A 67,813-nucleotide genomic window follows, 5' to 3' on the forward strand; every position below is an offset into this window, starting at 1 on the left:
ACCCTGGTGAATTGGAGAGCACATGTCCACTTCAAAGGGAGCAACTGCTACTTAACTCTAAGTCAGGGGTGCCCAACCCGGGGCCCACAGGCCGCATGCAGCCCAGGATGTCTGTGAATGCCGCCCAACACAAAATCATAAATGTATTCAAAACATTACAAGATTTTTTTGTGTGATTATGTGTCACAATGTATTTAATGTGGGGCCCAAGACAGCTCTTCTTCTTCTAGTGTGGCACAGAGACGCCAAAAGGACTCTGCAAATGGTCTTTACTTGGTAGGAAGGGGAATCCAATGTTGCCAGATTTTAAGCTTGAAATGTTGATTATTATGTACAACTTATTAAGCTTACAGTGTTGACTACTAATTAAAGTTTTTAATTAAAAAAAACTGGCCACATTGTCTGGGCTAAATTTTATATATCAGTTGGTCATCCTAAGCCTTTTTATGGTTTCAGCTGCTACATATATGCTGCTAGCTGGCAAATTTACATCTTCCCCATAGACTGTTCTCCCAAGCTTCAAATCTATGTATCTAATTGCCTCCTGCCTAGCTTTTCCTTGTCACAGGGACCTCAAATTCAAATGTATAAAATGGAACCCATCAGTCCTGGCTGGTGTGGCTCGGTGGATTGAGTGCCGGCCTGCAAACCAAAGGGTCACTGGTTTGATTCTCAGTCAGGACACATGCCTGGGTTTTGGGCCAGGTCCCCAGTAGGGGGCATGTGAGAGGCAACTACACACTGATGTTTCTCTCCCTCCTTTCCCCTCTGTCTATAAATAAATAAAATCTTTTTTTTAAGGGAAAAAATAAAATAAAATTAAATAAAATAAAATAAAATTAAATTAAATTAAATTAAAAATGTAACCCATCAATTCGACACAAACCCTATAATGGTATCCAGGTCTGTGTTCCCTATCTCAGTAAAATGGCCCCAACGTACACACCCGGTTTCCTCCCAGAATCCCTGGAGTCATTCTCAACTCCCACTTCCTCCACCCCATCCCATCGTTACAAAGTCTAATCAGTTTCATCTGTGGAATTCTATTTGAACCTATTATTCCCTATTCCCACCATCACTGCCTTGCTTCAGGCCTCATCTTTTATTTTGCCTAAATTAAAGCAAGAGTTCTCTAACTAATCTCTTGCCTTCAATCTCTAATCTCTTTACCCTAACTTTAGCCAGTGTTCTTTACAAGACACAAACTTGATTTTGTCACTTCCCTGCTCAAAACTTTTCAATGATTTACCATTACCTTCAAAATAAATTTCTACTTCTTAGACTGGCATTCAGGGCCCTTTGTGATCTTATCTTTCCAGGTCTATCTCCTATTGCTTCCTCAATCCCTACTGCATTGAAATACCTTCATTTTTCCTAATGGGACATATTTTCTCTGCCTTAGCACCTTTATGCAGGCTATTCCTCCTGCTTGCACTGTCCTTCTCTCACTCCCTACACTCTCATTTTCTTGGTTCCTCAAACCAAGCATTAATCTTCTCTTCTGGGACATAGCCCCTGACAAGCTATCCCCTTCTCCAGCCTGGTTAGAGGCTGGTTATCTCCAGCCTTTTCTGCCTCCATTGTGCATATCTCTATTTTATTGTCTATTACTTGACTACTTTCCCCACTGAAATGGACTTACTTTAGAGTTTCTGTCTTACTTCTGCCTACTCAAAATTGATCATAATACCTGATCAATAAATATATATTGAGCCCTGGCTGGTGTACCTCAGTGGACTGAGCACAGGCTGTGAACCAAAGGGTCACCAGTTCGATTCCCAGTCAGGGCACATGCCTGGGTTGCAGGCCAGGTCCCCAGTAGAGGGCATGCGAGAGGCAACCACACATTGATATTTCTCTCCCTCTCTTTCTCTTTCCCTTCCCCTCTCTCTATTAATAAATAAATAAAATCTTTAAAAAATAAATATATATTGAATGAACTAATTGATCCAATTGAGGGTAGCAGTGGAGAAACTTTTCTTCCCCAAGATCACATGGCCAATCAGTGACAAAACTAGAGAAGCCAGGTCTTCTCAGTTTTTGTTCTGTGCTCTTTCTACCAGACTAAGCTGGCCTTTGAGAGGGGTGGGGTTAGAAGAGAGGCATTGACTTGTACCAGGAAGGCAAAGATTGAAGGTTGGCCCTGAAAATAAGAGTTGACATGGAATAAGTGGTGGTTTAAGGGGAAAGAAGGGCAAATGAAGAAAAATGGTCAAGCACATTTGATTTATATGTTACCCTTAATAAGAATGCTTGCCAAAAATATCTCAGGCAACCTTAAGTCAAATAAGACAGTTTGCAACAGATATGAGACTTAAAAAAAAAAGAGGGAGAAGATTCTATCCATTAAAAATGGAATGAGGCTTGTAATCAGGAGCCTTAAAAGAAATAAAATTTTAATGTAGTATGTATATAATATAGCATATATACTATATACAGTTCTAAACATATAAATTTATTCATTTAATTCTCAAAAAAACCCTATGTGGTAATAAATAATATTATTCTCATTTACAGGTGAAAAAGCTGAGGCACTGAAAGATTAAATTTGACTAAGATTTTACAAGTAGAAAGTGGCAGAGCTGGTGTTCGAATCAGGCAGTTTTGATACTAGAATCCATGTCCTTATCCACAATACCTGAAACATAATTCTGACCTTGGCAATCAAGACAAAAGGGGATCGCCCACATTTTACTGTGTAAGTATGAATTGTCTTATGGTGGCAATTTTTGACCCTAAATTCAGGGAGAAGGCTGTTAGGCATGTGAGGCATGGGAGTTCTTTGTTCTGTGATGCAGTGATGACATCAGGATAAACTGCCACTAGGTGGAGGAAGATGGACTGGCTGCTAGGGGGCATCCTTAGGGCTGAGGCTGTCAAGGGGCTTCTCTGGAGCCAGCTGACCCACGCCCTGGCCTGTAGACACTGTGGCAGCAGCTGCCTCCAGAGTACAGGGAATTTAGTGACACTATTCCTGTTCGTGATTTGGCAGATCCGGAGGTGGTGGCAGCTTGGGAGCTTGAGACATCTTTGGCTCTGGCACTCTGGGGACATGAAGCAAGGCAAGGTGGGTGACACAGACGTGCAGAGAGCTAAATGACTATTGACACCGCGTGTGAATTTTGGTGAGAAATCATTGAAATGGATGTGAGCCCAAGTGAGTGACTATAAGCCTTAAATGTGAGGCTGGGTGACTGACCACTGACAGTAGATTTGAAGGCAGGTGAGTGATCACTTACCATAGATGTAGGATTATGTAAGGAATGCCAGTCTCCACAAGCAGGCTGGGCAATGGCTGCTAACATTGGATGGGTAAGTGACTGTTGACCACAGATGTGGGGACAGCTGAGTAACCATTCACTCTGGATATGGACAGAGACTGAGCTTCATGACACACCTTGTGTGTCTGAAAAGGCTTCATACCTGATAGTGTCTTTCTCCATCTCCCAGGGCCTATTACTTCTGTACCGTGTGGCTTTCCTTTGTCATCTGTGGAGGCAGAAGTCAGAGGAAGAGGAAGAAGAAGAGGGAGAAGAGGAAAAAGAAGAGGTGGTATTCCTGGATCCATTGAAGCCGTGTTCTCTTCCCAAAGAAGCTCCTATTGAAAAGCAAGCTACCACAGCCCCATCCCAACCATCCTGTGATTCTGAGAGCCAACACAAGATCATAGGGACACCAGAGCTAGTACTCATGCAGACCCCAAGCCCTTCCAGATCATTCCCCACCTTTCAGATCCTGACCAACTTGCCCGTGAGGCGTAAGGCAGCATCAGGGAGTCGTCTACAGCAGAGAAAAAGCCAGCTCTTCTGGGGACTCCCTTCTCTGCACAGTGAGTCCTTAGAGGCCATCATCCTGAGCTCAGGTGGCCCCTTTCCCCTGAAGTTACCTGTTGGTCCTTCTGTCTGCTTCAACAAGCTTTCCTTCCTGCATAGGTCCAACCTGCTGTCTTCCCAATATTGCTCCCCAACCCCACTTCCTATCCATAAAGTGCACACTATGAAAGTCCTGGAAGAGTTGGACCCTGATCCTCAGCAACTTCCCCCTCCATCTTCCCCTTCTGTTCTATCACCACCCCTCCGTCTTAAGTCCTTTCCCATAGACCATACAGGATTCCATTTTGGTGTTCAGGCACCTACACAGTGGCTTATGTGGCAGAGAGCGGTTCCTTGGGTCTCTGAGGATCAAGCCCTGCATCCACATCCTGAACTCCAAAGAACAAGACCCTCCAAGTTTTTCCCCTCATCTGAGGTGTGGTGGGGGATGCCATGGGATCCTGGCCTCCCACAACACATTCCAGATTTACTCTCTGCCTCTCTGCTGTATCCCTCTAACCTTCTGGGAGTCCTGACTAGGTTTGAGTCCCCACGGAGAACCATGGTGCAAAATGAGGACTCCAAAGCCTCTGAGCCAGCAGTGCCAGTTCCCAGCCCAACCCCAGCCTCTCTGCCAGAACTCCAGGGGGTTAGCCCTAGAGGAGGCCTGTGTGGATCTGATGACCTCCGGAAAACCACAAGGCAAAGAGAGAATCCTCAGATCTCTGAGCCTCCAGTCCTGGTCCCTTACCAATCTGCAGCTCCCATAACAGAGCCTCAAGAAACTAGACCCCTGGGAGTTCCACCCGGATGTGAGACTCAGTGGAGAACCACTGGACATAGAAAGAGTCTGAAAGCCTCTGAGCCCCCAGTGCCAGCCTCTTACCAAGCCCCGGATTCTCTGTCAAAATCCCAGAAAGTCAGCTCTGAAGGAGAACCTTCTATACCTAAAGACTTCTTGGGAACCATGGGGCACAAACAGAAGCCTCAGGCCTCTGGGTCTCCAATGCCAGCCCCCTGTCCTCCCTCAGACCCCCTGCCAGAACTCCAGAGAGGCAGTCCTCTGAGAGGTCCACCTGGATACAAGTGCCTCTGGGAATGCAGAGAAAACTCAGAAAACCCACAGACCTTTGAGCCTCCAGCCTTGGACCTCAATCCAGGGTTCTATGGAATCAGCCCTAAATGTGTCCCATCAAGATCTGAGACTCTACGGAAAGGCATGCAAAATAGAGAAAATCTTAGGGTCTCTGCAGACTCAATTTTACCTGCCAGCCTTCCCTCAGCCTGTCTGATAGAGTCTCTAGGAATGGCGCCCCAGGGAGTCCTGTCTAAGTCCAAGGCTTTGTGGGAGACCACAGGGCGAATAGAGAACCTCTGGACCTCTGAGTCTATAGCCCCTGACTATGGTCAGTCTCTAGCTCCCATTCCTGAGCCTCACAGAATCAATTCTGTGGGAAGCCCCATTAGATCAGAAACTACATGGAAGGTCACTGAACATTCCAGGAATTCCTGGGCTTCTGAGCCCCCATCTCTGGCCCTCAGCCCATATCCAGCTCTCACACTAGAACCCCTCAGAGTTAGTCCCATGGGGGTCCTGTCTGATTCTGAGGCTAGCTATGGGGAATCACAAAGGAGAAAGAACTCCTGGTCCTCTGAGCTCCCAGCCCCCAGCTTACCCCAACAGCCACATGGAGCTAGACCCTTGGGAGTCTTTTCTGACTCTGAACCTGTTGAGGGGTACATGAAGCAGAAAATCTGTTGTGCTGCTCCTGTGTCTCCATTCTGGGGCCCCAGCCCACCTCCAAATTCTATGTCAAAGTCTCACTCAAGTGAGCCTATTGGAGGCCAAGGCAACTATAAGACTGAGGAGGAGGCAGTGGAGCCGAGAGAGAACAGCTGGGCCACTGAGCTCCCAGCCCCAACTCCTAACACACTCTCTGCTCATGTACCAGATCCACACATGGCCCTTAAGTTTGTGAGGAGGAATGTGCGACAAAGAGAGATGCCCCAGGGTCCCAGCCCTCCAGCAGCAGATCCCCTGCAGCCAATACCCTGGCCTCCCACCCTAGCTGAAGCTCTGAAGACTGAGCCCAACCAGCCTGGCCTACCCAAAGAAGAGCTGTTCCCAGGAGTTAAGGGAGAGATCCCACCCTCCCAGAGAGAGGCTGTCCCAGAGGCGTCCATGCACTCTGGGATCCAGGTCTGGCACTGGAGTAGAGAATTAGAACTCGGGCTGAAGAAATTGCAGCTGAGCCCTGCTTCCAGATCCCCTGGCCCAAGTCAATCATTTGTCAGTTCCCCTGCCCTGAGCTCCACAACTCCAGGCACTTGGAGACTCTCTTCTTACCCCTCACGACAGACTCATCACCCCAACCTGTGTCCCTACTCTTCAAGCTGTCATCCCCCAAAAGCAGAAAGCACAGTAACTCAGCCTGTCCACTGTTATCACTCCCACTCCTTTTCCCATCCTCAGCCACATGGGTCTGGTAGGGCAAAACAAAGGTCTCAGAGGGAGGAAAGAGTGAAGGCAAAGATGGTGGCCCAGGTTTCACCTCAGGGACCACATGTTCACATGGAGGCTAATGAAAACTGCCCAGGCTTGAGAGAGGCCTCATACCCTGAGGTTCTAGTCTCAGGTAATAGGCAAGACAAAGCTTTGGCACAATTTTTAGCCAGAGAGACAGACAGACTCAGGAAATCCAAAGCAGGAGACCACAGAGGAGGGGATGCAAGATTGGGGTCATCCACAGTCATGGGGAAGAGCCACCCAGTCCAGGCTGGAAGACCAGTGGAGGCCCCTGTAAACCGACTTTTCCAAAGGAACCAGAGCTCTCTCCACACTGCTCTTCCCCAGCAGCTTTACTCCATGCCTACAGGCCCCCAAGATAAGCGAGAGGCAGAACTGAGAGCTGGTTATATCCTGATCCCTCAGCACTGTATGCACTGCCCCTGGGCCCACATGGAGAAACACTTCACTTCCCCTACACCTCAATCTCCCCTTACCAGGGGTCTTCGAAAGGTGCTAGCCAAGTGTCTAAGTAGCCGTGGGCCAGGCCCACCAAATCCAGTCAGCACGAGGAACAGCTGGTAGTACTGGCACCTGAGGGCTGGAGAAGCAAGCAGAGGAAACCCTAATAAACTAGCTGAACTAGACAAATCCCACTCGTGTCTTCTTTGGAGCCTGGTGTACTGAGAATGTCAGTTCCCTATTAACTTCTGCAGCAGCTATATTCCCTCAGAATCAGGCAGGTCCCTAAAGAACTCAGGATTCTGCAGGCTTGAATTTCTTTTCAAGTCCTTCACAGATGATCCATCTTGGGTCCACACATTCCTTTCTACAGGTGAGGCTGAAAGGCCACGGGAGCACAGTCCAGTGCTGCCCTTGAGAAAAACTTCACAGCAAGTGAACAGAAGAAAAATACATCTATTCACGTGAGCACAATCAGTCTGGGTCTAGGCAGACCCAGTGTATGCCTGGATATGGTCCCCTTCTTCACCCACTTGACCCACAAGTTCTCCACATATCTTGCTGTTTCTTCTCAGCCCTCTGCTCTTTCCTCTCCCTCGGTCAGCTCAGCAACTATTTATTCCCAAGGCTACAGAAACAAGTGCCTTTCCATGTTTAGTGGCCATCTGGGCTTCTTCTAGATTTGCCTGTTCATATCCTTTACCCCCTATTTGTTGGATATTGTATTAGTTTTCTACTGCTGCCATATAACAAATTACCACAAAATAACAAATTTACTTTGTCAGAAAAATAAAATCAAGAGGTTGACAGGACTGCATTCTTTTCTGTAAGCACAGGGTAGAGGTCATTCTTTGTCCTTCCTGCCTTCTAGAGGCTGCCCACATTCCTCGGCTGCTAGCCCTCTTACTCCATCTTCAAAGTTAGAAAAGTCTTCCCTCTTCCACTTTTAAAAACACTTGTACCCTTCGCTGGTGTGACTCAGTGGATTGAGTGATGGCCTGTGAACCAAATCACAGTTTCAAGTCCCAGTCAGGGCACATGCCTGGGTTGCAGGCCAGGTTCCCCACTGGGGGGCGTGTCAGAGGCAACCAATTGATGTAGTCTCTTGCACAATGATGCTTCACTCTTTCTCTCTCTTTTTCCCCTCTCTAAAAAGTAAGTAAAGTCTAAAAAACTTTAAAAAACCCACTTGTAAATACATTGGGCTCACCTAGATAATCCAAAATACTATTCCTATCTTAAAGTCAGTTGGTTAGCAACCTTATTTCCATGTAAAGCCTTAATTCCCTTTTCCATGTAAAATAACATATTCACAGGTTCCAGGGATTAGAACGTAAACATCTTGGGGGAGCCATTATTCTGCATACCACAAATATTAACTCAACCTATTATGTATTTTGCAGATACTTTCTCCCAATCTGTGGCTTATTTTCTAATTTTAAGGTGATTTTTATTGTACCAAAGTTTAAAATTTTTATGTAATGAAATCTTCCAACATTTTTCTTTATAGCTTCTAAAGTATTTCTTCTGGTACTTTTATAATTTTATATATTAATGTTTAGATTGTTAAGCTGGTTTCTGAGTATGGTAGGTGCAAATCTAACTCCTCCCCAAAAATAGATGTCCAATTTTACCTGTACCATTTAAAAAATTAAAATACATATACAAAATGTCTTAAACCCATTCCATTAAGTGCTATATTTCAAAACAGGATAAAAACTTGTTTTAAATATTCTATTTATTTTTAGAGAGAGGTAAAGGAAGGAAGAAACATCAATGTGTGGTTGCCTCTTGTGCACCCCCAACTGAGGGCCTGGCCCGCAACCCAGGCATGTGCCCTAATGGGGAATCAAGCCAGCAACCTTTACTTCACAGGCTGGTGCTCAATCCACTGAACCACACACCAGACAGGACAAAACATGGGTAAAATTTTAAGCATCTCTAGGTTACAGATCCACACATCCAACAGCCTACTAGATATCATCTCATATGCAACTTGTCCAAAACTTACTCATTTTCCCTGTAACCTTTTCCTCCAATTTGGCCATTCCTATTGAAAGGTACCACATCCACCCCAAGGGTAGCCAGAAGTCTGTCTTCCCTTCCTCTCACTCCCCAATCTAATCAATCATCAAATCTGTTAGTTAAAGCTATGAGGTGTATCTCAAATCCATTTCCATCTCTCCATCTTCATCATCACTGTCAGTTATCATTTCTCACCAAATTAGTAGCCCATTCCTTCTAATCCATCCTTTTACACGGCTACAAATCTCTGAAGGTCAACTGACCCAAAGTCTTCAACAAGTGCCCTAAAAGTTTGAGTACTATAATTAAAAATCAGTTTTAGCCCTGGCTGGTGTGGCTCAGTGGACTGATGGCTGCCTGCAAACCAAAAGGTTGCTGGTTCAGTTCCCAGTAAGGGCATACGCTTGGGTTGCAGGTCAATGTTTCCCTACTTCTCTTTCTCCTCCCTTCCCCTCTCTCTATAATTATGTAAATGAAATCTTTAAGACAATGGTTGTGAATGACATATCTGGGTCACTCGGGAAACTGTGAATATGAGAATTAGACTATATAAAGATTTCTGAAAGGGAGAGATTAGCATTTAAAAAGTTATAGAGCAGAATGACCTCATTTTGATTTAAAAATACCATAGGTACAGAAACACATGCATATGAACTAAAGATGGTGATCTTGTATTGGGAATATCAACTTTTTAAATTTTGCTTATATTTTTCTTAATTTTTACAATGCACATTACTGTTATATAAAAATAAAAGTGTTTTTTTAAATTGTCATCTGAGGACATTTTATATGCTTTGAGAGAAAGGGGGGGGGGCGTTGGAGATAGGGGAAGGGAGGGAAAAAAGGAGGAGACAAACATCAACTGGTTGCCTCTTATATACCCTGACTAGGGACCAAATCCACAACCTAGGCATGTACCCTGACCAGGAAATGAGCCCACAACCTTCCAGTTTGCAGGACAATGCCCAACTGAGCTACATAAACCAGGGAAAAATAAAGGTTATTTTTAAAGTGAATTGTCTATGATGTACACTTGGTAATTGTTAGGTAATTTTTATTTTATTGCCACAATTTAAAAAATAAAGTGGCCCTGGCCAGGTAGCTTAGTTGGTTAGAGCATTGTCCAGATACACCAAGGTTGTGGGATCAGTTTCTCATCAGGGCACATAAAAGCACCAATCAATGAATGTATAAATTAGTGGAACCACAAATCAATGTCTCCCTTTTTCTCTAGAAAAATCAATTTAAAAAACTTTAAAATCAATAAACACTTATTTTAAAAAAACGAATCCTCTGCACTGAATCTGACTCACTTCCCTGTCCAAATTGTTCCCTTCCTCAAGGACCCATAGTATCTTCAGAATAAAGTTCACTTCTGGCATATGAATTTCTTCACAATGTGGTTTCTGACCTCTCTGAATTCAATCCAGGACTCCCTTGCTAGTCAACCTGATGCTTCTTAGGCATTCTCTGTATTTCCCAACATCTGTGCCTTTTGCTGATTGTTCTCAACATTTCCATGTCAATTCCCCCACCTTCCTTTATTGCCCAGCTCAGACTACCTCCAAAGCCTTCTCTGATTCTGTTTGCCCCTTCTTGTAGCCCCATAACAATCTGTGCCTTAGGTTATGACCAGGTAGCTCAGTTGGTTAGAGCATCATCCTGATATACTAAGGTTGCGAGTTTGATCTCCCATCAGGGCACATAAAAGAAACCACCAATGAATGCCTAAGTGGAACAAACTGAGGTTTTCCTGTCTCTCTCCCCCTCTTCCTCTCTAGAAGACAAACACAAAACCAAAAAACAATTTGTGCCTTGTTGATAGTGCACATTTCCTGATAGTATTCCAATTCAAGCCCTTCAAAGGAAATGAGATTCTGCTCCGGCTGGTGTGGCTCAGTGGATTGAATGCTGGTTTGCAAACCAAAGGGTCACTGGTTTGATTCCCAGTCAGTGCACATGCCTGGGTTGCAGGCCATGTCCCCAGTAGGGGCGTGCTAGAGGCAACCACACATTGATGTTTCCCTCCCTTCCCCTCTCTCTAAAAATAAAATCTTTAAAAAAAGAAGGGAGATTCTGTGAGGTCAAGCCCACATTCCCAATCCAGTGCTCTTCCCATCCTACATTCCCTCTGTTTGGTTGAGGAAAGACAGTCAGAAGGTACGTGTTGTTCCTCTGCCTCCTCTCACTAACGTCATCATTCTATCCCAAAGCTTTATTTATAGCCCTCAAACCTGAGGGCTGCAGTCCAAAACTCACCACCTGCTGGCTAAGGGTGGAACTGAAGGTACTTTCTTTTCCCCACCTTCCCCCACCACCATACCCCCACCCCTCAAGTCTCAAAGACATTGCAATTCTGAATTTCTACTTGACACGGGGACATTTAATGAGTCTATGCATCTCTGGGTAGCTTTATGAAAAGCCCAAGTCCTATATTCTTTTTAAGGATTTAGTAGATTGTAGGACTGGGTAAGGGTAACAAACCATTTAATGTTTGCCACAGTTCACTCAAATTAATGATCAGCAGACCAAATCAATGACTGACAAGTCAGTCTTCCTCATGGGCATTGTGTGACTATCAGATTCTCTGGGCAACTTGTAGGATTGATTATCTTGGATCCAATTACATTCTAAGATGTCAGACTTGTTCCATCTGTGGCATACTGTTGGTCCTCTGTAATTGATGCCATATACTTAAAAACCCATCTTTTAATCATTGCACTTAACCTATGGGTTCTTCCCATAAGTTAATCACTTCTGTGATTAACTACAGTTAATTAAGACCACATTCCAATTTCTTTCTGGGAATGCCATATGTGAAAAGACAGACTGTTGATACAACTTGCCTCTCGGTTTAGGTATGCAGGCTTCTGCAGATGAAAGGTGACAACTGGTCCCTCACTGCTTCCTACAGTTTACAAATGACTGTCAATCACTTTATCAGATTAAGAATCTTGAGGCGACAAAAGAGGTAAACTTGTTCAAAGCTACACTCTTCAAGCTCAAGTGCCAGCACTAGAACCAGGCCTCCAACTCTAAGTCTGGTCTTCGTTTTTCCTAAAGAAATCTGTAGAGCTCCAAGTAAATTCCCTATAGACACACTGTGTGACAAGTGAAAACAAAGCAATCGTTCCAACACAAATTTCTATCACTTATCAACCAGTATCCCTACTTTTATGGGAAAATACCACTTGCTTTCCTTTCTGTTATGATCCCATAGCCTGATGCACAGGTACTAAGTGTCTTTCCCTCAAAGACCTTGTCTTTAGCTCTGAGGTGAGGCTGCCAACCCATAGGGATGACACAGAGTAACCAGAGTAAGAAGACTGAAGGCTAAGCCATCAGGTTACCTAAATGGTGGGAATGAAAAGGAGAAGCAAAGACAGAATCTGGTGGAGATAGTGTCATGGAAAACAACAGCCCACTCAAATCCAAAAAGTACAAAAATATTTAAGCACCTGAGATCAACATGCCCCAACATAATCAGAACAGCCAATGTAATTATCTTGTGTCCTTGAAGATTATCTATAGTTAAACCAGACAAGAGCCTGGTATAAGTACTAGGAAACCAACACAAATGACTCAGAAAACAATTTTCTCTGCACCATTCACTCCTTTGGGTAAGGTACCATGGTACTGACCCCAGCAGCACTAAATGATAGAATGGTAGCTATTTAAGAGGGCACTCAACTTCTGTCAAGATGGAGGCGTAGATGTGTTTTGCCTTCTCACGTAACCACAGAAATTACAACTAAACCTCAAAACAAATAACATCCAGAACTATCAGAAAATCAAACTGTATGGAAGTCCAATTTAAAGAGGCCACATTCATCTGGACAGGTAGAAGGGGTGGAGACACAGTGAAAGACACAGAGAAACCGTGGTGATGGCAGAATAGGCAGTCCCACATTCACATGTGGTGGATAAAAATTGGGAGGGATACCTTGGTAGTGAGCATCCTAGGCCAGAACACACAGCCCAGGGTTCCAGAGCCGGAAAGATAAATCCCCATAACTTCTGGCTATAAAAACCAGTGGGGGGGTGGGGCAGCAGAAGAAACTGCCAGATTGTCCGGACATTCAGCTTACAAGACCCACACCGTCTTAGAACATACACTAACCCCCCCAACTCTGGGATTCAGCACCAGAGCAACAGGCTGGTTGGGCATCAGTCACATATGGGGAGAGGGTGAAGTGACTAGAAATGGAACAAGTTGCAGGCAAACCTCCAGAAGCCAGGCAGTAGCACTATCCCCTCTTTGAGACCTCCCCTAAAACAGTCACAAAGTGGTGAAGTGGGTTGCCCCACCCTGGTGACTAAGTCTCCACCTCACACAACTTACAGGTGCCTTTTCCACAACAGGCCACAGTACTCAGACAGGGAATCAAAGCAGCTCTACTTAATACACAGAAACACACACAGGGAAGCTGCCAAATTGAGGAGATAAAGAAATGGTCCAGATGGAAGAACAGAAAAAATCTCCAGAAAAAGAACTAAAAGAAATAGAGATAACCAACCTATCAGATGCAGAGTTCAAAACACTGGTGATTAGTGTGTTCAAATAACTCATTGAGTATGGCACCAACATAAAAAAAAAAAGACCCAGGCAGAAATGAAGTTTATATTAAGAGAAATGAAAAATCTACAGGATACCAACAGTGGAGGAGACGAAGCCAATATTCAAGTCAACAAGATGAAACACAAGGAAGATACAAGCATTCAATCAGAACAGCAAGAAGAAAAAATAATTCAAAAACTTGAATTCAAAGAATCTAAGAATGTAAGGAGCTTTTGGGACATCTTCAAACGTACCAACATGCTTGTCATAGGGTTGCCAGAAGGAGAAGAGGAAAAGCAAGTAACAGAAAACTTATTTGAAAAAATAATGAAAGAGGACTTCCAGCCAAGATGGAGGCATAGTTAGATGCCTCCTCTCACAACCAAAAGGAAGACAACAAAAATGATTAAAAACAAATATACAACTAGAACTGCCAAAACTGTATGGAAGTCCAGCAACCAAGGAGTATGGAAGAAACATTCATCCAGGTCAGTAGGAGGGGCAGATGGATAGCCAGGGTAGAGGACTTGCCACAAGGCGGTGGCTGGCAAACTAGGCAGTATATCTGCATGCAGATAAACCAGGAGGAACAACTGGGGAGTGAGACAGATCATGCAACCTAGGGCTCCAATGCCAAGAACTAAAGCCTCAAAACCTCTAACTGAAAAAATCTGTGGGGGTTGAGGCAGCGAAGCAACTCCCAGCCTCACAGGAGAGTTTGGAGAGACTCACAGGGTCCTAGAACATACACAAGGCCACCCACCTGGGAATCAGCACCAATTTGCACCAAAAGGGCCCAATTTGCTTGTTGGGTAGTGGAGTGACTAAAGTCCAGCTGAGAGCCAAGCAAGAGGCATTGTTCCCTCTCTGATATAAAGCACCACAACCAGGAAAGTGGGTTACCCTGCCCTAGTGAATACCTAAGGCTCCGCCCCCCGCTATGTAACAGATGCACCAAAACAAACAAAAAAAAGGCCCAAATGAAAGAACAGATCTAAGCTCCAGGAAAAATACAACTAAGTGATGAAGAGATAGCCAATCTATCAGATGCAGAGTTCAAAACACTGGTAATCAGGATGCTCACAGAAAAGGTTGAGTATGGCCACAAAATAGAGGAAAAAGTGAAGACTATGCAAAGTGAAATAAAGGAAAATGTACAGAGAACCAACAGTGAATGGAAAGAAACAAGAAATCAAAGGTTTGGAGCAGAAGGAAGAAACAAGAATTCAAAAACATGAAAGGCTCAGAAAACTCTGGGACAACTTTATACATTCCAACATCCAAATCACAGGGGTACCAGAAGGAGAAAAGAGCAAGAAATTGACAACTTATTTGAACAAATAATGAGGGAGAACTTCCTCAATCTGGCCAAGGAAATGAGACTTCCAGGAAGTGCAGGAAGCTCAGAGTTGCAAACAAGTTGGACCCAAGAAAGCAATACCAAGACACATCCTAGTTACATTACCCATCGTTGAAGATGAGGAGAGAATCTTAAAAGCAGCAAGAGAAAAGGAGGCAGTTACTTACAAAGGAGTGCCCATAAAGCTATCAGCTGATTTCTCAGAAAAAACCTTGCAGGCAAGAAGGGACTGGAAAGAAGTATTGGAAGTCATGAAAGGCAAGGACCTACATCCAAGATTATACTCTATCCAGCAAAGCTATCAGTTACATTGCAAGGGCAGATAAAGTGCTTCCCAGAGTAAGTCAAGTTAAAGAAGTTCACCATCACTAAGCCTTTATTATATGAAATGTTAAAGGGACTTATCTAAGATAAAAAATGTGAACAGTAAAATGACAAACTCACAACTATCAACAACCGAACCTAAAAAAACAAACAAAAATGAACTAAGCAAACAACTAGAACAGGAACAGATTCACAGAAATGGAGATCACATGGAGGGTTATCTCAGAGAGAAGGAGGGAGAACGGGGAAAAGGTACAGGGAATAAAAAGCATAAATGGTAGGTACAAAATAGACTGGAGAGGTTAAGAATAGTATGGTAAATGGAGAAGCCAAAGAACTTACATGTATGACCCATGGACATACACTAAGGTTGTGGGGGGGGCGGAGGGGGGAATGATGGTGGGAGGAGGGTTACAGGGTGGAGGGGGAATAAAGAGGAGAAAAAAAATGGGTCAACTGTAATAGCAAAATCAATAAAATATATTTAAAGAAGTCATGAGACTTCCGGCAAGATGGAGGCATAGATGGACGCACCGTACCTCCAAACACAACCAAGATTAGAACAACAATTCAGAGGCAGAATAACACCCAGAACTGACAGAGAATTTAGCTGAATGGAAGTCGGACAGCCAAGAAGTTGAAGTAGACCCGTTCATCCAGACCGGTAGAAGGGGCAGAGAGGAGAAGCTGGGCACAGGTCGCAGTGCAGAGAGCAGAGAGTGCATAAGGCAACCAGGAGCGTGTAAGGCATCTGGGGCGCACAAGATCCCAGCGGGTGGACCCTGAGTTTGCAAGCGGCAGCTGATGGACCCAGTGAGGTGGCGATTGTGGACTGGGCAGAGCGCGCAACCCAGGATCCCAGAGAAGGGACTGAGGTCCCAGGAGAACAGAGCTACCACCATTGTTCCCTCCCGCCCCCGCCCCCACATACAACATCACAATCTAGCGACTGGAGTGCCCAGCCCCGGTGAACACCTAGGCTCCACCCCTCACCGTAACAGGAGCGACCATACCAAAAAAAAATAGACACACATGTCTCAAACAGAAGAACAGATCAATGCCCCAGGACTCATCCTTTTGAGCAACCAAGAGACAGCCAATCTATCAGATGCACAGTTCAAAACACTGGTGATCAGGAAGCTCACAGAATCGGTTGATTTTGGGTGCAAATTAGATGAAAAAAAAAATGCAGGTTACCATAAAAGAGATGAAGGAAGATACACGGAGAACCAATAGTGACGGGAAGGAAACTGGGACTCAAGTCAATGGAGTGGACCAGAAGGAAGAAAAAAACAACCAAACAGGAAAGAATGGAGAAATAAGAATTCAAAAAACAAAAAACAAACAAAAAAACACCCCGAGAAGCTTAGGAACCTCCAGAACATCTTTAAACGTTCCAACATCCAAGTTATAGGGGTACCAGAAGGGGAAGAGGAAAAGCAACAGATTGAACACGTATTTGAACAAATGATAAAGGAGAACTTCCCCAGTCTGGCAAAGGAAATAGACTTCCAGGAAATCCAGGAAGCTCAGAGAGCCCCAAAGTTGGATTCAAGAAGAAACACACCATGGCACATCATCATTAGCCAAAGTAAAAATGAAGGAGAGAATCCTAGGAGCAGCAAGAGATAAGGAGACAGTCACCTACAAAGGAGTTCCCATCAGACTGCCAGCTGGTTTCTCAAAAGAGACCTTACAGGCAGGAAAGGGCTGGAAAGAAGTATTCCAAGTCATGAAAGACAAGGACCTATATCCCAGATTACTCTATCCAGAAAAGCTTTCCTTAAGAATGGAAGGGCAGATAAAGTGCTTCTCAGATAAGATCAAGTTAAAGGAGTTCATCATCACCAAGCCCTTATTTTGTGAAATGTTAAAGGGACTCATCCAAGAAAAAGAAGATAAAGAAAAAACGTATAGTAAAAGGACAGCAAACTCACAATTATTAACAATCACACCTAAAGCAAAACCAAAAGAAACTAAGCAAACAACTAGAACAGGAACAGAACCACAGAAATGGAGATCATATGGAGGGTTAGCAACAGGGGAGTGGGAGGAGGAGAGAGGAGGGAAAAGGTACAGAGAATAAGTAGCATAGATTGTAGGCTGAAGATAGATAGGGGGAGAGTAAGAATAGTATGGGAAATGTAGAAGCTGAAGAACTCATGACAAATGGATATGACTAAAGGGGGGAATATGGGTGGGAGAGGGTGTACAGGGTGGGGGGGAGTGAAGGGGGAAAATGGGACAACTGTAATAGCATAATCAATAAAATACATTAAAAAAAAGAGAAAGAAATAATGAAAGAAAATGTCCTAATTTGGTGAAGGAAACAGACATATAAGTCAGGAAGCATAGAGTCCCAAACAAGTTGAACCCAAAGAGGACCACACTATGACATATCATAATTCAAATGCTAAAGGTTAATGATAACCCTTAGCATTTCGAGAATCTTAAAAGCAGCAAGAGAAAAGGAGAGTTACCTACAAGTGAGTTCCCATATTTCTCAAAAGAAACTCTGCAGGCAAGAAGGGACTGACAAGAAATATTCAAAGTCATGAAAGCAAGGACTTACAACCTAGATTAGTCTATCCAGCAAAGCTAAAATTTAGAATGGAAGGGCAAATTAAAGTGCTTCCCTGACAAGGTAAAGCTAAAAGAATACATCATCACCAAGCCATTATTACTTGAAATGCTAAAGGGACTTATTTAAGAAAAAGATCAAAACTGAACATTAAAATGGCAACAAATTCACAACTATCAACAAATGAAATCTAAAAAACCCAAGCAAACAGAACAGGAACAGAATCATAGATATGGAGATCATTTGGAGGGTTAACAGCAGGAAGGGGGAAGGAGAATGGGGAAAAAGGTGCAGGGATTACAAAACATAAATAATTAGTAGGTACAAAATACACAGGCAGGTGTTAATAGTATAGGAAATGAAGAAGTCAAAGAACTTATATGCATGACCAATGGACATGAACTAAGGGGGGGGACTGCTGGAGGGAAGGGGGTTACCAGGTAGAGAGGGGCAAAGAGGGAAAAACTGGGACAACTGATAATAGCATAATCAATAAGATATATTTTATGAATAAATAGCAGAGCATAGTCTATAACTGGACAAAACTACGCAAGTAGTCATCTGAAAAACTGAGAGCAAGGAGGGGGATGTTTAACTTAGGGGAAAAGAACCCCAAAAAACTCCCAATACTAGAATAAGCAATTTGTTTGTAATACAAATTACAGAAAAGTGGACACAATTTTAAGTGATCTTCAACTAGAACATGAATGTTTGGACTTTTTTTGATGCACCAAAAGGACATCCACCTGCAAACAGATCCTATCTTTCTCCAACTGTTAAGATATTTGGAGGGCAAGGTCTAGTCCTTGATCAGGAAAAGGAGACTGCAGTCCTAGCCTTACCATCCACATCAAAGGTAGGTGGAGGATGCCACATTGTCCACATCTAGAACTCCACCAGGCTATCCCCTACCTACCACAGTTCTATCAGTGATACTGCAGACATGGAGTTTGGCAGCGGTATCATACCGATGTTAATCAAGAGAGGAGGAGAGCAATCTTACAGGATTTCACATCTGAAGAATGCTCTGGCAGTAACGGGTAGTCCAAGGCCCTTCCCAGAAAAAGAAACAGGCACAGGGGCCAGGACTCTGGCTCCATTTTGATCCAACATTTATTGTTCTTTTACAACATGTCATTTTTGGTTTAGAAACTCCTTATGATTAGTTTTCCAACAATAACTCAAAAGCATGTAAAATAAAATCAACCTACTCTCTATATAAACACCCAGCAACTGTGGCCCTTTACCCTCCTGGCCAGGTTGGGTAGGGGAAGAAGGGAGGGCTTGAGAATCGTTGAGTGAAGTGCAGATGCTTTACTGTGGGAGTGTTGGTAGTGCCTTGGTTCACACCCACACAGGACCCCTGCACTGCCCCCAACTACAACAGAAACAACATAGGCCCAAGGTCCAATTCCCTGTTGGTAATTCACTCTCCACCTCCCAAATGAAAACCTTTATTTTATCACTTTGTTTTGTTTTGTTTTGTTTTTTTCAACAGAAACCCCCTGTCCAGAGTCTGACTGTAGCTGAACTGTTCAGGCTGAGAAATGGAAAAGGCCGTGGGCGCACCCCTGGTCCCTCCTGGGCAAGCGCCCCCACCCTCAGGGAACAAGGTCCAGCCAGGCCAGCTCGCAGCACACTGGCCATCACCACTTAGCCATACAGGTCATCGTCATTGTCTTCTGTGTATACACTGCCACCTGTGCCGCCTCCACTGCCCTGACTGGGGCCAGCTCCACCCTGATTTCCTGAAGGGAATCTGTGTGCACAAGAAACAGAGCATAAAATAAGAGTTAGGATGGGGCCTATATAGAATTTTCACAACTACCCCACTAGCCTCCTTAGGACTCCCACTGCCTTGGCTGTATAGTTTCCCAAGACAATTTAAGCATTCCCCACTGTAGCCTAGTTACCTGAAACTGCCAAAGCCCCGACTCTGCTGAAGGGTCTGAGCAAACATTTCGTATTTTCGAATGTCATTGTCACTGACAGAACGGCGAGCAAAGCGCATGGCTTCCTCAAAGTGATCTCGGCGGATTTCGGGCACTGGATCATCCTCTTCCACCTCCTGTAGGATTGGGAAACACAAACCACCAGGGAGAGTTAAGCCCAGCCTGGATTTCTTTCCTGGCCCTTTCCGATCTTCACTATTACAGTAGGCAATTGGTCTCCCTCTCTCCTATACAACCTAAGTCACTGACCTGCTTAAAAACCTGTCAGTGCATTCTGGAAAACGCAAAACTGTAGGGAAAGAAATCACACCAGGGCTTTCAGGAGTTTAGGGTGGTAAAAAAAAGAAATTGACTAAAGTGGCCCAAGAGAACTTTGGGATGACAGAAATTTCTATCTCTCTACTGTAGTAGTAGTAGTTATAGAACTTATAAACAGTGTACCTAAAAAGGATGAATTTTTATTATGTATAAATCATGCTTCAGTAAACCTAAATCTTAAAATGAAAATATCAATGAGTCTAGTGTTTACAACATTTGAATTAGGTTTACAACATTTGAACCTGTTCCACAGGTTCTATAACTGTGTTCTATTTGTTTATCCACACGATCATATTTTGATTTCCCTTATGGAGCTTATTTCATACTGAGCATACAGCCTGCCCATCTCTCCTCAGCCTTTGTAATTCCAGACCGAAGGTGGTAACCTCAGTTGCTTCTTTCTCTTTGGTGCCCCGCTAAATACCTTGGTCAAATGATTTTCTCAAAACCTTATACTCTTCTAGGGCATGGTGGAAACTGTCCCCTTGTTCCCAACAACTTACACATCTGAGGAAAGGATGCAAACTCACCATGGCTGATGGGTTGGTCTGCCTCTCACGGTCTCGCCTAATCTCACTCTCAATAGATTCACGAATGGCCAGCTTACAGGCTCGTTGGCAAATCTCAGTCAGGTCAGCTCCAGAGAAGCCATTAGTCATCTTAGCCAGGAACTCCAAATCCACATCCTAAAAGTTAGATTATCTTAGCATTTAGCCTCTCCTCCCATGATACACAAACACAATCTCCAAGCCACTCGAGTACTTCCAATTCCAATTTGTCCCATCTCTCACCACTGTTTTATTCCCCATTCTAGACTGTCCTAACACAATTGTCCTCAAGGATTGTCCTGAAACCTTCCAGCTTCCCTTTACAACCCTAATCCCCAATGAAATCTTGTCTGGGGACTGAACAGCACTCTACACTAGTCTGAGGACTCACAGAAATTCCCCACAGCCCATGACCTTGCACCTGCCTTGGCAACTGGGGACTTGCGCAGGTTGGCCTTGAGGATGGCAACACGGGACTTCTCATCAGGAAGTGGGATGTAGATGAGTTGATCAAGGCGGCCAGGTCTCAGAATGGCAGGATCAATGATATCAGGCCGGTTGGTAGCGCCAATAATAAACACATTCTTTTTTGTGGACATGCCATCCATTTCTGTCAGGATCTGATTGATAACTCGGTCAGCAGCCCCACCACCATCTCCAATGTTACCACCGCGGGCCTTGGCAATTGAATCCAGCTCATCAAAGAACAGTACACAGGGGGCAGCTTGGCGGGCCTGTGAGAGGGACAGATGGACTCAAACATTAGTACAATGGGTCTCTCAGGCCCAATTTACCTGAGAAGGAAAATAAAGTGACGTTCACTACCCCAGCTGAGTTTCCAGAATGAGATGTTTTAAACTCTCCCAAAGAAACAGCTTCTATCTCTACCTTGCCTCCAGGTAAGTGAATAGATAGCTCAGATGTTTGTAACTCACCTTGTCAAAGATTTCTCTGACATTGGCCTCAGACTCCCCAAACCACATGGTGAGCAGCTCAGGACCCTTGATGGAGATGAAGTTGGCCTGGCATTCATTAGCAATGGCTTTAGCCAGCAAGGTTTTCCCACAGCCAGGAGGTCCATAGAACAGTACTCCCTTGGAGGGTGTCATGCCAAACTTGAGGAATTTGTCTGGGTGCTCCACAGGATACTTGAAGTAAAAGAAAGAGGGTTCAGGGATACCCCATACAGTTTAAAGAAACCTAACCAAACAGAAGCCAATCCGCCCCCCAACCCCACAGTGTAAGATCTAGGCTCCTTTGATACCTCAAACACGAGGATAGCAGGACCCTGAATTATTCTCTCACAATTCCTGCAAAGAATGTGTCAACGCCCCAAGACTAACAAGCTCAGTTATGAAGTACTGAAGCAGTGACTCACCCTGAACCAAGGTACCCTACCTGGACCAGTTCCTGAAGCTCACGCTTGACATCTTCTAGGCCCCCAATGTCCTCCCAGGTTACCTGTGGCACCTCCACCACAGTTTCCCGCAGTGCTGATGGGTTGCTCTGGCTCAGGGCCCACTGAAAAGGGAAGAAAAACTTGGGATGAGACTTGCCAGGGAACGCATCAAAGTGCGTATGTATGGACCTTAAACGGGAGCACAGTCCTTACCCGGAAGTCATCCATAGTAACTGCCAGGGAGTTCATGACCTCAGCATCAATGGTTTCATCCTCTAGGTCAATAAGGTCCATCTTCTTGCGTATGGCTTGCAGGGCGGCCTCTGAGCACAAGGCTGCTAAGTCAGCGCCCACATGCCCATGAGTCTCATTGGCTACCTGAAGAGAGAAGATCTACTTACTATCCTGTCTCTAAGACCTAGCTGCCTTAAGAGGTCAAAGACAATAGAATCCTGGCCCCTTTCCCTGACTCCTATCTCTGGGTCCTCCCACTTGATACTAACAGTTCTTTCACTGGCTAGACTTTATGTATTCAAGCCTAGACTGCGGGCCTGGAAATAGAGCTCCTTCTAAAATTCTGGTTTAGTCTAATATAGTGTCAACCAAGAAACATGCCAACTCCAGTTTCCTAGCTTTAATCTCAAATCATTCCTTTTCCCCCACCCAGAAATCAAAATCAGTCTCCTCTCATCTTAAGTTTATATTCCTAGCCAGTTCCCTTCAACTGCCTGGAAATAGATATTCTAAAACCCCTGACCAGCCTTCATCACTACTACTCCACCTGTTCCAGGTCCACATCATCTGCCAGCTTCATGTTCTTGGTATGGATCTGAAGAATTTCCAAGCGTCCTGTAGCATCAGGGATTCCAATATCTACCTCCCTATCAAAGCGACCTGTGAAACAGTGTGCGAACACAGAAAGGGTTCATTTCTTGTCCAGAGGGAAGAAGGGATAGGCCTAAGGTGACCAACCATCACAGTCTGCCCATGACTGTTTTGATGTTAGTGCTTGAAGTTCTATGTCCTGGGAAACCTCTCAGCCTCAGGGGCTGGTCACTCTAGACAAGACCTGACCCCTAGGGACAAGGGAAGGGAGCCCTGGGCCCTATCACTACAAAAAACTTCAAGAAATGCACAGGATTAGATAGTTTAGATAAAGGACAGGTGTGGGATGAAAGATATTAAGCCCAGCAGAGTTACAATCTCCCTATGAACACGGACAGGGTGTAAGGAAGGGTGGAGTCCTCACCAAATCGCCGTAGGGCTGGGTCAATGCTGTTGGGTCTGTTGGTTGCTGCCATGACAATCACATGTGCTCTCTGCTTTAGGCCATCCATAAGGGTCAACAACTGTGATACAATACGCCGTTCCACCTCCCCATGGGTCTGTCAGGACAGGACATCTGGTCAGAAGTGAAGTCAGGACCTTTCAACCCCCCACTAATCCCTTGGGTTGAGGTCCTACTTTCTCTCTTTTGGGAGCAATGGCATCCAGCTCATCAATGAAGATGATAGCAGGAGCATTCTTCTCAGCCTCCTCAAAGGCTTTACGAAGGTTGCTCTCAGACTCGCCAGCCAACTTGCTCATGATCTCGGGACCTGAAAGGATACAGAACAGAGGCAATGACAAAACTACATCTTCCTCATTCCTAAAAGAAATCAGGTATTTTGTTTGCCCAGCTCAGAGACAGGTCCTAGGTGAGAAGAAAGAAGGTAATCTCTGCATACCTTTTCACAAACTCTATTAGCCACTACCCCAAGAGAGCCACCAGACCAGACTAGAAAGGAGCCAAGGGACTCAGTATTTATCTCACAGTTGAGCAAAAAGTGTAAGGACGACAAAAGAGGCTCTGGGACCTCTGGCTAGAGCGAGAGAAGCAGCATACGAGCTGGATCTCTAACAGCTACATATCATTCTTTTTTTAAAGTCTATATAGTTTCTTTTTAAAAATATTTATTTATTTTTGAGAGGGAAAGGAAGAGAGGAAGAGAAATATCAAAGTGTGGTTGCCTGTCACACGCCCCCTACTGGGGACCTGGCCTGCAACCCAAGGATGTGTGACCCTTTGATTCACGGGCTGGCACTCAATCCACTGAACCACACCAGTCAGGGCTAAAAATCATTCTTAAACAGCCAGTTGACCATCCCCCAAACCCTCTACAATAAGCATAGATTTTTTGGTTTTCCATCCTAACTTACTACCCCTAAATGTTCTCAGTCTATTTATAATCTTTCTCAAAGAGGATAGATCGGAGATACACGAGTAGAGTCTCTTCCCCTTGTTACTTATGTATCTATAATACACCCCAGGGGAAAAAAAAAAGATGCTGTACACAAGGCATGCCTGCAAATGATGTGTCCATGATTTACCCAGCTGAGACTGGGTCACACTCAGTTCAGAACTGGGTCCAGCCAAAGACAAGGTGAGCTAAGTCTCCTACCATTGATCAAAAAGAAGAAGGCTCCAGTCTCATTTGCCACGGCTCGAGCAATCAGGGTCTTCCCAGTCCCAGGAGGTCCATAGAGCAGGATTCCTCGAGGAGGCTGAGGACCAGTACAGAGTGAATGATTAGGTTCAGATTCACACCTTCTCCCAACCCCATACACCCTAAAACGGCTTGAGTAGGGCTCTATCTAGAAAGGTTGAGAATCACAGCTCAACACTGACACTAGTAAGAATGAGCCCTTAGCTGTAGCTGTTAGGAAGATAGTTTACTTCAGACCACACTCACTACTCTTTTCAGCAGAGAAAATACTGCGAGAAGGCTGACATTTATGACTATATTTACATAGGAGACTGAGGGCAGAGAAACCACCCTAAGAAACTAGTGTGAATCTGAAGATCCTGGCATTAGGGAAAAGCAAGAGGCTATTAGGCCAAAAGCTTGACTTTAGATAGACCAAGGGCCAAGGACCAGCTTAGTCATTTTAAGAGAGTGTTGCCAGAGAATCATTCACTTTAGTAATCACAACTCTTCAGGATTTATATTAGAATGCTTTTCCTTACCACCAACCACAAGCTTTCCCTCTTTAAGCTGTCTTTTCTGTGGCCTTCCACAGACAGCACATGGGATGTGCCCACATAGAAGATAGTTATTTATATGGTGCATATGAGGGGGAGGGCAATAATTTAATCTTCACCGTATCCCATGACATGAAAAAGGTTGGGAAGTTACATTCTAGACCAGCAGTTTTCAAATGTTTTAGATTCAGGACCCTTAACACTCTGCAAATTTCCTTAACTTTTGCTTCTATTGGGCAGCACTCTTCTAGACAGGTTGGCAAACTATGATGAGATTTGTTTTTGTAGAGTCCATAAGAATGGTTTTAAATTTTTCAAGGGTTATTAATAAACTATATATAAATGCAACAGAGAACTTCAATGCCCCACTGTTCCAGACCATTAGTAGCTTTAATAAATTTGGAGCCCCCTATAAACTCAAAAAATAATGAAACATATATGAAAAACAGGTCCCAGGATCAGACACAAAGTAGTTGTTAATCACCACCTTAGACTATATTCCACAGAGCCCAAAGGTGCTCACCTTCACACCAATTGCCTTAAATAGGGCAGGATGTCTCAGGGGCAGCTCCACCATCTCCTTTATCTGAGCTAGCTGTTTTCTGCAGCCACCAATGTCATCATAGCCTACTTCATTCAAGGACTCTTCCTCATCCTGAATATGGAGGAGACAAAGGAAAGGAGAAGGCAGGAATACTAGTATTAGCAAAAGACGAGTTTCTTCAAATCCTTCCACAATGTGATGTGGAAAAATCTGCTGTACTAGGAGTCTCTCCTTCAAGGGAACCATGCCTCAAAGAACAATTCAAAGTCCCAAGGCCAGATGGCTAGCATAGCTTTTCCTCTCACACTGTCCTTAATCTTACTGGGAGGGGATCCCCTAAGACCTGAAGCTGGAAATTCTGGTAAATGGGCATTCCAGCCTCATCATCAGCATCACCTCTTCAAAAGTCAGTCCAACCACTTAGATCCTTTTAGTTCGATCTAGATTTTAAAAATTACTGGTATCAGATATTTAAAAGAAGCTTAGTTCCAAAGAGCACACCATCTTGACGGCTCCCACATGACTGTACCACTGAGTAACCATGCAGTCAAGTATTGAGATCTGAGAGAGAACTCACCTCTCGTTTGATAGGTTCCCCTTCACAGTGGATCACTGTGTCTGGAGCAACAATGCAGTAAGGGCTGGGATCTGTCTCCACTACTTTGAACTCCACAGCACGCATTCCACCCCGAACAAGGAAAATGTCTCCTGTGAGAGCAATCAGCAGAAGGGCTGTTAGAGGTGTCAACTACAAGGGTAATCATCAGAACTTGGGATCTACAATATAAATTCACTAGATATTGCCCTTTTCCCTTCTCACCCCCAGAACCCAGTTAAGCATCAGTCAAGAGCAGAAAGCTAACCTGTAAAAGGTTCCTCTGGCTCTCAAGAGAACAGTGAACAACCTGATGTGCCAGAAGTCCATAGGTTTTGACTTCTGAGGTACAGGCAACCCTGCTTTTACAACAACCACTAATGATAGAGCTGTGCTGAATATTAAATACACTTTGGACTGTGACACAGCCAAAGTGGCCCACCTCCTCCTTCAGGGATTTAAGAAAAGATAGCTTATTCTCCTGGAGCAGGGAATGGGAATAGAGTAATGAGGGTGTGGGAGGGATCAAGGGGAAGGAGAGAATAGACATGTATATACATATATGAAACAGATGTTTCAAAGTTCACCCCCAAGTATCCCTATAAACAAACACCCTAAGGCCAGTCCTTAGAATTATCTCTCACCTTTCCGGATGGGTCGATAAGCTTCCAAGAAGTACGGCTTAAGGTATACCTCGAAAAGATTGCCAGTGATGCCTTCCACCGTGTCATCGATAGGTAGCACGTGGATGCGTTTGCCATACTTCACATCAGGGCACGGTTGGATGCTGAGAATGACAAGCAGATGCCACATTACCAACCACACTGCAGCCCCAAGCACTGGGTGTCCAAAAGGGCCTGGCACAGAGAGCTGATGGCAAGCAAAAGAGAAAAGGCAGGGATGGCTTTAGGTGAAGAGAGGCAGGAGGATAGAGTGGGAGCAAGGATAAAGGAACAGCCAAGCAGAACTAAGAGAACTAAGACAGGTCGCATTCGGGGAAGGGTAGTAGAAGCCATGAGAAGAAGCTTCTGGGGCTGCCCACTCCCAATCAGTGAACCAAAAGGAAGATTCACACATCTGGAACCCCTACAAAGAAGACTAGATAAGGGTCTTCAGTGAGAGATATCCAAGGATGACCCATTCTGGCTAATATTGGTGACCCAATATTACAAAGGGAGGTCTTTGTCTGTTAAATGTAAGGGTCAGAGAAATAGAAATAAAAAAAATAATAACCTCAGCCAGATGGTCAGAGCACTTTGAGAAAAGTGACTAAGTACCTCTTGGAAGGCTATACAAAACCTACGATCTATAAAGAAGAATCAGAGCCTAAGACATTCCTGGCCAGGTGCCAGGTGGTTGGGTAGCAATAGCCAGAGATGACTCCAAGATGCGAAAGCCTCTTGATTCAAGTTAAATCCAAAATCGCTCAGACTACAACTATCCTGGGTCTGGCTCAAACTGCCACTCTCTGCTAGATTATTTTAGATCTTTAAAAAGACCTGCTAGGACCCCACCTTCCTTACCCACACTCCCACCTCATTCCAGCCCCAACACAAGTCATTAATCCAACACAGCAGTGAGGTTATTTGACAAATACACACCCTCCAATGGCATCCTAAACCAGAGTCTAGGGTGCAATTAAGTTATACCTCTTGTAAGGGGGGAAAAGAAAAAAGGTATCAATAAAGTCACAGAAATGCCAATTTGTCCCAAAGGCCACAAAGAAGCAGATTTTAAAGTCCCAGGGAGGCAGAACCAACACCTAAAGACAACCCTGATACATAAGTCTTCCCATGGTTAGGCGGCTTCTGATATCTGCAGCTGCCAAGGCCTTCACAGGGTCTTGCCTATAAAGCAGGTTGTCTCTGGCCTCCCATCCCTGAGGGGCCAAGAACCACACACACACCTGATGACATCCCCTAGGCGTACGCGAAGGTTATTCCGAACAACTCTATTCATTCGAATCTTCTCATCAGAACATGTGTCATCAGAAAGCACAATGCACACAGCTTCCCGCCTCTTCTTTCCTTTCAGCAACACTGTATCACCTCGGAACAACTGGAGCTCATCCATCTTGGGCTGAGGAAAGAAGGTTAAGGCCTTTGGGTCACTGGGCCAGGGGGTAAGCAGCAGCCCCGGAGGTTGGGATTCCCAGTAAACCCCATCTATCTGTGGTCACTGCAAGAAAAATGAGAAAAGAAACCTGGGAAAAGCCCTCAGGTTAAGTGCAATAAGGAAAGATTAGACTGTGGACCTAACTTACCTGGGACAAGGACACCACACTGTTGTCCTCATTGATGGCTTCATCGACAATTAACCGATTGGGACGATTCTTCTGTTTAAGAATGGCTGTTGATAAGTCATCACCTTTTGAACTAGAAAGAAAAAGTGAAGTCAAGTCCCAATGTATACTCCAGTCCCAGGAACTCCAATTTCTAAAACTCACACTTAGGAAAGAATTAGTAAATAGATGAAGCTGCCCTAAATCAGAGAGTTCAGATGAAGGAAATTCAGCCAAAGTCATGAGTAACACCTAGCACACATTACAATTCCCATTCCAGTAGCTCTTGGTATTTTGAGCACTACTATCCTAGCTAGTGTCAGAGGTCAGTTCAAAGGTCAGAAAACTATGGCCTAAAAAGATTAAATGGAAGTGGAGACTAAGGACTAAGTACAATAAAAAAAAATGAAATTGGTCTTAAGACAGAACAGCGATTAAGAGAAAGTGCTCTGCCGCCAGACCTGCTGGGTCTGAATCCCAATCCTGCCATTACTTAACTGCGATCTTGGACAAGTTATTTAACCTCTTTGGAAGTTGGTGTTTTCTAATCTGCAAAATGGGGACATAGTAGTACTTACCTCAGGATTACTGTTCTAAGTAAGATAATGAATGCAAAGTGTTCAACACAATGCCTGGAACATGGTATTAATAGTCACTATAATTAATTACTGTAGAACAAAGCACAAGCCCTTCCTCTGCTAACCTTCCTGCCAAACAAAGTTGGCAGGACACCTTATCATAGGGCTCAGGGAGGCCCCAAGTCCCATCAAGCAAGGCTGGGGACAATGAAGCGAAATTAGCTCTACTCTCTCTCACTGGCTAACCCTGATGCCCAGAACTTTCTATATATCACAGGAATGCCAAACACAAAGACCATCATATTTGGGGGTGGGGGGGGGGGCGGGAAGCAAAAACAAAAAACAAACAAAACTAACAGATCTAGAACCTTCAGAAAGAGGTTTAAGCTCAAAAGGTGATTTCTATAAAGCCACATAACTGCATGGACTGGTTCAAAGTCCTCACCCAAATTAAGATCGCCTGAGTCTAAACTCGGTTTAAACTGTCCAGTTTCAATTATTTCCTAGAAGTTAAGATTATTTACCTGACACTAATTTCTTACCTAGCTTATCTCCAGCCCTCCACTAACTAAACTCAGTAGGCTCTCTCTTTGAAGAACTACCTCCTCTTAGTAAGGCTCAGGAAAACATGTGCATTAACCTAGAGAGGCCAGACAATGGAGAAAGCAAAGAATAAAAAAAGATCTTCATGAATTATTTCTTCATTCAACAAATTAACAACAATATTTGTGCATGCATACATGTATGTGCATACATGTGTACACACACACACACACACCCTAGGTACTGTAATGGGATCCAGGGCTACATAAGTTAACAAAACAAGATAAAATAGTATTCCTATTAGGAAATATCTTCACAACTTGCAAGAAAAAGAGATGCCTATGCTCTAGAGTACCTACTATGACGTTATGGAATTTTATATCTTTTGGTCCTGACACACCAAAAAGAAATCCAAATCCCATTCATCTAATAAAACTGTACACTTTCTGCTGACACTCACATAGGTTGCATCTTTAATCATAACCTTTAAACTAGTTTCCAAGAATGGAGCTTCCTAGGCTTAAACTTGCTCCCCCAACCCAGAAGTATGGCACTTTGGGCATAATGCTTCCAAGTAGACAAACTTTCCCAAGGCAATCATGGTAAATGTGACAGCTAAAGCTAAAGGCAACTGAAACCCATGAATTCTCCCTCTCCCTCACACCTCAAAATACCATCCAAAGGGTGCCCATGTTCCTGCTTGACCTGTAGGATTAGGGATGGGGAAAAATAAAATGGCTGATGCCTCTAACCATCATAGTTTCTATTTTAACCTCAAAGCTGCAGTCGAAGAAAACTTCCAATCTGCCTACCATTCCTGACCCCAGCACTGGGAATGAGTGGTATGCTCCTCCCTTAAGATAAAGACCTTTAATGCCACATCCATCTACTGAGATCAAAGGAACCCCTAAAAGAGAGAATTCAGCCTCACCATGACCCAACAGCAGTCCTGGAAGCTCTTTGGGGACACCTCACATTGTCTTTTATGTGAATCAGACCCTTTCCAGAACCCCAATGGGCTACAGGGAACTTGGAGGGAGTTCAGTGAGAGTCATCAGGATGACACAGAGGTTAGAAACCATCTTGATGCCCAATTTTAAGAGTTTGGGATTTTTTATTTTTAGTCTTGAAAACAAAAAACTGAATAACCTAAAGGAATATTTTAAGTATTAGTAAGTGGTCCTTTTAAATAGGCAACTGAGTGATACCATATTTTGCCTCGTATAATGCATGCCCAAACTTGCAGGAAAAATTTTTTTTAAATTTTTAAATTTGATTTTTAATTTACATTTAGATATTTGGTTTTTGTATCATAAAGGAAGTTTAGCATTTACTTTTGAACATATGGTACATTAGAAATTTTATTTAATAAATAACTACAAAACACAAGGATACAAGGTATTTCAGGTACTACTCATATATAATGTACATCCTTATTTTTCCCTCAAAAAATTGGGCAAAAAAGTGCACATTATACAGCAAAATATGGTACTCCATCTCGATTCAGAAACTTGAAAAAAGAACACACCAAAAAACCAAAACTCTATGTCAGGAAGGTGATTTGCATAGAAGAGTTTTTCAGAGGTTGACTGTGTCTTTTCTTTTTCCATTATGTAAAGCTCTTGGTTATAAACCCAGTGGACAAGAGGTGGCCAGGTTTTATCTGATGCTTTTCTTACGGGTAGAGGCCTCGCCCAGGATTTCTTAACACAGCCAACTTTAGGTGGAAAAAATCCGTGTGGGTTCGAGTTAGGGCAACTCTAACCTTCACGCCACGATGGTTGAAATCCATGAAGGCCCAGAACATAGGAACTTAGATTCGAACGATATAGCAAAAACCTAAAATAGTAGAGAAATGTAAAAAGTACTTTTCTCCCTTCGCCTATTTCATCACATCAAGGAAAACTGATAAAAGATTTCTCATGAGTAACAACCGACCTCAGGTAGGAAGGTCAGATGCGAAAAGCAGGGCTCACTCTCTCCCTCACTACTCAGGTGGCGCAGGATGCTAACCGCGGACCCAGTGGACCCGACTCCAAAAGGGCCATGGTGAGCTTCCCTGGGCTCGCCGCCGGGCCTTCCCAGGTTCCGGCCTCCGCCTGCATCTCCGGTCTCCGAAGGCCTTCACGTGGCCCAAAGTCCACGCCCACCAGGCCCAGTTAGGGCGTTGGGGCCTGCTCTCCGGGAACCAAAAGATTTCAGCGGGTGGTAGGCCGAATCGCAAGGGGTTTCTCGGAGGCCCCAGGGCTTCGCGCCGGCAGTGTGGGCCAGCAGTCCTCCCCAGGCCCGGACGGCAGTTCCAAGGGAGCCAATTAGGCCGGCCGGGGCCTGCATGACACAGCACGATCTGGCCCAGGCCCCGACCCGGGCCCAACGCAAACCCCGCCTAGGGGGCGCGCGGGTGCGTAGACCAGCGGAGCCCGGCCACAGCCCCTCCTTCGCCCCCGTCCTCTCCTCTCCTTCCAAGTCTCCCTTTCCTGGTTTCCACCTCTTAGACGCTTCCACTGCCAGGCCCGGCCGGGCCTACCCAGCACCGAAGGGCCCCCGGCTGCGCGCACCCACAGCGAGCGGGGGGTCTCGCGCGCGCATACACATTCACACGCACTCACTCAGCTCCCGAGGCCATGGCGCGCGCCTCTCCCGGCCGGCGGCTGTGGCGGCCCGCGAGTAACGGCTACAGGGGGTAGCAGGCGACCGACTGGACTGGGTCTCGGCTCCCTCAGGCGGGTGGCGAGCAGCAGCGACAAACCCGCAGGCAGCCTCCCTCTCACTTCCTCCCAGCGGCACCCGTGCGGTGGGCGGGCAGGAGACGTTGATTCCTGACCCGCGAGTGGGCAGCAACAGCGACGACTCAAACGACGGCTGCAGACGCTTCACTGAGACCGAGCCGAGAAGAGCCGAATCATCGGAAGAAGAGGTGCTCTAACCTCAGCCAATCAGCGCCTGCCCTAGGGACTTCCGCCCGCCTCTCAGCGCCTCTCCCCAGCAACTCGCGGACCAGAGCCAATCAGGAAATTCGTTTTGGCCTGGCTCCCGCCTCAGGGATGCAACACGTCTGGTAACGCCACGTCAATTGGCCACAACGCTGCGCTTCCTCGATGGATTGGAATTCTCGACCAATTAAAGAAAGGAGTGAAGCCAGAACGACTGGCGAGAGGAGTGTTTAATCCCCTGGAGGCGGACTCGCCCACTTGGCTCCAGTTCATTGGCTCTTGAGTTTTTTGTGCTGGAAAAAGACCTGGCACAATGGATTGACCCCATGTATTAGTCTAGTACTGTTGCAGTGATAACAAACACCCTTATCTTCTTCCAAAACCTGAGGATTCACCCTAACCCCCCTCCTTGCACCTTCAAAACTCTGGTTCAGGCTACCCCCTTCCTACTTTGGGACCCTTTGACTAGCACCAGTTTTTGTTTTTTAAATTTTACAGAGGGGAAGGGAGAAAAGGAAACAATGATGTGAGAAACATCGATCACCTCCTGTAGTGCCCCACCTGGGGACTGAACTCACAACCCAAGCATGTGTCCCAACAGGGAACTGAACCAGCATCCTTTCACTTCGTGGGATGACACCCAACCAACTGAGCGACACCAGTCAGGGCAGCAACCCAGCTCTTAATCCGCCTGTATCCTTTAGTTGTTCAACCCTCCGGTAACCCTAATCTGACAAGACTTTACGGTTCCTCAGAGCTTGGAGGTCTATGCTTTCTCTTACCACTGAACATTAATATTAATGGTTTGAGGAGGGAGGGCACTCAAATCCAGAAAGGGGTCAAAAGGCTACCACACAACACATAACATTCAATAGAGCCCAAAGCAGCAAGGAAATTGCATGCCAAGTTGAAGTTCTTGGGCCCAAAATACCAGCTAGCTCTGACTATATTCAATAGGCAACTCTGGTAGCACAGTAACTGGATTCACCCTTCGTCGTTTTCCAAAGACACATTTGACTGAGGCAGTTGATTCTCCTATTTCTAGAATTTAGGATTAAGGAGGAGTTTGGAAGTCAGAGACTCAGATCTGCTTGTCTCTCCCTCTAAGAATCAACTACCTGCCCTTGCCAAGACAGACCTGCCCAGACCACCTTCCAGATCCACCTCCACTCATTCTATCACCTCATAGAGGATCCTGGGCTTTGGGGCTCTGCTTTTAGACAACAAGAAGGACTAAAGTTATTGCTTTCTGAGTAAGAATTCCTGTAGCCCTTTCTTCTACCCTAAACTTCAAGTCATAAGGTAGATGATGAAGGGAGAGGGCATCTTAGACAGCCAGCACTTAACTAAATCAGACAGCTGTAAGCTTCCCTTGAGTAGTCTGCTTACTAAAGTATATGTAGTAAGCAGAGAAGAGATAGATATGAGATTTTACTCAATACAAGAAAAGGGGAAACAGGAAAAAAAGGTACCATGAGCAAAGTCAATGCCTTATTGGTTGGGGGGTGGGGGGGGGGGGTCCTCTGGAACCAGATGCCAGTAACTAGGCCAAAAAATTTTGCAGGCATACCACCAACTTCTCGAAAGCCCTCCCCATAGAAAGATGGCCCACTGGGGGCCCAAGCTCAGACTCTTCAAAACTTGGCAGCTACAGGTCACAAGGCTCCTGCAGAGATGTACCAAACTCTTCAAGAAGGGCTTCACGGTCAGGAGGACGAATCCAGCTCAAACAGGTTTCAAGGTACAAGGGGAGAGACCTGGAAAGCAAGAAGGGTGAGGCCTAAGAGTGAAGGACAGACAGAAGGTTGAGCAGCCTTTCCTCCCTTTCACTCACCACCACCCTCCCCAATGGGCCCATGATTCCAGGACACCCCACTGCCCATCAGAACCAACCCAGCAGGACTCAGCCTCACCATGTAGCATTCTCCTGTGGCAGCTTAGCTTGGGCTTCTAGCTTCTGCCAAAGAGCAGTAGCCTCATCCCTCCGATCCAGCCTCTTCAGAGTCTGAAGCAGATGAAAGGAAGCGTCTCCATTACCTGTAGCCCCACCCCAGAGTACAGAGTCTTAGAACCTGACCCAGTCTTAAACATCATTTTATAAAAGGGGAAACTGAGGCATAAAGCAGGGCAATGCCTTGCCTACCATCACACACTGAACCAGGAGTAGATCATTCCTGACTATTCCTATCCCTAAGCACTACCTGCCCAGGACAAAGAGCTCAGCTAATTCTGTTCCTGCACAACACATTCCCAATGTAGTCATTGTCTTTGTGTTTGAGGACATTGGGAAGACTGGGGAACTCCTGAGAGGCCTTCATACACACTTGCACATGTCTTGTGTATGTCTGTACACTTAGGTATGTCCCTAGGTACATACAGCACAATCCCCTTCACCCCTCCTACATAGGAACATCACTTAGTACCTCCCTCATGGACATCTTTGTGCACCTGTGCATAGCCAACATCATGCAAGTATACATACCTGGGTACACCTGCACACTGAGGAGGAAGTCCTGTAGCGCTTTGGTATCCTGGCCACTGGCCCCCCATTCTAGTCCACGACTAATCAAGGCAGCTGCCCGAAGCTGTTGTAGCTCCACATCTGACGTATACCCCTGCTCACAGTTGGAAGCAGGCCCTGGGGACCACCCCCAAAGTCAAGAAGTGTGTTCCCAGCCACATAGTCACTAAAACCCCTAGTCCCCCTCTATCTTTCTTGTGTCCAGAGTCGTTTTCTCTTAAATTTCCCAGTGGGCTAGGACACATGAAAAGGGAACTGATATCTACCATCACCACTTCTAGTAGGAAAGAGGAAAATTGAGAGTCTAGATCACCTTGTTCTTTGTCCTTAGGTGTGTCCCGGAAGAGCAGCTCGAGGCACCTAAAGTGAGACATAGAGCAAAAATGAAGAGGAGTCAAGCTCAGAAACTCTGGGGTGCACAGGTAAGATTGGAGCTCACCAATGAATATTTATCCCTCCACACTTCCCCAAGGGCCCTGGTTGGTTTCTAGGGCTCACCGGCTAAATTCACTAATTGCCTGTTTTTGGTCTCCTAGTTGCACCCAGGCTTGGCCCTGAAGCAGGTAGGTGGCAGAGACCCAGGATGGGCACTGTGGTGACTCCTTGGTCCCTTTTCTTGCATCTTTCCATGGTTGGGGCATCTTGGGAAGCAGAGATGATGTGCGGCTCAGCAACTCCTCACATACTGTCAAAGCATCCTGAGCTCGGCCTGCCTGGATCAGTGCTGCTGCCGCCTCCAAGAACACCTCAGGCATACAGGGCCCTGGGGGGCAGGTGGGTGGGGAGAACTGGGGTGGGAGAAAGATGCAGTGTCTTGAAGTAATATGAGCCTCCACCCCCAACCTCTTCACCAGGCTCTGGTACCATATGGAGACCACCCACTGCTTGCTGCCCTGGATTCCTTGCTCTGGGAAGACTTCCTGGTCTGCCCCCAACTCTGGACAGACAGAAGAAGATAAAACAGAACAGCAGTCCTGATCTACTCCAAAGGAGACTCCAACCCTTTCCTACCCCAACTGCCAAGAACCTTGAAGATATACCCACCTTTGGCTCCGAGCCATCCAGCAACAGGGCCAGCAGGTCCAAGTAATGCTCTACAGCGTCTTCTGCCCTGAGGAGTCATAGCCCATGAGCCTTACATTAGACCCTTGCTGGGTCCTCAGAGGGCTCTTAGCTAAGTAAGGGATGCTCAAGAGCCTTGGGGAGTGGGTCTTGGAGCTCCAGTCTTGACTCAGTATTAATATACCCTCCTTACAGAATGGGTTTTGGAGACTTCAGAGTTTTAAAGATACAGGTTAGTGTCCGGGGAAAGAGTTCTCAGTTCAGGTCCAGTGGCAAGGCAGGAGGTTGAGGAGTGGAGACCTATGTCCTGCCACTGACTCATCTATCCCACTGACTCACATGAACAGAAACAAAGTCACACCCCAGGGAGGTAACAGAAGTGGGAAGAAGAGCTCACGTGAGCAACAGAACCTCACCTTCCCATCTGTAGACATCGGCTTGCTAGCAGGTATTTGACCTGGCTCGGTGTACCACAGTGAAGGGGTGAGGCTGGGTCAGGTCGTGGGAGTAGCAACTCTACCTCAATAAGAAAATGGGGGACTTCAGAGCTGGGAATGACATTCAAAGCCTAAAAGGGACAAAAGAAGAAAGTATATCTATAATCTTTGGGAGCCATACTTCCCTCTACTTATACTTCATTAGTCTCGTCCACACAAGCACCTCAGCAATCCCCATATCTTCAGTTGGTACAGTTCCTTACCTCAACCAGAAGTTCCAGACTCTCCAGCTCTGCCGCTGTGTTCCCCAGTTGCCGATATAGCCTTGAGGCCTCCAGAAGTGGGGGACCACAGATCGACTCCCCTTTCAGGGCTGCAACCAAGTATAGCAGAGCTCTCTGTGGACTGCCCTAGAGGGGTGAGAGGACACAAGCCTCAGCCACCCTCACAAATAAAAAAGCTGTCTATAACACCCATGGTTTCCCTAACCCACCCTAGCATTGTCTTTACCATCTTTCGGAGACAGGTCCCCAGTGCTGTGTACACCTGGACCAACACAGGCCGTGGGCACAGACCTGAGGCCGCTTCATACAGGCTGCTCAGTGCCCTGGGCAGACTCCCTGTGATCAGCTCCTGGAGGCCTGACAGGAATCAGAGTATGAGCTTAGACAGGCCACAGGGCATGAGTCAAATAAGACATGACAGGAAAGTTATGAGCCTAGAGGCCCCTTAAAATGGGGAGTGGTGGGGAAGGAATGAGTTAGATTGCTAACTGACCTTGGCGAAAGGCAGATGCTGTCAGAAGGACATCCCTCAATCCCTGGGCATCCTGCAGGGTCAGTGGATCATCTGATGCCTTAGCAGGGGGGTTCCAAGTTTTTAGAAGGAGCAGCAGATCCCCAGAGGCCTCACTCTGGGGAGAGAAGGACCATCAGAGGATCCAAGCCTATAACTCTTTCTTCTTCTGTCTCAGTCTATCCTGGTTGGACCTTGAATTCAAAGGTCCTCCTGACTCCTGTTCCCTCAATTCTAAGAGACTGGTAGCTGTGGGGAAAGGATAAAGGGAGGAAGACAAACCTGGGGCAATGATAATATATTCTAGTGCACCTCCTCACTCAGGATAAGTCCATGAGGACACAGGGCAAGGACCATGTTTGAGTTACTTATGAAAAGACTGAGACTGGGAAGTGACTTCAACATGATCATGAAAGCCCTAACCCTATCCAAGATTATTAAGCTATTTTAAAAACACACCCAAGAGAATCCCTCCCATGTGGGATCAACCATAGCAAGGTCACCTAAGATTCCTTGAGATAACCCAGGTCTAGTGACTACCAATCCAGCACCCTTTCCAGCACATAATGATGCTACTGCAGCTTGGAGAGGAGAGGGGAAGGAAAATATCCTTACTTTGATCCAGGTCACTTCCCAAATTACCTGGCTACCATTCAGAGTCTGCAGCAGCAAGGTCAGGTCCCCAAGACGATCAGTGCTTAACCAGAGGGCAGCCTGCAGGCCAGCCAGGTGATGAAGGGCAGGGAGCAGCTCCGGTGGAAGGGAGGACACGTGAAGGACAGAATTCCACAGCTCCATGAGTCTACCTTCCAGCCTGGGCCCCAGCTGCTTCTGGGTTTCCAGCACTATAGAGTACACACACATACAGCTGAGACAGGACCTCATCTCTGGCTTTCCTTTTATGCAGGAACACAAAGATGCTCCTAGTCTGAGGAGCACATGGAGGGTTGGAGAAGGGCATCTCCCTTCGTGGAGGTGACAGATTATGTGGTTCCTCCCATTCTCCTTGTAAGGACTGAGGCTGGCAGGGGTATGGGAGAGAATCTCTGGACCTCACCTCTCTCTAGGCCATGTTGGATATCCTGTGCCTGGTCCTCAGTGAAACCCTGGGCCAGGCTCACCTTCAAAGTAGTAAAGTTGCAGATAACAGTCAGTTCCAAGGGGAGAACAAGAACTGCTGCAGGGAGCCCTAGAGTGACAAATGCTGGTCTCACAGGCTGCTCCCCCATGAAAAATTCCCTGAATAAGGCCCCAAACCACAGATCACCCCATCTCAACTAAATGGCCTCCAAAAAGAACGTGCCCTTTGGACAAAGTTTGGAAAGGGCAGAAAGTTCTCCAGATTAAACCACTCTGGGAATCACTTCTTCAAATGCTGCTGCTGTGTGTGTGCATATAATAAGGAGATAATCCTGTACAAAGATGATCCACTCCAGTCCTTTCTGTGCCCCTGTCCCGAGTAATTGCCTCAATCCCAGAAGTGGAGAGAAGAGGAACTAGTCTCTGGATGCGGAGGGTGTATATGTTGGGGGGCACGGGGGAAGGGCAGTACTGACCACCCTGGGGAGGACCCTGCTTACCCAGCAGACTATGGAGGAGTCCCCTGAACCCTTCCAGCGCATCTTGAGCCAACTGCTGTCGCCTCAGAGACAGACCCGAGTCCTGAGCCACCTGTCAAACATAGGGTGTAGTGTCGCTGTGAATAAGTCCTTTTCTCCTCTCCTGCAGCAGTGGCAAGGGATGTCCTTCTCCAGTCATTTCTGGCTTTAAGGGGAGGTCAAGCTCAGACTTCCCGCCCCCATTCGCTGGGGTAAATCCACAGCAAACCCTCTTTCTGGTATTTTGGGGCTGAAAAGCCAGGGTCCAAGCAAGAGCGTTACCTTGGCCTGTCGAACTAGCCGGTCATTCTCTGCCCTCCACAGGTCCAGGCAGTTGACTTGCGGCACTGAGGAACCCAGAGGGGTCTGGTGGGACATGGTGGCCGAGGCTGGGCCCGGACACCTGGAGAGGCCTGCAAAAGGGTCAGCCCATTGCCCCACAGTACCCACACGAGCTGGGAGGAGCCCGTGCACCTCCGCACCCCACCGCGTTTCCTTTGCTCCGAGCCGGGAGAACCCGACCCTCTCCCAGCAGCCAGGCCGGGCTCTCTCCCCTTCGCCTCTGGTTGGCCGGGCCGACAAAACTCGGCTGTGGTTGGTCGTCTTCAAGGGATAGTGCCCGCGGGAAACTCGAAAAACAAATGAGTCCGGACAGACCAGTGAGGAAGGCTGAGGCGGGCAGGAAGCGGGAGGCGTGTCTGATAAAGTAGTTCTTACAGCTCAGTGGTCCACCGTTTGGCTTGTAGGCCTTGAGAGACCGATGTCGAAACCAGATCCCGAGGCTCAGCTCTTCCTCCCCAGGCACGCTCCCAGGTCTGTTGGGTTTCCCCTCCCTCTGAGGAGGGCAGGCCCGCGCGATGCATGCTGGGAGTCGCAGTACCGCTGACAGCCGCTTGAAAAATCCGGCGGGGAGCAAGTGTCTCCCAAAGCAACTGACTGGAGTCCAAGGCTCGGTAATAGGGCCATCCTTCCTCTGCTCACCATAGAGCATCATCAACACGCTCACCGCATGCAGTCTGACTGCTGGCACCGCGGCCCTGTGTTTGTGCAGCCTGCATTGCTCACACGTTTTATCTGCTCAATCCTTTCAGAAAATGCAGATAGGAGAGCTGGATATTCGAATGCCACACATAAAGTCAATTCAAAATGGACAGGTTGGACCTTATTAAAATTAAAAATTCATGCTATAGCCCTGGCTGGTGTGGCTCACTGGATTGAGCGCAGGCCTATAAACTGTAAGGTCTCCAGTTCGAACCCTGTCAGAGAACATGCATGGATTGCAGGCAGGTCCCCAGCTGGGGGCTTGCAAGAGGCAACCTATGAATGTTTCTCTCACACATCGATGTTTCTCTCCCTCTCTTTATCCCTCCCTTCCCCCTCTCTAAAAATAAATAAGATCTTTAAAAGCAAAACAACAACAACAACAACAACAAAACCCTCTCATGCTACCAAGACACCATCAAGAAAGTTCAACTACAAAGTGGTAAAAATATTTGCAAATCATATACTTTATAATGGACTTACTACTCTCAAAGATCAATAATACTTATTTGAACCATTTTAAGGCGGCAGAAAAATATGAATAGACAGTTTACCAACAGGATACACGAATGGCTAAGAAGCACACACAAAAAAATGCTCAACATCATTAGCCATCAAAAAAATTGGATAAAATGAACTTCATCAAAACTTAAAAATTTTGGCCCTGACTGGTGTAGCTCAGTGGATTGAGCTCGGGCTGTAAACCAAAGGGTCACCAGTTCGATTCCCAGTCAGGGAATATGTCTGGGTTGCAGGCCAGAACCCCAGTGGGGGCCAGGTGAGAGGCAACCACACATTGATGTTTCTCTCCCTCTCTTTTTATTCCCTCCCTTCCCCTCTCTCTATTAATAAATAAATAAAATCTTTTTTAAAAACTTGAAAATTTTGTTCTTACATGCTATACAAATAGCTGAAGGTTAATTAGCAATATAACTAAATAGTACTGCTTCCAGTCTCCATCAGACAAATAAACAAAAAAACTTAAAAATTTTGTGCTTCAGAGGACACTGTCAAAAAATTAATAACCACCCACAGAATGTTTTTTAATAGTTTATTTTTTATTATTTTCTTCAAATATTTTCAAATCATAAATGTGATAAGGAGCTTATGGCTAGAATATATAAACAATGCTTATAACTCAATAATAAAAATACAACCCAATTAAAAGACAAAGGATCAAAATGGACAGTTCTCCAATAAACACAAGAAAGATATCCAACAGCATTAGTAATGAAGGATCTGTAAACTAAAAGTACAATGAGACCACTTCACACCCACCAGAATGGTTAGAAACAAGATGAGTAACAAGTATTGGCACGGATATGCAGAAATTGGCACTCCCATACACTGCTGGTGGGAATATAAAATTGTGCAGCAGCTTTGGAAAACAGAGAGGTAGCTTTTAAAGTTTTTAAAACTTCTCAACAAGCTGAACAGAATTACCACATGACCTAGCAATTTCACAATATGCCACTAGGTATATACCTCCCAAAATGAAAACATATGTCCAAATAAAAACTTGTGTATGGATGTTCATAGCAGCATTATTAATAACCACAAGGTGCAAACAACCCAAATGTCCATCAATGGGTGAGTGAATAAACAAAATGCGACATATCCATACAATGGGATATTATTTGGCCTTAAAAGGAAACAAAGTACTGCCCTGACTGGTATGTCTCAGTGGGTTGGGCGCCATCCTGTACACTGAGACAGCAGTTCAATTCCATGCTACATGGATGAACCTTGAAAACATTAGGCTAAGAAGACTGACAGAAAAGGCCACATATGATTCCATTTATATGAAATATCCAGAATAGGCCAATCCACAGAGACAGAAAACAAATTAATAGTTGTCAGAAGCCAAGGGCAAAGGGGATTGGAAGTAACTGCTAATGGGTGATTTCTTTGGGAAGTGCTGGAAATGTCCTGGTATAGCAGTGATGGCAGCACACTGTAAATTGTACTAAGGGCCAGTGAATTGTACAGTTTTAAATGGTTAATGTTATATGAGTTTTACCTCAATTTTAAAAAAGAAAATGAAGCACTTATATATGCTACTATATGGATGCACCTTGAAAACATTAAGCTGAGTGAAAAAAAAGCCAGTCACAAAAGGCCATACATTATATGATCCCCTGTCTATGAAGTGTCAAGAGCGGTGGTTGCCTAAGGCTAGCAGTGAGATGGGAGGGATGGGAGTGATAGGAAAGAGTATCTAGTTTCTTTGCAGGTTGATGAAATGTTCTAAGACTGTGGTGATGGCTGTACAACTGTGAATATACTAAAAATCATTAAATTGTGCACTTTAAATGGGTAAATTTTATGGTAAATTGTACATCAATAAAGTTCTTTTTAAAAAAAGGAACAGTGAGGCCCTGACAGACGTGGCTCAGTGGATTGAGTGTCATCCTGCAAACTGAAAGGTGGCTGGTTTGATTCTGGGTCAGGACACACACCTGGGTTGCAGGCCAGGCCCCAAGCTGGGGGCATGAAAGAGGCAACTGAGAGATGTTTCCCTTGCACATCGATGTTTCTCTCCCTCTCTTTCTCCTTCTCCTACCCTCTCTCTAAAAATAAATAAAACCTTTTAAGAAAACAAACAATGAGTTAGTGTGCATGGGATATTTGATATTAAGTAAAAGGCAGAGATAAGAATTTTTTTATTTTTTAAAGATTTTATTTTTTTAGAAAGAGGGGAAGGGGGGGGTAGAAAAACATCAATGTGTGGTTGCCTCTCACAGCCCCAACTTGGGACCTGGCCCGCAACCCAGGCATGTGCCCTAACTGGGAATTGAACCTACAACCCTTTGGTTCACAGGCCAGCACTCAATCCACTGAGCCACATCAGCCAGGGCAGAGATAAGATTTTTTTAAGTTATTTTTTAAGATTTTATTTATTTATTTTCAGAGAGGGAAGGGAGGGAGAAAGAGAGAGAAACATCAATGCGCGGTTGCTGGGGGTCATGGCGGGCAACCCAGGCATGTGCCCTGACTGGGAATCGAACCTGCGACACTTTGGTTCACGGCCCACGCTCAATCCACTGAGCCACATCAGCTAGGGCAGAGATGAGAATTTTTAATAGTGTAAATCAATGTGCTAATATATATTTTTAAAAGATTATCTTCAGGCTCCAGGGAAGGGAGCTCCCTGCAAGGAAAAAGCGGCTGGGGCGTGGGCAATGAGCTAACCTGAAGGCAGGGTGAGGAATTGGGGTCTGAAATCCTTCCTATGGGTCTAGGGATGGAGAACAAATCTTTTTATTTCTTCCCACAAAGGTGCTCCCTGATCACTAAATGATGCTTGGGAGATTGAGGGAGGGGATGGGACTTTTTCCTTTCTAATTCATTTTACAGGCTAGCTGAGGCCTGATTTCTCCCTTTGCATTGTTAAAACTATCGCCACCAGGGTCCAATGCCCCACCCTCTAATTGCCTGAAACAGTATATACTTTTCATCATCTTCCATCTTGACCTCTATAGCAAGCACTAGAGACTATTGGCCATTAATAACTAGACCTCTTCTTTCAGCTACCACAGCAGTGAATGCCTTTACCGCACAATCACTGCTACTCAGCTTCGCTTCTTACTCTGCCAAGGTAGGTGCTACCCCACAATTTTAACATCCGTTCTTCTCTTTCAGTGGTCTCATCTCCTCCTGTCCTAAGTACTCTCAAATCTCAAACCCCAGTCCTAACCCTTCTCCTCAGAGCCTCTTCCTTACACTTCTGATGGACATTTCCACAGGGACTTCATGTCAGCACTTCCAAATGACATAGGAATGGTGAGGTGGACAGAGGACACAGGAGACATGCACGAGGAGCATTGTATTCATCCAGTTTTGGCTTCAAGCCAGGAATAATCAATGGGAGAAGGAATGTTTAAGCTGGGCAAATAGGTCTGATAATAGGCAATACAGGTCGGGAAACTAGGGAGTCCTCCACAGAAGTGAATGAAGGGCACAGGGTGTTCTGGAATGAAAGGACACAGTAGAGGAGACAGCACTACTGGGGCTTTAGACAGTGAACATCTGTGTGCTTCAAGATGCCTGGGCTTGTCTTTTCAGCCATCTCTGTTAACAGTCAAAGATAAAAGTATAATAAAATACTCTGCATGGCAAAGGAAAATGGCAGGTGAGATAGAGGGAGTGATTTGGGAAGAGCTGGGGGCAATGAATTCACACAACTCCAACCATTCCCCAAAGGCTCCTAGGTAAAGCAGGTCTGCAGATGATTCCACCTGTGCCTGGTGGAGAGGGAAACTGACGCTCCCAAATGCCCCTCTAAGAGAGTGGGCGCTTCCCCACAACTCAAACACACATATTTACATTATTATTTTATTCCACTTTGGAGACTATCCCCCAGTCCTTGAGATGCATCCAAAGCAGGAGTTAAGGATCAGGCCCCATTATGATTTTTAATTATAAAATAATAAAGTCTCAGATGCTAGTAGCTCCTGGCTGCATGGTGGTAATAGGTGTGGCTGAGCCTCTCTTGTGGATGACCCAGCACCTGTATAGGCCAGACTAGACTGTTCTCCAGTTCTCTCCGTGGCCCTCACAGCCAAGGCTACCTATGCTGGGCCAGAACTAGCTGCCGGGACCAGGAGCTCACAGCACCATCCACTCGCATCACCAAAGATAGGCCCAGGAAAAGTCCCACACTGCTCACAATGAAGCCCATGGCCTCAAAAATGAACCTGCAAAAAAGGGTGGAGAATATCAGGGAACACTAAGAGGAGGTCTAGAGCCTTTTCCCTGCTGAGGCAAAACCTTGTCCACCCTGGATGTTCATTCTTTGTTCCCAGTACCATCCTCCCCAGCACCTCTACTTCCCAAGCAAAATCCACTCACTTGGGGGCAAACACCTTCCAGACCATGAGATGCCTGCGGAGGATGGAGGCTGCCAAGGCACAGGCCAGAATCTAAGGGAGAGGAGGAGTCAAGTTACTCAGGAAGAGAAAGAGGAAGCAGGTCAGAGAGAGCTGCTCTAGGCCCCTGAGAAGAATGAGAGGAGTAGGAAGGTAGTGTGTGTCAGTGGAAAAAACCCTGGGCTTGGGCAGACACTGAAGAGACTAATTCTCTTCCTGGCCCCACCATTTGTGCTGCTAACACTCAGGCTCTGCCTCCCAGTGTGGAGGAAGATGTCATAGTCACACCACACCCTCTGCCTCTGAAGGAGAGGAGGAGGACCCAAGACCACACCTTGGGAAAGAATCCTGACCATCCCCTCAGGCTTTCTTGTCTGAACATCAATGGAGTAATCCCAAATGTAACCCACAGGGCCCGAATGTAGCTTGTAGAGAGCAAACAATCTAAACCTATGAAAGATTAAAGAGATTCAGATTCAAGTTTCAGTATTGCTGTTTGAGGCCACAACCTTGGGCAACCACTTCACTTATCTGTACCTCAGGCAAGGCTCTCACCCAGGGTTTTAGCAAAGTATGAAAAAAAGAACGTGATGAGCACACGTGAGAAAAGGTCACTAACTCCATGATCTCTCCCCTGCACCCACCTGAATACCAAGGACAAAGAGGTACTTGAGGCCCAGCTGCAGCAGTGCTACACTGAAGTGGTGAGGTGCGTTCTGCAGCCGCATCTCCATCAGTGGTTCCTCTTCTTCCTCAGGCCCGACTCTGGCCTCAGCTTCATTGCCTGGGGGCTGCCGCCTCTTCTGGGACCCTTGACTCTCACATAGGAAGGGCCAGAACAGGAGCAATGGGCAACCTACTGTCTCAGAGGAAGGCAGGGCCAGAATCAATGGAGGATGTAGGGTCCACACCAGCCCGGTTCTCAACCACCCCAGTTCACTCAGTCTCTAATTAACACAGGCCAAGGGATACCAGAGATCCAACAAAATTACCTCACCCTACTCAAATCCAGGAAGTTACCTTCCTTCTACAAAGCCAGGGTAAACAATGGAAGCAAAGAAGGAATGAGGAGGTACCTGCATAGAGGAGGTGGGAGGCAAAGGTGTTGGCTCCAACCAACAAAGCTGGCAGCCAGGTGGAGGAGCCATGACCTTCTGGGAATCCCACGAAGGCTGCATGCCAATGGATAGTTGGAAAGACAGGCTGGTGACCCGTGGCGTAGAAGGTCTGTGAGGCCATGAGAGCCCAAGCAGAGACTGCCTGCCATGGTACAGTAAAAGGACCTGGGGAAAGAAACATGCCTCTTTATAGTCACATTCCATTCCCTAATCTGTAGCCTACTGTCTCATGATCACGTGCTACTACTACTACTACTATTACTACTACTTCAGTGCTAATTCTTATACACACACGTGCCCATCACCCCAACCTCCTATAGTTAACACTCTGTTATTCTAATCCACTCTAAGGCACAAAGCCCCATTACTCTAATCTGTACCCCACTGTGGTTAATTAATCTCTTTTTCTCTCATATACGCGTAGCTCACTATGACATTATATACTCATAATTCACCATTCCCATGACTAGAAAATCAGAAAATGTGTTCACGAGGATGCTGCTTTTCCTTAAGAATGAGTCTTCGAGTATTCCTTGTTTCCCTCCCTCATCATGAACCCTGCTGGCCCTGACAGCCAGTCAGCTTGGCTATAACAGATAAGGGAGAGGGTATCAGAAAGACCCTCCCAACTGTGTGGGGCATGAGACCCTGTGTCAAGGTGAAGAACCTGAGGAACAATACTAGCCTGAAAACAGAAGGGGCCAAACTCACATCCCTACTGTCCCTGGAGGAAGCAGGGCTGAGATATATATTTACCAGGGGTGCTGATGGGTATCCCAGCAGCAAGCAGATGCAGGAGAAGGAAGCTCTGCAGAAACAGAAGCAGGAACACAAGACTAATGCGCTCTGCGTGCAATAGCAGAAGTGGGAAGGCCAAGAGGGTGAGGGCTGTGACCATAGCAGCTGAGTAGACATTCCCCAACCGACAGGCAGCCAAGGTCAGGGGACCCTGACATTTGGTTCTCTCCAGCCGGCCCCGGAACTCCTCCTGCATGTGTCGGTAGATTTGAGGAACCACATAGTCCAGGTCAGCCTGAGAAGTTGGGGGACCTGAGAAGGGAGTGAGGACAGTCCTGGTCCTTGGAGCACCCATCGTAGCCTTTGCCAGCACCGTCACAGGCCTCCAGAGCAACAGCAAGAGCCCTGAAGCGGCCAATGCTGCCACAGCCCTAGGCAGCACAACTGATGCGCCAGCAACAAGGGCCTGGAGACGTGGGGGTGCTTCATCTGCCCCCGATGCCAATGCCCAGTAGGCAGCAGTGCCCAGTACCATTAGGGGCAGCCCCCACCGCACAAAGAGCACAGGGGGCTCTGGGCTCTTGAGATTACCATAGTGATGAAGCCACAGGCGTACAGCAGCTGACAGGGCCACCAGCGCCCCCACACAAGCTCCATACCACAAATTCTTGGCTCGACCCCCCACCATGGATGCCAGGGGACTCAGCCAGGGAGAGGAGTGGCAAGCAGGTGTCTCTTCAGGGCAGCGATGAAAAAGACCAGCTAGTCTTATACATAAAAGTAATCCAACTCCAAGCCCCAGGACATGCATTCCATTGTGCTGTGGAATTGGGCCTGCTGGGGAAGAAAAGCCAAGGCGGGGTACTGTGAGCAGCTTAGGTGGCAGCAGCTTACCCTCCCAGTGAAGCTGGGCAAGCAGGAGCAAGATGAGTGAGCACAAAAGGAAGCGGGTGGCCCTAGCCTCAGCTACAACAAAGCTATCAGAGAAGAAAGCAGCAAAGCGAATGAGCAAGAGGAATAGAACAGGCCCAGGGGTGGGAAGCAGGGCTGCCAGGGGCCTCTTGGACCCCCAGCTAGGCCAGGCTTTCCAAAGAAAATGTAGGAGTGAGCCCACTGCAGCCATAGCCCCTAGAACCACTGGATCCAGCTTCAGCTCAGTAGTTGCCAGGAGGCCTACGCACACTGCAACCCCAGCCAGGCCCCAGGCCATGGATACCAGGAGGAGAGGGCAAAGGTAGAAGTCTGGGGATGTCGCCCACTGGGATATCAGCAGGCAGAGAAAGCAGCCAGCAGCCAAGAGAGCAGCACCCCCTGCCATGCGGACCAGAGAGAAACGAGCCCAAGAGTCAATGCACATGGCCCGAACTCCCCGCAGGAACTGCTGCAGCTCAGCAATCACAGTCTGTAGTGCAGCCTCGGCCCTCTGGGGGCTCTGCAGAAGCTGCTGGTAGTCAGCAGAGGCCTTGGAGAAGAGGTTATGCAGCCGATGAAGCTCCTCAACTTGGAGGTCCTGAGCAGCAGCTGAGTAGGTGTGAAGAAATCGGGACACCTGGCAGAAAAGGTCAGAGGCCAAGGGGAACAGATCAGAAATTGTAACAGAGGCAAGGATAGTATTACCAAAGGGGACACCTGGAAATTAGGGAACCAAACTCCGTCTAGGAGCGGGGGGAAGGGAGGGACAATGGAAGGAGGCCATGGCTATGGAAGGTGAGATTAAGACTGAACAAAGGACAACAGAGCGGGGTCATTATGCTTCTCCCATATCTACTGTAGCTCTGTCACCTGGAAGGCCAACCCATCACCTACCTGCTGGGCATTGAGATGGAGAGCTGAAGCTTGGGCCAGAGCGGACGAGTGAGGTTGGAAGTCTTCAACCTCTGAGAAGAGCTCAGTCATCACCTCCCCGATGTTCCCAAATGGGATGGGCAGGCCCAGGAGCAGGGCCAGCGTAGGCACAAGGTTGATTTGAGGAACTACCTCTGGCTCCTAGAGGACAAAGACAGGGGTCAATAGATTTACCACAGAGCTGAAGTCAGTGCTTGGGATGGAAGACACAGGGGTATAGGTAGGAAGTGAGAGTAGGGGGCCTAAAACAGAAGGAGCCACAAGGATGCTGTGATCATGACATGGACCGAACACCTGGAAACCAAAGCACACCTCAGGCCTCACCTCTGGTGGGGCCCTGCGGAAGAGCGCCGTGGGACTGTACAGAAAAAGTGCAGCCGAGATCTCCAGCTCACTGTCCCCTCCGTGGTCTCCACTTTTGGTCATTCCATGGTCCCCAATCACCACCAAAAGTGTGTCGTTCTCCAGACGTTCCACAACTCCTCTGGGAGCCAAGAATGTGTCAGGGATAGAGATGGATAAAGATTTCTCTCAGGGGCCCATTCACCCCCAACCATAACTTTCATTAGTGGGGCCTAGACCTTTGGCAGAGAGATTATCTCTTCAGTAATAACCATATTGCCCAAAGCCACACACTGAACTACTCAAGACGGATGAGGCCCTTAGCTTCAGAAAAAAAGCCTAGAGAAGGCAGAATGCAGCCAGGGAAGAGGTTCCAAGGTAAGGGCTTTTTCTCTTGGGACCATATATCCTGAGATTCTCAGACATAAACCCAATCCCCCAGACAATATCCCACACTCACTGGATCACCTGGTCCATTTGGCTAAGTTTCTTGGCCATTTCAGGGTGGTGAGGGCCATGCTTGTGGCCACAGTGATCCACACCCAGGAAGTGAGCAATCAGTGCGTCCCATTCACCACTGTCCACTGTGAAGGGGAGAACACTGAGCACAGGGGACTAAGGCCACCTCCTCAAACCCAGCCAGGCTCCGATGTTCCTATGTCCAGGGACACAAACCAAGCCACTGCAACCACTGGAGGCTCAGAATATGTGGACAGAAGCAGCCCTCCCAGCCCCCAGTCTTAGTCCTGCCTCTTGCCCCATGCTCACTGGTTGGGTAGAGGTGTTCCAGGATGCCATTGTCCACTGTGTGTAGGTCTCTGACGTTGAAGGAGGGGAAGAAGAAGGCTTGGGAGAAAGCTCCAGGAAAAAGGTCTTTCCAGGTGTCATCTCCCATGAAGACCACACGCCTTCCTGCAGGGGTATGAGAGTGGGTCACAGCCTGAACAGGAGTCAGGGCAGGGGAAAAGAGGAGAGAAAGCCCTTTAAAGACTCATCAGAAATCCCAAACATGCACTCGAAGTCACAGAATTTCTACACAGCAATCCTTTATCCTTCAAAGTCTAAAATTTTCTGCCAGGAAACTTTTCCTGGTAACCATACTCCACTCAGACCTCTCACTCCTTATTCTTACACAAGGCTCTGCTAGTTCTTAGGCTCTGGCTATCTCTGCTACTGTTTCTCCTGGGCGTACCTTGCTGTTTCCAAGTCAGTGACTAGACTGGGCCTGACCCTCTGCTCTCTCCTCCACACTTGTGACAATATCCAGACCCACATCTTCACCTCTTCATTTCTCCCCTGCTCCTTTACTGAGAGTGCCCCAAAAGTAAAACTAGCACCCCATGCAGATTAGAGACTCCACAAGAACAAAGCCTGGACCTATGTTCCCTGCATGCAGGGACATGGTCTTTTTCTCTTCCCCCATCTTCCCACAACATAATCAAGCATGCAGCCAGACACCCAAAGTTCTGGTTCTCTGACTTCTAATGAAGAAACTTGCCAAAGTACTTCCAACTGAAAGGAGGTCCAGACTGACCTGTACTGGTGAGCTGCTTAATGAGATTGTCTTCCACTATGGCGTAGCTGGCAAAATTACTGCCAGCATCAATAAAGGTAGGCAGTGAGCCAGTGGTGAGGGCCTTAAGGCGCTGCATGGTGGTGGTGGGAGGATCAGCCTTAGATTGGTAGAGCCTGGCATGGTGGGGCTGAATCTCCAGGATCCGCTGCAAGGAGCGCAATTTGCCCAGAAAGGGCAGAGAGACAGAAGGCTTCCCAGGAATGTGTGAGCGCTGTGGCTGGGCGAAGTCAAATCGCAGAGCATCTATCAGCACCAACACAACCCGGGAGAATCTCGGAGCCATCCAGCAGGCCCTGGGCTCCCCTTGTCTCTTCCATGGAAAGGGCTGGAGGCCTGGGGACTCTTGGCAGCTGCTATGGTTGGTGAGCTCCAAACGGGTGAGCAGAAAACCACTAGTGAAGAGGGCAATGCCAGCATAGAAGAGAAAGCTGACCCAGACCAGGAAGAGCAGCACTGAGATCTTCTGCATCCTGGTGGTGGCGGCGGGGAAGAGAACTCATCACTGTGGGGCAAAGAACCAGTGGGTATTCTCGTGCCTCAATGCAAAGCCCAGATAGAATCACTTTCTCTTGGAAGCCTTCCTGAAGATAAACAGTTCCACAGCCAACCCAGTGCAATGTTTCTCTCCACCAGTTATACCAGAGTTTCTGAAGGTGAGATCCGTAGACTATGGACACGAACCCGGAGTGGCTATTAAAATGCCGATTCCCAGGCCCCTCCCCAGATCTACTAAATCAGGATCTTTGGAAGTGGAGCATAGGAATTCACACTTGTACTCCAGGTGATCCTAATGAGGAAACGCACAGTCCACGAGGGAAACTTATTCCAAGTGGTAGACTGCTCTCCGACAATCCGTTTCTCCACCTCTCCTTGCCAATCTCAACACCCCGGGGGTGACCAGGGCTCGCAGCCGCAGGGGACCCCTGAAGGCCTGGATGACGGCGCCGCCTGGCGGGGGCCGAAGGGACCAAGGGGAGGTGTCACACTCCTCTTCCCGACGGCCACGATCACCTGAGGCAAGACCTGCTTCGAGCAGCAGGGCAGAGGCGTGGGGTCTAGAGCCAGTTGGGCCTCGCCGGGATCCAGTCGTCCGAATGGCTCTGCTTCTTCCGGCGACTACTCGGCCTCCACCTGGGCACCCTAACCCCAGTACTGGGTACCTAGACTGCGAGCAGGGGGGAAGTTCCCTTACTTTGAGGAGAAGGGTTTCACGATGGGGCTCTCAGAAACCCTGGCTCACCTTGAATGGCGCCCGGAAAAGCCTTGGCGGCACCTGCGGCCGACACCACAGATGTGCGCGCGTCGAACAGAGCGGCCCGCGGGGGCCACATCGCCATCTGCCGGCGCCTCCGAGGAAATTCGGCAAGAAGCACAAGGCTGGCAAGGGGTAGAGTTGAATGACATTATAGTATTTAGGAGAACTGGGGACCAGAGGCAAAGTTAGAACACAGGTTCAGGGAGCCACTCTCCATTCTTGTTTAAGACTAATAGCTAGGTCTCTGGAAGCAAACCGCTTGAACCCTAGATCCTCCACTCACTGTCATTATTGAGTATCATTTCAGCTGTAAAATGGGGATAAATAATAATAATTTTCCGCTTTTCCATTAGCTGACTCCAACTGACAGATTTAATTTTTCCCTCTCTCCAAGTCTTGCTGAATCTCAATAACAAGAAGGCAAATAATCCAATCTAAAAACGGGCAAAGGATCTGAATACACATTTCTTCCCCCCATACCCCCCCAAAAGATATATAACTGACCAATAAACACAGAAAAAGATGTTTGACATTAGCCACCATGGAAATGCTAGAGACATCACTTCAAACCCACTAGGATGGTTACAATCAAAATGACAAATAACAAGTATTGGCATAGATGTGGAGAAATCTGAACCCTCATACACTGCTGTTGGGATTGTAAAATGGTGCAGCAGTTTTGGAAAACAATCTGGCAATTCTTCAAAAGGTTAAACATAGGGCTATCATATGATCCAGCAATTCCATTCATATCTAAGAGAAATGAAAACATATCCAAGTGAAAACTTGCACATTAATGTTCACAGTAGCGTTATCTGTAAGTCAAAAGGTGAAATCTACCCATATGGCCTTTACTGATGAAGGGTAAACAAAATAACACATTATTCCATTTATGTGATTACATAAATCTAGAGAGACAGAAAGTGAATTAGTGGTTGCCTAGGGCTGGGGGAGAGGGAAGTGACTGCTAATGGGTACAGGGTTTTTGTAGCAGGTGGGGATGGGGGAGAGGTGGTGGAAATGTTTTAAAATTGGGTTGCACAACTGTGAATATACTATGAATTACTGAATTTACATTTTTAGTGGGTGAATTGTATTGTATGTGCATTATATCTCAGTAAAGATGTTGACGGGAGAGACCTGGTTCTTGCTGACGCATGTAAAGAATTACATATCAGCAAATCTAGTAGTATGTAATCAGTTTATTAGTGGCCCGTTCCCATGGAAGAGAACAGGACTGGGTAGAGTAGGGGGTGAAAGGCAAAGTTTCGGGGCAAAGCAGGGTGAGAAAAGCAAGAGTGGCTGAAGACCAGGGTGGCAAGCCCCTGGGCAGCCTGAAGCCAGGTGGCCAGAGGCCCTGTGGCCCGAGAGCCAAGAGCACCCTGAGCCCTGGAGAGAGAATGAGTCCTTTGTTCTCAGGACTTACATAGTTGGTGGGATAGGAGGGAAAAAAGTTACATATTGATTAACGGGTAAATGTGGTGCCAGCTTTCCTGGGGGAATGTGACTATCCAAATTGAGGGATGAATGGGGGTCTGTCCGCCCGAATTCTTATCTTGCTCCAGACTCCATTTGGTCATCCTGTTGTAAAACAAATACGTGACAGGAGGCAGTTAATTAAAATTGGGGTACTTTCCAAAGTTGTTTATGGGCTCTTTCTGTGAGCATCATTGGCTCCCTTGTAAGACAGATCGTGACCAGAGGTAGGCAATTAACCAAAGTTGTTTTATGGGCTCTTTCTTTGGGCACCAACTACCCTGTCCCACATTCAGGCCTTGGGATGAAAGCACAGTTTCAAGGCTTTCTTTCCCAGATAGTGGAAATGTTACATAGAATTTCAGAGACTTTTCTTTCTAGCTAATATAGTGTTTCTTGTGACGTTGTTAACACCTGGCAATATTATGAGACCAGGCTTAGGACTGCTGAGTTAGCATGTGAGACTTGTCTCCCTCCTCCCTGCCTCAGTTTACTATTTATTCTACTTAGTTGGTAAAAAGTGTTTCCCGGCAACCAGGGTGATAAATGCTGGCCAGTGACAGTATTGCAGTCTCAGAGTTCTTCCTATGCTGGTTCCTGCTTCAAAGACACTGTTAAAAACAAAAACCTCTCCCTGGCTTTTCCTAACAGGGTAAAGCCTAAGTTTTTATAGTGGCCCCACATAGCCCTACAAGTCTACACACCAGCTCCCAGCTTCCCTGATTCATCTAGCCGCCCCTTCTGTGCTTCCTTTACTCTGTCCCATCTACTACAGCTCCTTTGCTCTTCCAGTTATGACAGAAATGATCTGCCTAAGGGCCTTTGTGTTTGCAGTCAATCTCCTCTGCCAGTTTTACTCCCAGATGCCCAAATTTACTAATTTACTCCCAGATTTCCCTCATCTCCATATCTAAATTCAAATATAACATCAGTGAGGCTTCCAGGAACCCTCTACTTAATATTACAGACCCCTTCCCACCCCCTGCAATTCCCCATCTTCCTTCCTTCCCTTAAGTTTTTTAGCATCAGCATCGGAAATACTATACATCTTATTAATGGTTTGTCCCTTCTGAATAGAATGTAAGCTCACTGAGAGCAGGGAATTTTTTCATTACTATATCCTTGGTGTCATGGGGCATATAGTTGGGGTTCAATAGTTATCAAACAAATAAATTCTAATTCAGAAATGTCAAATTATCCCTCTACCTCCAACCCAGCGGCCCCTTATCTCAGTTCAGGCCTCATCACCCATTCAGGGATCACTGAAGCAGCCTTCTTACTGTCTTTCCAGACTCCCATTTCTCCTTCAAATCCCCTATCCACATTGCAGCAGAACAGCTGTATCTAACACACTAACATGGTTACCTTAATCTTCTTAACGTTCTTCAAGGGAAGGAGAGAAACCTTTCAAGGACTCCTCCTACCCCCTACCTTGAGGATGAAATTCAAATTCTTCAGAACTCTGTGACTTGGTGTTTGCCACAGTCACATCCCCCAACACTCCACCATTCAGCCACAGCCAATAACTGAATGTTCCTATTTTTCTGGAGCAGTGGACGTTTGCATATTTGAGCTCCAAACCTTAGCTTAGTGAGCGCATTAATTTTTCCAGCCTGAGTTCAATGGCAGAGTTGGCAATTTTGCTGCCCACAAGTTGACATGCTTCTCCTTTCAGTAACCCTCAGCCAGAATTTTCCTCCACCATAACACTTACCACTTTGTATCTCAGCTTCCTTGCTTTCTCCCTCCCTGACCTGGTATTCTGTGAAACGACACACTGCTGTATCTCAGCTGTTTGTGTAACTCATGTCTAGCACTGAGCTTGGCACATCATAGACATCATTAAATTCTGAATGAATGAGTGTCAATCTCCCTGAAGTCCCTTGAAACATTCAGCAGTACCACCCTGCAAAGGCAGTCTTCTTTGCCATGAAAAATCCCCCCAAACACCTGCTCAAATTCACAGCCCAACCCTTGGCAGGAAGGGACTAGGCTCCCCACCTGGCAGTTCAGTGGACATGTGGCTTAATCCTTCCACCCTATCCCACAGCTTCTCCTGAAAACAAAAGGATTTCACATTACACCAGGGTCATTCTTGCTCATAGAGGACTGGCTCCCAAGACCTCATAGGACAAGAGGGTGGGAGTGAACATCCAAGGAAAACGATGATTTTCTCAACTTCATTTTTCAATCAGAGAGGACAGTTTCTGGTTTGCTAATAGCAAGTTTATTACATGATTAAAGTTCAAATAAAAAAATAATAACCAAAATCTCAGCAGAGAGGCTAGGGCCAGAGTTTGGGAGTGCTGCTTCTCTGTCCCCAGCCTCTTTGGCCAAGCCCAGCTCCATTAACTCAGCTTGACCCGATCAAGTTCCTCATTAAGACTTGCATCTGTGCCCTGGACATCTGTGCTGTTTCCACTGGAGACTGAGTCCTGGGTCCCTGGCACTGAGGCTTTGGTGAGGGCCCCATACACGCCCATGGCCTGAGGAGAGGAACAGAGAGAGCCATGAGGACATATGGTGGAAGGTGTAACACAACCCACCAATGGCTAAAAAGAAGGTGGGGCTGTGGTGAGTCAGCTTATTTTTCCTTTCTCCCTCTCTCAAACAGCAGTCTTATAAGCTTTGGAGTCAAGTTCCAGGAATTTTACAAAGTACCAGAGTGGGGGCACTCTCAGAATACTATACAGGTATTTGCAAAAAGTCTAAGGGCTTCCCAATTTCCAGGGGTGAGTGGGTATCTCATCCTTAGAGTTTCATTCTCTACATAGAATGAAGGGAGCTCTCGGTCTCAGAGCATTCTGAAAGCCTCTGTGGTGTATAAATGGTGATGGTGGGGGTAGGGTCTCAGTCTCTGGCATTGGTGCTTTGTGCCAAATCCTCAGGGCACTCTAACCTGAGCCACCATACTGGTGACATCGCCGGGGTTGGAGGGCAGCAGGATAGTGTTCGAGTCCTTAGCCAGTTTGGAGAACGCGCTGACATACTGCTCAGCCACGGTCAGCGAAGCTGCTGCATTTCCATTCTGTGGCCACAGGAGGGATAAAATCAGAGATCACAGACTTAGAGGAGTGGGTGGGGTGGGGTGGGATGGCAGAGTGGAGAGGAAAAGTCAGGTTCCTGGAAAGAGGATATACAGATCACAGTACAAGAGACCATGTGATCTGGCTCAATGGGACCCACAAAAGCAGTGATTTCTCCCAAGGGTAGATAAGAGAACCTCTTCCACTGTCAATTTCTGTCCCTCACTCCCACTCAAGAGTCTCTCACATGTTGTGTCAGAGCTGCAGCCAGGATGCGAATAGCTTCAGCTTTAGCCTTGGCCTTGGCCAGAACTGCACTGGCTTCACCTGGAAGAGACAGAATTTGACCCATGAGATCAGGGTACCCCCCAGCTCCTGTCCTAGCACCATCTCTCAAATACCCTGCTCCTCCCTCAGGTTCTGCTGACCTGCTGCCTGATTTATTTGTTCAGCCTTTTCTGCCTCAGAGGCCAGGATCTGTGCCTGCTTCTTCCCTTCTGCCACGTTGATGGCTGACTCTCGGGTCCCCTCAGACTCTAAAACTGTGGCCCGTTTCCGCCGCTCTGCCTCCACCTGGAAGGCCCCAGCAACCCCGATCAACAAGAAATCAGATTACTCTGATTTCTTCTTTTATACAGACCTGCAACTGTACCCATTACAATAGGGAAGGGAGTCCAGGCTCCCATGCAACTAGAGCATCGGAAGTCCTCCCTGGCCCCCACCTGCATCTGCATGGACTCCTTCACCCGGGGTGGTACATGGATATCCTTGATCTCATAACGGAGGCAGCGGATGCCCCAGCAGTCAGCTGCCTGGTTGATAGCATCCACAATGCTAGCATTCAGGGACTCCCGCTCCTAGAGGAAGACAGGTGTAGAAGAGGTGTAAGCCTCAATCCACATTCATCAGGGGTCTAAACTGAGAAGGGCCTATAACTGATCTTGACCCCCAGAAAAGACTGAAGAGTGTCAAGTCTGTGTCTTCAAACCCTAACTCTGATTCAGATCCCCTTACCCGGAAGACTTTGTCCAGAGAGAGTTTGCCAAGCTCTGATCTCATAGTTGTCTGGGCTAGCTGGGTGACAGCATACTCAGGGTCCTCCACACCATAGCTGGCCTGAAAGGAGTATGGATAGCGTAGGAAGCTTGGGTACAGAATTTTAGTGAGGAGAGCAACTCAGGAACTGAATAAGGCAGAAGACAGATACCTTGTAAGGATCCATGATGCGCAGGTAAAGGACTCCATCAATTTGCAGAGTTACATTGTCTGCAATGCAGGAGAAGAAGAGAAAGGGAGGAAGGTCAGGCCTCCAGGTCCCAATCAGCTCTTTCTTCTAAGCTCTGGATCTCCAGCAACCACATCCTAATGGCCTCAGAGCACCCAAGTCACCCTACACCCCTCACCAAGAGTCACAGCTGACTGCTCAGGCACGTTGATGACAATTTCCTTGAGACTCTGCACATATCGGATCCGGTCTAACACAGGGATGAGAATGTTCAAGCCCTGGGAAGAAGAGTCATGGGTATTCAGAAGGATGGAAGCTATAAGGTGGTAAAGTTAGTATCTAAGCTACACCTGCAGTGAGTAGGGAATCAATGTATGGAGCATGCCCAGAAAAAAAGAAGGCTGTGGGTGTCAATGGTAGGGAAGCCCAAGAGATTAGGGATGTGAGGCTGGGCCTCTGAATGGATGGGAGACTCAAGTGAATGGGAGCCAGCAAAGTATCTTTCTTCGTGCAGACTGATGGAGCTGAGAGTGGGTAGAGGAAAGTCCCAACAATGGGGAATGTGGGTTATAGGAAAAGGTGGGAACATGGGTACGACGGCCAGCAGCTTGGACCCTGCCAGGTTTGGCCCAGGGAGTTGCAAGTTAAAGGTAAGGGCAGGCCCCAGGAAGGTATCCTCATTACTCCCCGGCCCCGTGTAGTAAGGGAATCGGGAATTAGTCTGGCCCCAGGTGGGCAGAATAGGTTCTTACAGGCTCCAGGATCCGGTGAAATCGGCCCATTCGCTCCACCACCCAAGCCTCCTGTTGCGGCACAAACAGTACCACTGTGTTTCGGGGCAATCCTGAGGAGGCGCGGCGCGGAGCGCGGCCAGAAGCCGGCACGGAACCCTGAAGGAAAGACGCGGATTAGCAGAGATGCCAGCCGGAGGGCTCCCTCACCCCTCCAGGCGCCTGTCCCAGAGGCATCTTCCTAAACCCCGACCCTAGAAGATCCTCGGAGGGAGCCTCACGTGGGGACCATGACCTCTGACCCCAGTTCTCTACCATAATTTATAATCCCTCTCCTTCCCAGCTGAAGACCCCGGTCATCTCTGGCCCGACCCTTGGAAAAGAATGCCTTTCTCCTACCCTCAGCAACAGGGCCCCAGTGCCCCGCGCCGCGCGCGCCAGCATTTCCCACGGCCGCAGTGACCTCCGGAACCAACGAGACGCGGTGCAGAGCAGAGCGGCCGCTCCAGAAGTTCGGACCTAAGCCTTTCTTCCTCTTGTATTTTCACTCCCCCGGATGTACTTCCGGCGCCTCTTTTCTCCTTCCACTCGGTTCACACTCAGCCAATCAGCGTTAATTGGGAGAAGCGTGCCTCAAATTGTTCCCTGGGAAACGCGAACCATCCAGAGAGGGTCCAAGGGTGGAGCTTGTTCCGGTTCTTGCTGATCAAGCTCAAGATCCCTGACCTGGTGACCAAAATGGAGGCTATTTTCTGTGTGCTGATGGCCCAGAAACACCTCCCACAGAGTTCTTACCCCTCACGTGACAGACCAGTTTACCCTTCTGGGCTTATAACCACGCCCATCTGTCACCATAGCGACCAGGATCTTGGAACAGGGTACTCATGGTTGCCATAGTGACATTCTCCGGCAGTCCTGCTGTGTTATACCCAGCCCTCCCACTGAGGACTGACCCTATTCTCGTTGCCATGGTGACTGGGCCTAACATTGCCCAGTGATTGGACTGAGATTTCCCTCTTCCTTCTTTTTCCGAGGCACCATAGCTTTTTCCACCTCTTCCTAGTCAGGGTTTATCAGATCTGGTACCCTTGCATAGAGTGCAGCACAAAGCCCCAAAGTTCAGCCTTGTCTGGAGCCTATCACCCTACACATATCCCTGATGCTCTGGCACACCCTTTCAGAGACTTGCATTACCACTCTCATTTTACATATCTGTGCACCGAAGCTTCGAGGGGCTAACTCATTAACAGAACTGGTATAAGAATTCATGTCCACACAAAGTTCACCTTTTAGGGCTGAACCTTCCCGCCACCCAACCCCGTTATCTGAAAAGGGCAAGACCAGACTGTGAGACTCAGAAGGACTAAGACTTTATGGCCTCATACCCCTTTTCCGAAAGAAAAGCAGAGTTCCAGCTCCAATTTGGCCCTCCATCCCCAATCCCATGCTGTCCCCAACAGAAAAAGTAGGGCTTAGCTCAAGTTTCTGAACAAGAATTTATTTTCTTTCATTTTCTTTTTTTTTTCTAAAAAAAAAAAGTACCAGGTACATTTTTTTCCTGTGTGTGTTTTTTTTTTCAAGTTTCAGCAAATGCTTGTTCCCCTCAGCCCAGCCTCAGGAGTCAGGGCTAAGGCTGGGTCAGAGTCTGGAGTGGGATATGGGCAGTTGGGAACCACATGATTGAGTTTGAGGGGTGCCCCTCACCCCAGCTGAGGTAGGTGGGTCAGAGTCTGGCCAGGTAAGAGGAAGCGCCCCGGTCCTTGGCCCTGACTCTGTCCCCTGAACACCTTCCTCAGTCAGGACCTCAAAGCAAGGAGACACAAGCAGGAAAGGGACATCTGGAATCTGGAGCCCTAGATGAGGGGTGGTTAACCCCCATGTGTGTGCACATGCATGCACGCTCTCTTTCTCACGCACACAGCACACACACAAGCTTGTGTACATACACATACACACATATATAAGTTGGCTTTCAGAGAGGGGTCAGAGAGTAGGGGAATTGAAAAAAAATGGGAAGGACAGGAGAAGTTGAGTGTTTGGCTAGTGACTCAGTCCTTCTGGGATAACCTCTCTGTCCTCAGCTGAGGGAGGTCATTCTCCCTCAGCCCCCACATCGGCCTCTTCATCTCCTGAAGTTGGAGCGACATCTGAATGGAAAAGTAGGAGGACCAATGCTAATTGTCAGGTTTGGGAGGTTACCAAGGCAATCCAATCTGAATAAATTATAAATTAAAAATAAATAAAATAATAAATGGCCCCTGCCCAGGACAGGGAGGCAATGCTGGCATGACTTGCCTGGGAACTTGGGACAACTTCGGGGTAGCTATAGTTCCTCTCCACTACCTAAGCTGGCCTGGGAATTCCAAAGGAGGGAGCAGGCACGTGGAGAACCCAGAGTAGGGCAGACTGCGGTAAGGATCAGAAGCTTTAAATACCCAAATAATCAATTTGGGCATAAGCATGGCGAGGGCTTTAATTCAAGCTTGAAGGGTCTCTCGCCACCTCTCCACGTGTTTGTCCAGGATAGAGTAGGATGGGCTGGTCCTTGGCCCACATGGGTTTAGGGCACTGGCAATCAGGGCAAAGGTGAATAACGTGGATTGTGAGGGGCCTCAGTCACAGCCTGCAGTTCGTAGGGGAGCCCTGTGTCTAGTTCCAGGCTCCGGCGGGAAAAAAGCAGGCGGATATCTCCATGCAGGCTTAAGCGGCCTGAGCGGGAGCTCCGGAACCTGGGGGAGAATAGGGTGATCAAAATAAGAATCCAGATAGGAGAGAAGCAAGGAGAAATCCTATGCTGGGAAGGGACACCTGGGTTTGGGAAAGGATACCTGGGCCTTCCCAGCTGTCCCTGGGCTCTGTCCTCACCTGAGGTGCAGCAAGTAGCAGAGGAGGCGGTGGGTGGGGCTAGCATTTCCCTCCTCACCCACAGGCACCAAAAAGAGGCGATGGCGCAAGAAGGTCATGTGGGCAGCAGGCATGTCCGAGAAGTCAAAGGTCACAAGGAACATCTTCACCACAGTCTGGTTGGGGTTAAATAAGGTCTGGGGGCAGGACAGGCAAGGTTGGTAGGGCCTGGGGGTTGTTTTCCTCTCCCCACTCCCACTCTCCCTTAGGGAAAACTCACCACTTGGATGGTGCCCACCTTGGGCACGCTGTAACCCTTCCTCCCCAGGGGGTTCAGGTCCACGACGCCCTGGGAAGGCCATGGAGCCATCAGCCATGGTGGGCACTGGGAGAGCCCTGAATACTCATCCATCTCCACAGTCTCACTCTGGGACCTGGGCCCTATCCCCGACTAGAGTTCTCTCCACCACCTTGACTCTCTTCTAGGTGAGGAATACCTAAAGAATACCTCCTGTCCTTAATCCCTCATCCTCCTCCACAGCTGATTTTGGGTTGAAATCAGATCATACCAGAAAGGGGGCCGGGGCATTTTGCTCAGAAACATCAAAGAAGGTGACAGTGACAGGCAGCGTGACATGCTGAGGGCAGTAGGATCCGCTAGCTCCAATCTCTGCGGTGAAGCCCTCAATGTAGCCAGATGGTGCAAAGCGTCCTCGAAGTAATGATTCCTGAGGGGATGGGGGAAACACACTATGAAAGAGATTTTAAAGATTTTATTTATTTTTAGAGAGAGGGGAAGGGAGGGAGACAGAGAGGGAGAGAAACATCAATGTGTGGTTGCCTCTCAATGTGCCCCCTACTGGGGACCTGGCCTGCAACCCAGGCATGTGCCCTGACTGGGAATCCAACTGGCGACCCCTTTCATTCGCAGGCCAGCACTCAATCCACTGAGCCACACCAGCCAGGGCAAGATGCCAGAACTTTTTATCCATCCAAGTCACACTCCACCATCCCACTTCCCCAAGAACCCCCCAATCATGGAATTCAAGGGTAACTACCTCAAAGTTGCCCAACAGGGTACGGCTGATGGCAGGGGTAGGAACAGGGGAGGCACTGGGGGGGCTCAGCAGGTCTGGGCCCTTCCGGAGGCTTCGAAGGGAGCTCCTGGTAGAGCAGGGGATACACAGTGGGTTGGCTTCAGGTATTCTGGGATGCCTACTCATGTCCTTAGGGCCCACCCTTTATCATTACCCAGGGATCCTTGCCCTGGGGGTCCCCTACCCTGGGGTGAGAAAGAGGATTATAGACTTCTGTCCCCATTTTCCAGGGACAGGACAGAGAGAGAAGGCCACTTACAGCTTCAGGCGACGGGCACCTTTCAGCCTCCGCCCCATAGGACTGCAGTCTGTTGGGTCCTATGGAGAGGACAGGTTGGGGAAATATATTGGGTGGAGGCCAGGTATGTTTGAGGAAGCAGGGGCTCATCACAAGCTCTCATAGGAACATGCCCCCAGGACTTGATTGTTTCCCAAAGGGGGGATGTGGTGAGTTGGGCAGAAAAAGGGAAGGAGATTAAGAAGTACAAACTTCCTGTTATAAAATAAGTCACAGGGATATAATGTATAGCATAGGAAATAGAGTCAATAATATCATAATAACTACATACAGTGACAGATGGTCACTAGACTTACTGTCATGACTTTGTAAGGTACACAAATGTAGACTACCTCCTCTCCTGGCTTACCAGCGCAGGCTCCTTGGGCCCAGGCAGCAGGTGGCTCCAGAAGGGTGTGGCTTTGGCATCAGAACTGTTGGCAGCAGGAGGGTGACCCAGGGTTCCCCGGCGCCTCTGAGGGGCTGGCCCCTCATCCTCAGAGCTGACATCCAGGGCTTCTCCAGCAGGAAGCAGCCTTCGCTTGGTGGGGCAGGGGCCTGGAGGTCCAGGGCCAGGGGGTGTGTGCTCGGGACTGTGCCCATTGGCAGTGCCAGGGGACTCCCTAGGCCAGGGGCTGCCCCCATTGCCCACCCCAGCCACTGGGCTCTTACCCCCTATTTGTGCAAGACTGTGCAAATCAGTGTCAAGTGTGCGCAGCTGGCCTGGAGAGGCTCGCCCTGGGGACTCCCCCACGGACCCCTGTCCCCTTAGGTCTGGGGAAGCCCAGTCTCTGGTGTGCAAAGTATTGCAGGAAGCATTTGATGAGGGCCAAGGGGTAATCTGGGCCCCTGAAGTCCAAGGTGAGGTGGAGCTACCTCCCTGTTCTATAACACACAGGCCATGATGGCAAAAATGCTGACTGGCCACACCCAGCCCCAGCCCCTCTGGGCCCAATAGCCCCACAGTAGATGGTTCTTCAGGGTGTTGTCCCTCTCTGGCCCCAAGCCCAGGGCCTCTCTTCAGCTCCCGGGGACCCTCAGTAATTGGGGATGGCCGTTTCAGGGCCCTATGAGGCTCGGAGGCACCAGCTGGAGAGGAAAAGATGGATACCTGGTAGACCCCGGGGGATGTCGCCCCTCCTGCTGGGCTGTAGCCCATGAGCAGGCCACCCTGGAGGGCCCCCTGCCTGACTGCAGGCTGTGAAGGGCCAGCCTCTGGCTCTGAGGATGGAGATGGCTCCGCCTGCACGTGGCGCATGAAGTCCCCCCTTGGGTCAGGGGGGTCCCCCCTCACAGCCTTTATGCTGGGCCTGGGCTGGGGGGCCGGGGGACATCTGTGCAAGAGAAGAGAAGAAAAGGTGGTCAGAGGAAGCAGTGAATTTTCACCCTCTCAGCTGCGTGTCAGATCCTTCCCTGGCCTGAAGAGGCAATCTTGAAGGATTCATGGGGGTACAGGTGTCCAAATCCCCAGATGGATTAATGGAATATAGAGGCCCACTCCAGAGTTTCTGAGAGGGTCACGTTTAGCTCAGGTTTCTTACTGGACCTGCTTCCCCTCCCTTTCCTTGGCACTCACCCCGATGTAGAGGCCTAAAGCCTAGCTGAGTGTTCTCTCTTCCTGACTGATGCCGTGCTCTCCTAGCTTGCAGTCTGGTCCATGCCCGCTGCACTGGCAAGGTGACTGCCACCATTCCGTGCAGCTCCTGGGCTCAGCTGGACCCTGAGGAGAGAACAGACATAAGCCAGGATTCCCACATTCAACAGTAAGACTGCTCTCCAGTTGTGGGCTAATGAAATACATCCCAGGACATGCTTCCCGCTTATGGGGAGCTCTTCAGAAACAGAAGGGGCAATCTTGGGATTCAGGTCCCAGGAAGCAGAGCTGGGCTACCTAGGGAGTTGCAGAGAGGCAGGTCTTGGCTCACTGTAATAGGTCAACACCTTGGGCACTTGTGCCCTGAATGGGAGGGGGGGTGAGATAACCCAAGATCCAAGAGACCATACCAGCTAAGAGGTGGTCAGGGCAAGAATTCAGTTCTCCTAGTCAAGACCACCAAGTTGCACAGCTCATTCCCATATGTCTATCTCCAAAGAGACAAGTGCCACCCCAGAGCCCTGAGGGCAGAGGTCTTGCAGAAACTCACCCCCCATCAACACTCCTCAGTTGTACAAACCTCAGATCATCTCAAAGCAGGGCCCTCCATCCTTAACTCTACTAATTGACCCAGCAGTCTCTCCCTTTAATAAGAGACAACAAATCTAACCATAAACAAGTGTGTGTGAGGGGGGTGGTACTGCCAGAAGGCCCTCCTCTTTCCCCAGGCCCTGCAAACTAGAGATAAGGGAGTGGCAGTCAGGGAGCTGGAAGCAACCAGAGGTACCCTTCAACTCCTCCCAGACACATCCAGCACATACCAACACTCAAAAATCCACCCACTATTTTTTTTGCCAGAACACAAGATGGTCTTCACCAACTAGTCCGCCCTCAGGGAGTACATACTGGGTAAGTGGAACATCAAATTGAAGAACATTTTCCTTCATGGAAGGAAATACTTCTCTTTTGGGCAATAGCCTTTGCTGCCTGACATCCACAATGCCCTTTCCACTTCAAGAAATGCCTCCTGGCCCTGGCTGGTGTGGCTCAGTTGGTTGGAGCATCCTCCCGTAAACTGAAGGGTCACAGGTTTGATTCCTGGTTGGGGCACATGCCTGGGTTGCAGCTTTGGTCCCCAGTTGGGGTACATGATTAGCAGGGGACAGCTGATCTCTTTCTCTCCGTCTCTCACTCCCTCTCTTTCTCTCTCTAAAATCAATGGGCATATCCTCAGGTGAGGATAAAGAAAAAAAAGAAAAGAAAGACATCCTCCTTTGTCTACCCAATACCTACCCTTCCTCATTGACCAGGCCAAATGTCATTCCCTCCAGAAAGCTTATTCTGGCCACCCAGACCAGATATCTCTTTCTCCCCTCTGAGACCTAACCTATGGCAGTGTCACTACTTCCTGTAACCCAATGACAGTTCTGCTCATTTTGTGGGTAAAACATCTCCTAGACTGACCAGAGTTCTTGAGGAGAGGTCTGTGCCCCACTACTGTGTCCAACTCCAAGCACAAGGGTAAGCACATAGCAGGGCTCAAAAAAGTAGAATGTAAGCCTCAGAGATCTGGGCAGCAGTCCTGACAATGCAGAGAAAAAACTTCAACAGTGAGAGAAGCAGAGAGATTAATTGTATAGAGAGAATAAGAATCAGCAACAGAGGTGAGAGTTAGCTGTGCAAAGGGAAAGGGGAGATTTGCACCCAGGGACTGAAACGTTCTCCTACACTAAGTTCCCATCATTGCACCCCACACTATCCTAGTTCATCAAGTTCTCATTAGAACTGGGATCCCTGAGAAAATTCTGGCTCCCTGTGGTGGGTGAGGTGGCAGGAAAGGGCAGAACGCCAATGGCAGTGTTGTCACAGGGTACAACCTGTACTCTTTCTACCCCTCCTTTCCTCTACCCAAGCCATTCAGACTCAGGAAGGGCCTTTTCCTGAGTACTTCCACCTCCATGTCATCCCAGTTGGCTTCTCGAGCCCTTGCCCTGGGGAAGCCAGGTGATGACATGATGCCCTATTTGACCCTAACATGTCTGGCACCTGCTCATTACCCCAGAGCCCTCTCAGTCCCTGACCTGTGGATGAGAAGCTCTAAGACTCACTTCCCTGCCACCCAGCCAGTCTGGCTCTAGACCACGGCTTTAAGCTGACTCATGGGGCAGGACTGTGGGGGAAGGGTAGGCCAAACCTCCTCTCTGTGCAGGGGGTGGGCAGCAGCTGGCATCAAACAGCTGTGCCAGGCTTTGACTGGCAAAGACTACAGCTCCCAACATGCCAAGGGAGCAAGGCCAGCAAAAACAACAAGTCCCAGAATACCATGGGGTCTGTACCCTCAGACACCTGCTAGGCCTGGGAGGTAGGGTAAGTGGGTGTTGATATAGGCACAAGCTCCCAGGCTCACTCTCTCTTTTCCTTCAATATTAAAGATATCCATTCCTACTCTAATCAAGGAGGGTGGCAGGAAGGAGAATTCCTCTCCATGTGCTTACCACCTTCATCCTGTTCAGAGAGAACTGCTGCCAGCTGCTCTATATTTTGTCCCTACACACATACACACAAACTAGGGGGCTTGTTTCCATAAACCACCACTGAGAGTAGGAAGGTCAGCCTCTGCTTTCTCACCATCCTCTTGGCCACTGGACTAGAGCCCTACACCCTCAGTGGAAAGGGAGCAGATCTCAGCACCTCCTCCAAACTGAACCTGGCAGGCTCACCCTGGTTCCTGGATTCCTTGTTCTAGACATACTCCACCCCCACCCCCTGCTTAGCCTACCAGGTCCTTTCTCAACCCTCTCCTCCCCACAGCCTGGGACAGGCCCCATTCCCTACTGGAGCTTCGTAGATTTGCTCTTTCCCCCTAGAAGACACTCACCCCGCTCCCAAATTGGCTCCGCAACGGCGGTCGCTGCTCCAGGCCCCTCCGTCCCGTCCCTCCCTTCGAATCCCCAATCCTCCCCGACACGGCCCCCAACCCAGACAAAGGGTGGCTCAGGCTGAGCTCTGCTCTGCTAGGCTCTTTTCTGTTCAGCTTCGTGTGCAACACTAGCGGGCCCTGGCGCCCACAGCCCCCCAGCCGCTGCTGCGCCCCTCCCCGCGACTGTCCCTCCCCGTGGCCGCCCCGGCTCCGTGCTGCCGACTCTGCTGCCCCTCTGACTCACAGGCCATTTCCTACCAGCTGATGGGGCTGCCCGCCCCGCCCAGCGTCCCAACACCCCAACCTCAGCAGACTGGCCGCCACGCCCCCCTCAGACCACGCCCTCCATGGCAGTGACCAAGCTCATTGGTCCATAGGAGGCCAGCCTCCCACGACCTCAAGTGTAAGGCACGCCCCCTCCAAGAGATGTAAGCTCATTGGCTCACAAGGGGGCAGGCCTACCCAGAGTGGCCCCTCCCACCTCCTTAACCCCACGTCTGCCTTAGCCCAAAGCATCTTTCTCCCCAGCAATTTAACCCTTTCCATGGCGTAGACTTCCCACTTCTCCCTCCGCCCTTGCTCTCCCCCTTCCCCTTCTGAGGCAGGTTAATAAGATGCCCTAGGGCTTTCATAGACACAGCTGGACAACCTCCAAAACCCACCTGCTCTTCCCACACCAGACCCCAAATATCCCCATGTCCATTCACCTTTCCTTGCTTTGCAAACCAGAGCTCCAGAGAACAGAGAACTGTTGGAGCCTAGGAAGTTTCCTTCTTGTCAGAAGAGATGAAAAACTCCTGAAGTGGGATACTATCTCCTTCCATTGAGAAATGGTATTCTTTCTTCTCTTAGTCTATATTGATGTTCTTTTGCCTTCATTAGAGGGGCCCCAAGAACTCATGAGACAGGGATACATTTTAATTCGGATATCTAAACATCATTCTCTGTGTCTCTGAGCTCCCATTCTGCGATTAGGTGGCTTCATCCTTTCTGTCAGTTCTTTCTATTCTAGGCCTCTGTTCAAGGAGAGGCAGAACACCCATGGGAAGTGGGATAGGAAGGCTTCTGCCCAGAGTGGGGGAAATA

The 67,813-nt window shown here is 47.6% G+C and overlaps 6 protein-coding genes across 17 annotated transcripts in view; 1 reads left to right on the forward strand and 5 right to left on the reverse strand.

The window, feature by feature from the left end:
- Positions 1–2,836: 2,836 nt before the first annotated feature.
- On the forward strand, positions 2,837–6,903 carry CUNH9orf131 (chromosome unknown C9orf131 homolog). The gene is made up of 4 exons (XM_045840000.1): positions 2,837–3,067; positions 3,451–4,139; positions 4,451–4,461; positions 4,595–6,903. Exons 1-4 carry the CDS (start codon positions 2,837–2,839, stop codon positions 6,901–6,903), a joined length of 3,240 nt encoding a protein of 1,079 aa, XP_045695956.1.
- Positions 6,904–18,723: 11,820 nt separating this feature from the next.
- On the reverse strand, positions 18,724–32,322 carry LOC123820050 (valosin containing protein). Of its 2 annotated transcripts, XM_045840738.1 has the most exons (17): positions 32,018–32,322; positions 28,270–28,381; positions 27,913–28,085; positions 26,651–26,793; positions 25,989–26,119; positions 25,391–25,522; positions 24,287–24,389; positions 23,310–23,443; positions 23,095–23,230; positions 22,627–22,739; positions 22,059–22,223; positions 21,845–21,967; positions 21,382–21,594; positions 20,872–21,180; positions 20,429–20,584; positions 19,542–19,696; positions 18,724–19,387 (listed from the first exon to the last, which is right to left on the reverse strand). In XM_045840738.1, the coding sequence occupies exons 1-17, from the start codon at positions 32,032–32,034 to the stop codon at positions 19,282–19,284; spliced, it is 2,421 nt and encodes an 806-aa protein (XP_045696694.1). In that variant the 5' UTR covers positions 32,035–32,322; the 3' UTR covers positions 18,724–19,281. The 2 variants fall into 2 exon arrangements, with proteins under 2 accessions (XP_045696694.1, XP_045696695.1); XM_045840739.1 differs by lacking the exon at positions 32,018–32,322 and having other exon boundaries at positions 27,913–28,184.
- A 1,448-nt stretch (positions 32,323–33,770) lies between these two features.
- Positions 33,771–39,603, reverse strand: FANCG (FA complementation group G). 5 transcript variants are annotated; one of them, XM_045840474.1, is made up of 15 exons: positions 39,472–39,603; positions 39,037–39,167; positions 38,737–38,827; positions 38,214–38,345; positions 37,799–38,001; positions 37,139–37,274; positions 36,872–37,002; positions 36,625–36,771; positions 36,341–36,492; positions 35,907–35,973; positions 35,361–35,650; positions 35,176–35,222; positions 34,824–34,979; positions 34,255–34,378; positions 33,771–34,098 (listed from the first exon to the last, which is right to left on the reverse strand). In XM_045840474.1, the coding sequence occupies exons 2-15, from the start codon at positions 39,130–39,132 to the stop codon at positions 33,990–33,992; spliced, it is 1,881 nt and encodes a 626-aa protein (XP_045696430.1). In that variant the 5' UTR covers positions 39,133–39,167; positions 39,472–39,603; the 3' UTR covers positions 33,771–33,989. The 5 variants fall into 5 exon arrangements, 3 of the variants coding, with proteins under 3 accessions (XP_045696430.1, XP_045696428.1, XP_045696429.1); XR_006785862.1 differs by having other exon boundaries at positions 33,958–34,098; positions 34,255–34,346; positions 39,037–39,576; XM_045840472.1 differs by lacking the exon at positions 38,214–38,345 and having other exon boundaries at positions 39,037–39,576.
- Positions 39,604–44,116: 4,513 nt separating this feature from the next.
- On the reverse strand, positions 44,117–51,567 carry PIGO (phosphatidylinositol glycan anchor biosynthesis class O). Of its 2 annotated transcripts, none has more exons than XM_045840549.1 (10): positions 50,241–51,567; positions 49,475–49,618; positions 49,167–49,290; positions 48,689–48,848; positions 48,326–48,505; positions 46,538–48,068; positions 45,740–45,946; positions 45,308–45,522; positions 44,647–44,717; positions 44,117–44,492 (listed from the first exon to the last, which is right to left on the reverse strand). In XM_045840549.1, exons 1-10 carry the CDS (start codon positions 50,749–50,751, stop codon positions 44,363–44,365), a joined length of 3,273 nt encoding a protein of 1,090 aa, XP_045696505.1. In that variant the 5' UTR covers positions 50,752–51,567; the 3' UTR covers positions 44,117–44,362. The 2 variants fall into 2 exon arrangements, with proteins under 2 accessions (XP_045696505.1, XP_045696506.1); XM_045840550.1 differs by having other exon boundaries at positions 49,475–49,646; positions 50,241–50,369.
- A 3,650-nt stretch (positions 51,568–55,217) lies between these two features.
- Positions 55,218–58,722, reverse strand: STOML2 (stomatin like 2). Its single transcript, XM_045840512.1, has 10 exons — positions 58,395–58,722; positions 58,017–58,154; positions 57,443–57,542; positions 57,247–57,305; positions 57,054–57,155; positions 56,762–56,896; positions 56,468–56,612; positions 56,287–56,366; positions 55,913–56,041; positions 55,218–55,499 (listed from the first exon to the last, which is right to left on the reverse strand). Exons 1-10 carry the CDS (start codon positions 58,437–58,439, stop codon positions 55,362–55,364), a joined length of 1,071 nt encoding a protein of 356 aa, XP_045696468.1. The 5' UTR covers positions 58,440–58,722; the 3' UTR covers positions 55,218–55,361.
- A 750-nt stretch (positions 58,723–59,472) lies between these two features.
- Positions 59,473–67,813, reverse strand: part of FAM214B (family with sequence similarity 214 member B) — an 11,967-nt gene continuing 3,626 nt past the window's right edge. For 3 of the 6 annotated variants that reach the window (XM_045840964.1, XM_045840962.1, XM_045840965.1), the window contains exons 2-9: positions 63,790–63,933; positions 62,584–63,547; positions 62,196–62,254; positions 61,898–62,003; positions 61,409–61,567; positions 61,120–61,188; positions 60,861–61,036; positions 59,473–60,724 (exon numbers count right to left, since the gene is read on the reverse strand). In XM_045840964.1, the coding sequence (XP_045696920.1) occupies positions 60,571–60,724; positions 60,861–61,036; positions 61,120–61,188; positions 61,409–61,567; positions 61,898–62,003; positions 62,196–62,254; positions 62,584–63,471 (1,611 nt within the window). In that variant the 5' untranslated portion in view covers positions 63,472–63,547; positions 63,790–63,933 and the 3' untranslated portion in view covers positions 59,473–60,570. The other 3 variants (XM_045840963.1, XM_045840966.1, XM_045840961.1) reach the window with 3 other exon arrangements.

Source organism: Phyllostomus hastatus, unplaced genomic scaffold (assembly GCF_019186645.2).
Source record: "Phyllostomus hastatus isolate PE091 unplaced genomic scaffold, TTU_PhHast_1.1 phas_contig_34, whole genome shotgun sequence".
NCBI classification, from domain to species: domain Eukaryota; kingdom Metazoa; phylum Chordata; class Mammalia; order Chiroptera; family Phyllostomidae; genus Phyllostomus; species Phyllostomus hastatus.

Bases quoted from the DNA above. Each gene is read 5' to 3' on its own strand.
- LOC123820050 (XM_045840738.1), bottom strand. The intron at 26,794-27,912 runs GTGTGTGTGTGG...TGTCATTCTCAG, and splicing joins CGCCTAGGGGATGTCATCAG to CATCCAACCGTGCCCTGATG. The intron at 23,444-24,286 runs GTAGGAGACTTA...GTATCCTTTCAG, and splicing joins CTTCTTCTTTTTGATCAATG to GTCCCGAGATCATGAGCAAG.
- STOML2 (XM_045840512.1), bottom strand. From the start codon at position 58,439: ATGCTGGCGCGCGCGGCGCGGGGCACTGGGGCCCTGTTGCTGAGG. The intron at 57,156-57,246 runs GTATCTGTCTTC...TACTCCTTTCAG, and splicing joins GCATCATGGATCCTTACAAG to GCCAGCTATGGTGTGGAGGA. The intron at 56,042-56,286 runs GTGAGAGACTCT...CTGTGGCCACAG, and splicing joins CTGCAGCTCTGACACAACAT to AATGGAAATGCAGCAGCTTC.
- PIGO (XM_045840549.1), bottom strand. From the start codon at position 50,751: ATGCAGAAGATCTCAGTGCTGCTCTTCCTGGTCTGGGTCAGCTTTCTC. The intron at 45,947-46,537 runs GTAAATATATAT...TTCTTTCCCCAG, and splicing joins GATACCCATCAGCACCCCTG to GTCCTTTTACTGTACCATGG. The intron at 44,718-45,307 runs GTGGGTGCAGGG...CCTCTCCCTTAG, and splicing joins TCTTTGTCCTTGGTATTCAG to ATTCTGGCCTGTGCCTTGGC.
- FANCG (XM_045840474.1), bottom strand. From the start codon at position 39,132: ATGTCCCACCAGACCCCTCTGGGTTCCTCAGTGCCGCAAGTCAACTGC. The intron at 38,828-39,036 runs GTAACGCTCTTG...TATGTTTGACAG, and splicing joins GGCTAGTTCGACAGGCCAAG to GTGGCTCAGGACTCGGGTCT. The intron at 36,772-36,871 runs GTAAAGACAATG...TCACCCCTCTAG, and splicing joins GGACCTGTCTCCGAAAGATG to GGCAGTCCACAGAGAGCTCT.
- CUNH9orf131 (XM_045840000.1), top strand. From the start codon at position 2,837: ATGGACTGGCTGCTAGGGGGCATCCTTAGGGCTGAGGCTGTCAAGGGG. The intron at 3,068-3,450 runs GTGGGTGACACA...TCCATCTCCCAG, and splicing joins GGGACATGAAGCAAGGCAAG to GGCCTATTACTTCTGTACCG.